The sequence below is a fragment of the Nansenia antarctica genome (assembly GCF_963989245.1).
Source record: "Nansenia antarctica genome assembly, chromosome: 5".
NCBI lineage: Eukaryota > Metazoa > Chordata > Actinopteri > Argentiniformes > Microstomatidae > Nansenia > Nansenia antarctica.
In genome coordinates this window covers 48,375,654-48,447,742 of record NC_137690.1, presented here as the reverse complement: position 1 = coordinate 48,447,742, position 72,089 = coordinate 48,375,654, and the positions used below count along the sequence as shown (strand labels likewise).

General features: G+C 45.1%; 2 protein-coding genes across 2 annotated transcripts; one reads left to right on the top strand and one right to left on the bottom strand.

The window, feature by feature from the left end:
• Positions 1 to 24,741: 24,741 nt before the first annotated feature.
• LOC308158073 (extracellular calcium-sensing receptor-like) lies at positions 24,742 to 31,240 on the top strand (the record flags this gene model as incomplete). The annotated part of the gene is made up of 10 exons (XM_080531665.1): positions 24,742 to 24,857; positions 25,263 to 25,551; positions 26,013 to 26,099; positions 27,541 to 27,648; positions 27,822 to 27,988; positions 28,076 to 28,565; positions 28,858 to 29,088; positions 29,397 to 29,520; positions 30,177 to 30,649; positions 30,797 to 31,240. Exons 2-10 carry the CDS (start codon positions 25,288 to 25,290, stop codon positions 31,238 to 31,240), a joined length of 2,388 nt encoding a protein of 795 aa, XP_080387791.1. The 5' UTR covers positions 24,742 to 24,857; positions 25,263 to 25,287.
• An 11,755-nt stretch (positions 31,241 to 42,995) lies between these two features.
• LOC308158072 (extracellular calcium-sensing receptor-like) lies at positions 42,996 to 55,072 on the bottom strand (the record flags this gene model as incomplete). The annotated part of the gene is made up of 12 exons (XM_080531664.1): positions 42,996 to 43,424; positions 43,729 to 44,007; positions 44,229 to 44,422; positions 45,053 to 45,176; positions 45,434 to 45,664; positions 45,812 to 45,984; positions 46,138 to 46,450; positions 46,668 to 46,763; positions 46,904 to 47,146; positions 47,369 to 47,660; positions 47,928 to 48,154; positions 55,067 to 55,072. 12 exons carry the CDS (start codon positions 55,070 to 55,072, stop codon positions 42,996 to 42,998), a joined length of 2,607 nt encoding a protein of 868 aa, XP_080387790.1.
• Positions 55,073 to 72,089: the final 17,017 nt, after the last annotated feature.

Here is a 72,089-nt window from a genome sequence, read left to right as displayed (position 1 = left end):
GGTTAGCAACTTAATACACATCATTGAGAGATAGGAATCAAAGTATACACAACTGAAGGTTAGCACTGTTAATACATAATCCAATGCATACATAATCCAATAAAATGAGCATTGAATTCAATTACTAACCAATATATAAGTTGTTAACCAAAAATTACATTTAAGACAGAAATGCTGGGTAATATGTAAATTACATAAAATACATAAAGATATGTATTAACATTATATTCTAAACATACTTCATTTCATATTTTTTATTGAGATCCTTCAGGATATCCTGTTCAAAACTGTTACTGATTTGCTTTACTCATGGCCCAAGATGACCAAGTAATGAGGTTCAACTGCAATGCATTGCTTGACATTCAAGTATGCATTTTGTAAGGATAATAAAATACAGATTCAATTACATGATCATTTAAAGTACATTCAATTCTAGTATACTTTTTGCAAGTATACTAAGAACAAATTGATTAATTAAATGAAATTAAAATATACCTTAGGTAAGTACACAAAAGTCAATGCAACTTAAGTGTATTTTAAGTAAATATAGAGAAACATGAATATATGTTATGCATATGAATTACTCCTTTAATCTATTTTCAATACACGTTAGTGTACTTTTTTTCTTGGGTAGACTTGTGCCTTGTACTGTACATAATCCTGAATGGCATACCTTATCTTAGTCCTAATTCTTTGCAGTTTTTGTTAGAAATGTAATACACGCAATTAGAGGATAGCAGGAATTGAGGTACTGAAGGGTGTTACAGTAATAAACAATCCAATCTCAAAATGAGAGACTGAGAGGTTACCTAACACTAAGGAACATTTTGTTGAAATTAAAAATAATGCTATGGGATTACAAATCTTTGAAATAGAAGTACACTATTTTAGTATATTTAAGTACACTGAAGTATACTTTTAAGTATTATTTTTGTCAGTAGACTGAAGTACAACTTAAAGTATACTTTTTGTACATATATTAAAGTACTAGTTAAATTCCATGATAATAATGTATGTTTTTTATAATTATACTAAAGTATCATTTAAAGTACATTCAATTTGTTTTCATTCTGTTTTTAATTATTATAAAAAATTTACACAGAGAGTACATTATTCTTATTCTTATTCTTATTATTGAGTGAGTATCTGGATTATTCAGCTCTAGTGTATCTCTCGTGGCATGTGCCAGATAAATAGTTGACATGATGTAGGCCTCCCCTGAAAGGATACTGTATACTCTTAGAACAAAAAGGTTCTAAAAATGATTCTTCATGTGTCCCAATAGAGGAACCCCCTTTTGGGTTTGATGTAGAACCCTTTTGGGTTCCATGTTGAACCCTTTTGGGTTCCATTTAGACATGTGAAAAAGGTACTACGTGGAACCCAAATCCATCTAACACATAAGGGGTCTTCATCTAACCCAAAAGGGTTCTTCAAGGGGTTCTCCTTTTAGTACAAATGAAGAACCCTTTTAGAACCATTACATAGTGTACAATACACTATGTGTGTACAGTATCCTTTTAGTGAAGGCCTACATCAAACATGTCAATCATGGTCATAGTTGTACAAATATACATAACATTTTGAAAGTGTAAGCGGAATACTTTTTACATTTGAAAAACAGATGTGTTTTTCTGAAAATCTCAGCCCAAAGTGAAATGGGCTGAACAGCATTACAGTAGGCTGGGGGCCTAGTACCGAGCAAGCACGTACACTGACTGACTTGTGTGTGTGTGTGTGTGTGTGTGTGTGTGTGTGTGTGTGTGTGTGTGTGTGTGTGTGTGTGAGTGAGAGAGAGAGAGAGTGTGTGTGTGTGTGTGTGTGTGTGTGTGTGTGCGCGCGCGTGTGTGCGCGTGCGTGTGTGTGTGTGTGTGTCCCCAAGTGCGTGTGGGCGTGTGTGTGTGTGGGCGTCTGTGTGTGTATGAGCATGTGTGAGCATGTAAGCACCTGGAAAAGGTTATTAAAATCCCACTTTTGACAGTAGCAAACTAAATAAACAATTAATTCAGCACGCCTGATGTAGCAGGGCATCGGGCCGTGCTGTTTTCAATTTGGTGTTATTGTTATGTTTCAACCCTGCTTGTTTAATGATCTCCTGATAGGCCTCTTAGGCCCGGTTTAATTAAAGGAGCTTGTTGTTTGTGTTTGTGGGGCCGCCTGTCAGATCTGGTTCCAGCCGAGTGCTCTTCTGAGGGCCCGTCCTCTGGGAGTTGGAGCTAAGAGCAGGAACCCATCTGTGGAGGTGTAGGTGCCTCAGGCCTCTCCCTCGCTTCCCTTCGGAGGTTCGGCACTTCCTACTGATCACGTCATTCATCCTAACTAACTCCCCCTTGACTCTACACAGAACTGGCCTGCGTTGAACTCCCCTACCCCTCTGCTCCCCTATTCCACATTGAATTGCCCTACATTGAACTTCCCTACCCCTCTACTGACCCATGCCCCCCCCAAACTCCCCCTCCCTCTCCAGGACTTGCATCATTACCTTCAGCAGACAAAATAACACCCTGAACCCTTTGACTTACATGATCATCATTAAAGGGATGAAAGTATGAAACCAATAGATGAAGTCAGGCAAACATGTTATACTGTGTTGTCTGTCATTCACTTGTATGCATTTTGTATAGCGTCTTTAGAAAAGCTTGATATAAATGTTATTTATTATAATAATAATAATAATAATAATTATTATTATTATCATTATTATTAGAGATGCTCCGATCAGGGTTTTTGGTGCCGATCACCGATCACCGATCACTGGAATCAGTGATCTGCCGATCCGATATCACCGATCACCGATCACAGCGTCGAAAATGGCAATTGAAGCATTCTATTTATTGTGTAGCATTATTTATGTTTTTAATTATTCTTAACACCATTGACATTGTATATTAAGTATTCAAATGAAATTAGGAGATGAGAAAGTATCATGAATTGACGACCATCTGTTTTATTGAATTCACAACCACCTGTAGCTTACTTCAGGAAAAACAAATAAAATGTGAAAATAAAAATCATAATAAATAAAATGTACACTGTCACATCAAATGTGCAACATTCCACTCGAATGAGAGGAACTAGGGGCTCTTAGAGAACTTGGAGCTTACTGTAGCTTTCCTGAGGAACAATAAACATACCCAAACTAAACTGCAACATAAACAGGCTATAGCCAAATATAAAATACTGTTTCAAGTCATATTTAGGAGGAGATAAGACAGCAAGTCAGCAATAATCAATAAAACAAAAAAACAAAACATTGCACCTAAGGAGATTTCAGACTCAAACCTTACTTCTGATTAAGCAGCATCACTGGTAGATTAGCCTAGAGAAATACAAGCATCTCAGCGTTTTTGGCACTCAGCCTGTTCCTCTTATCATCTAAAATATGTCCTGCTCTGCTGAAAAGTCGCTCGCTATCTACACTTGTGCAAGATGCACAGAGGAAGACCTAAAACTCACGCGCTAATAGTTGTTATTATGGGCCAAGTGACTTCCTGCTCGCGGGGTCACATGACGTCGCTGAACACTACCTACACTACGCTCGTGAAGTCGCGCTGAAACTCTGACCAGCACTCGTGGAACGCCTCTCGTCCAATCAAAGCACTCGGTCCCTTTATGACGTCGAGCCCAGTGTGCGCTTCGGCGCTCTCTGAGCGAATCGACGAACGCAAGAAAAAATGCCGTATGATATTCGTGGTATTGAAAGACCTTGCGTGCGTTCCTCCCCGAGGTATTTCTTTTGAGCAGACATTACAAACGGCATATTTGTTGTCTCTTTCCGACACTGTGTAATATTTCCAGACTGGCGACGCCATTTTGTAAATCGGTCGGGTTTGATCGGCCGTTTTGAGAACTCCGATCAAAACCGATCAAGGCCATATCGGCCGATACCGATCGGCGCCGATCAGATCGGAGCATCACTAATTATTATTAGTAGTAGTAGTAGTATTGACACTTTGTGACTAGGCCTGTGCACTACACATCTCATCTAACCCTTAATAATACTGGAATCAATCTAAAATCTATAGGCTATATAGAGTTGCATAGAATTGTAATAATGAATATTATAAATTAAAAATGTTTTATTGAATAAACATTTAATAAATATGTTTTATTATAGCCTATTCTTCAATTATATCTATCTACTGTATTTATCTAGCTAATGGACATTTCCAGAATCCTTTCCCCTTGTGTGTGTGTGTGTGTGTGTGTGTGTGTGTGTGTGTGTGTGTGTGTGTGTGTGTGTGTGTGTGTGTGTGTGTGTGTGTGTGTGTGTGTGTAATTTACACAGTGAGGTGGGATTAGGAGTAGATTGGGTCAGTCATGATCTGCTCTCCAATACAAAGGTCTATGAGTCAGATGAGTCTGATTTTGCTAGTGTCTGATTCATAAACTCTCTCTCATGTCCCTGGACCATACCGTGGGGCTGGACAGGTGTTATCGATTCAGTAAGGTTTGTAATGGGCCTAGCGGAGCTTCCAAATGAAATCAGATTGGCCACATACATCGCATACAAGTCCTAAATGATATAATTAAATTATTTTTGAATCTACTTCCTTGTTCAACAACAATCAATACATCATAATAAAACAATGACACGGGTAGTGCAGCACATGCTTCCACCTACCTCGTACCTACTGGTCTGTAAGCACAGATGTGGGTAGTATTGTTTAGCATTGTTTTTGTTGTGAAGCACTTACTTTTTATTTTATTTGCACATTGTAACATTGTCTGTGTAAAAAGCGCTATACAATTGAACTTGATTGATTGATTGAATGGGCCTAAGGGAGCTCCCAGCATATTGTTTCCACCTATCTCATACCTGTTGGTCTGCCAGCATTGATGAGGTAGGTGCTACGGGCTATTTTAGGCCAAGCTAAAGACTAGCAAACACTTAAACCAAACTGTCAGTTAGGCAGAGTGTAGCATGACAGTGATCCATGTCATGGACTCTAGCGCCCTCTACTGACCTTCTTACATGCAGAGCAGCACCTTTAGGCCACTGGTAGACAATAAGTACAGGGGAGAGGTGTTTATTATTTTTCTTTTTTTGTGTGCAGCAGTTTAACAAGTATAGTGTTGGGAGCTGAATCATTGTGCCACTATCGTTTTGTTTTACACATTACTTTTCTATGTGAAGGTTTTACAAATGTACATCCGCCTGTATAAGCACCGGGTGTAATAATCCTCTCCCTCAGACTAACTGACTTTGTGTATCTAAGCTGGTATTAAGTATGTTTTAGATAGAGATCAATTATAACCAATTATTTTGGATTTCAATATTTGGATGCCGCAAACTAACCCTAGGTTTAGGTTTAGGGTTAGGGAGAAACTGGCCATACATGTTAAGTCACAAGCACTAAAGATAAAGCACCAGGTTAAAAACCTAGATGTCTTGTTAGATTCTGAGGTAAATGTCAAACCACACATTAATAATGTGACCAAAACATCTTTTTACCACCTGAGGAACATTGGCAGGTACAGCCATTTCTCTCTCAGGCTGACACCAGTGGCGTAGCGGACGGGCCCGCAAGCGACGCACCGCGGGGGGGCCCCCTAACATTGGATACAAACTTTTTTTTTGGGGGGGGGGGGAAACTTCGAAGAATGTCATCTTTTCTTTTACCCAATGCAGCTTCTGAGACTAACACGGGTAGGGATGCGATTAGCACTGGGTCAGGGACAAACGTCGGTGATGCACCTGTTGCTAGCAGCACCACTGTGGAGGCCAGTGTTCCAACTCGGGCTCGTTCGCCAGACAGCGCCAACGTTCGGTGGTTCCCAAACGCGAACGCGAACCGGCACGGTTCTTTGCCGGTGTGAAAGCCCTATATGAGGGGTTCAGCGTCAGTTCGCTTCGGTGCACCTTGCTGCCTGATTGTCTGTCCCTGTGTCATTCACTCTCAACATGGATACAAGTACAATAAGCATTCTTTAGGTGGTGGTAGATTCTCTATTCGGACATTATAGCCGCTATATGTGGGACTGTCGGTCCGATATTGTAAAAATAAATAAATAAGTATAATCTCGGCGGTTAGTCGAGTGAAAGAAAAACAACATACAGATGATAATTCACACAATATAATACCACGAAAGCGTACAGCACTAAACAATAACATTTATTTGGGCAGCATCATACTCAAACTCAGGCAGAAGGGCAGGGTCCGGCCAGGTTCAGTCACAGACTGTCAGTGCATCATACAGGTACATAATTCAGCATGGTTAGGCTATAGTTGTTTCTTTTTCTATTCTACTATTCCAGGGGTCGGCAACCTATGGCACGCGTGCCAGCAGTGGCACGCGACAGCTTAAACTGTGGCACGCGACAGCTAATCAATATGTGCGAGAATGGGAGAATGTTTTTTAATTTTTTTATGTTGGCCGCGTTCGTAAATTCGCGCACACTGGGTTCAATGTCACAATGGGACCAAGTAATTTGATTGGACTAGAGGCAGTCTCAGGGACGCTCAGGCACTCTCAGGGCGAATTTACGAATGCAGCCCTAGTCTCTCATCCACTCCACGAGAGCCGTATTCTGGCACCAATTTTCAAAGTAAAATTCTGAATTCGATTCGATACTTGTATCAATATAACTCAAGTCGTTCAAGGATGAAGCAGAGAAGGCCGAATCAATAAGACGTGCTGTGTCAAGGTATGGGAAGCAGGCCAGCACCTTTAAAGCATTTGCCACTGCTAAAAATCACGCAACTGAAGCAAGCTTTCGCATTGCTCATTGCATTGCGAAACGTGGAAAGCCATTCACTGATGGAGAATATATTAAGGAGGCTTTCCTCTGTAGCTCAGATGTTTTGTTTGAAGGCTTATCAAACAAAGACACAATAAAATCAAGAATAAAAGACATCCCAGTGTCAGCCAGAAGTGTGGAACGAAGAATAGGAGAAATGGCAGAAAACGTGAAAGCGCAGCAGACCGCTGGTTTGAAAGATGCGACGGTGTTTAGCCTCGCACTTGATGAGAGCGTAGATGTGAATGACATGCCACGTCTGGCTGTCATAGCAAGATACTGTGATTCTGCTGTAAGGGAGGAGCTCTGCTGCCTAAAACCAATGCCAGAAACAACAAAAGGTGAGGACATCGCTAAAGTTCTTATCGAGCATTTTGTGGAGCGAGGGATTGATATTAGCAGGATTTTTGCAGTGACAACAGATGGTGCCCCTGCCATGGTCGGGAAACAGAGGGGAGCAGTTGCATTAATTGTGTGCACTTAAAGTGACCAAGTACCACCCCCAGATAATGGAGTTGAGCAAAGGAAAACAAGGCCAGGGATCACGACATTGATTGTTAGGACTGTTTACATGGCTTTGCATACATAGCTCTTTGCAACCAAAAAAATATATATGTTTGTTGTGGTTGGAATAAAAGAATAAAATGTAAGTAACAACCAAATCATTATATAAATATAAATTATAATTCATACAAGTAAGACCCTTGTATAATCACCCTCCAGTTAGGCCTACTTATTAAAATGATAACCATAGGGAGCGCAGTTAGCAACTTTGGTAGAAATTGAGCGCTCCAATTTGTTTAAAGTTGTGCTACGCATCACAACGTTTAGTTGTCTTAGATGTTATGTTGGTAATTTTGTTCAAGTTTCAGTTAGTTAAATTTTTAGGTTTATTTAGCATACATGGCTTTGCATACATAGCTCTTTGCTGAAAATTGTTGTTCATGTTGTGGAATAAAATTGCAGATCTGTTGGTCTGTTTGGTTTGGTTTGATGTCGAGTCATAATTAATGTTGATATTGTGGTTGGCACACTGACTAACAAGAACATTTAAAAATGGCACTTCATATCAAAAAGGTTGCCTACCCCTGTACTATTCTATTCTACTTCTGCTGTCTGCGTCTCCCTGGGTATTCCTAGACCAGGTGGCAAACAGTAAAGAAATGCCACAATATACCAGGAAACGAGATGTCCAACAAACCCTGGCCAATTTTGCGCAACAAGTACACTCTGATGCAGCGGAGACAGGGTTGCCAGATGGGCTGGTTTTTGGTGGATTTAGAAGTTTTTAGATTGGTTAGGTTGGAAATTCTCAATCCCATCTGGCAACCCTTAGCGGAGAGTCTACAGATTGTATGTTTACAGATATCGCACTGCTGTGCACACCACACTTTGTTAAAATAAATAAAGCTTGTACTTTTCTACTTATAATACATTCTACTGATGTAGTCTATTTGGTTTTAGTCATAGGCTATTGCTCTCACTTGTTTGTACCTTTTGCTAAGTCAAGCATTTAGAATGTAGAGTGCATATTGCGAAATTTCACAACGTCAATAACGCATCGGACTCTAAAAAACGCACGTTTTTTTTAACCTCCGTTGCGAAAGGGCCCCCGCCGCCACCTTGCGGGGGGGCCTCGGGATTTTGCGGTACGCCACTGGCTGACACGCAGAGTCTAATCCAGGGTTGCCAACTGTCACGCTTCTGGCTTTCACCTTCAGCCTCACGCTCCCACCCTGCCCAAACAATCCTCACCCCAAAACACTGCGACAGATGAAGTAGACAAGTAAACCCCCCCCCCCCGACACACACACACTGTCGGCCCCTGATGGCCCTGTTGGTTCTGGCTCCGGGCCTGATGTGCACGTTATTAAGTGCACTTACGCGTGACTAATCCCATGGCATCAAAATGTTACTCCAGACAGGTACTGTCTCACTCAAAAATGTGCAACCCTGGTCTAATCCATGCTTTTATTACTAGCAGGTCTGATTATTGGAATGCTCTCCTAACTGGTCGACCCAAGAAAGCCATTGGTCAACTGCAAAACATTCAGAATGCAGCAACAGGGGTAATGACTAAGAGTCTGTAAATTGGTTGCCATTGGTTGTTAGTTGTAAGAGTTGATTTTAAGATTATGTTATTGGTCGTTAAATCACTTCATGGTCGTGCACCCCACTACATGACAGAATTTTTTTGAGTGTATGTACACAGTAGATCCTTTTAACCATGGATGGGGTCATTTGACCATGTGAGTAAAAAATATATATATAATGTATATATATATATTTACGAGACGCGCCGACTAGTGGTCCTTGTGTGTATGGTCATTTGAGGCAGCGCTAGGAGTAGGTGAAATACGGTAGGTACGGCTGTCCTAGTGTTAACTCTCCCTCAGCCTAGGGCCAAGACGCATGGAGAGGCAGCTTTTAGTGTTTCTACACAGATTATTTTGTCTTCTTTTTTGTTTTTTTAGTTTTTACTTATTACGTATTGCTTTTATTGTTTTAGTTATGTTAGTATTTCAGTTTCTTTAGCATTATTTTCACTACATATGAGACACTTTTATTTTTTTACTTTTTCAGTCTGTTGTTTTTGTTTATTTGTTTTTATTCCAGTAAAGCACATCTTACATGTTTTATAGCACAAGACTATCTTTTACAATAATATTGTCCCTGCAGATTCCACTTTCCTGTAGTTGTCCTGATAGCTTAGACACAACACATTTTATTTAGCTTAAAATGTATAGGCCTGCATGTCCTGTATTGATCAGTTGATGTACTCAGTCATGCACTAGTTTGATTTCATTTCATTTCACACACAGAGATTAATTGACACCGGAATTCTGTGATGTATACATAGACAAAAAGGCTAAAACATATTTCAATGTGCCTATTACAACTGTATGCGATAAGTGACAAACACAATTTGATTTGAGAACTAACAGCAAAACAATATAGTACAGTGTACAGGGATTAGGAGTTAGCAAGAGTTGCATCATGTTTTCGTCAGTAGCTTGGCGTTATGCCTTGCAGTGTAGCCCTTCAGACCTCATGATCTCATCGATCATAACAATAGAAACACTTCACACCAAGTAGACAGTAGATAGTACTGCATTACACTGTCATTTTCAAGTTATTATTTTATAACCACTCATTTCATTTCCACACTTTCCAAAAGTGTTTATCTGATGAAATAACATATAGGCCTGTGGTGCATGCAGGCCTCACAGCTCAAGAGTTATTAAAGTTATTAATAGTGTTTTGATAACAGTTAGCCCTCTGAGTGAGCACCTGCCAACCTGGTGCACCTCCTAATGACGTCCCCGTCCCCCCCTCCCTCCATCAGGAAATTAATTATTGTTCCATTTCACACCTGGTGAACTCCTGCTCGACAGCCGCGGGCTGCGATGTCATCACCTAGGTAGAAAACACTTACCTGCCTCTGCTTGCCCGCCCGTCCCCACAGTTCCCCCCATGCCCTCCCAGGCAATCGCTAAATTGGAAGGTCTGCGGCGACAGCGCCTCACAGGTACCCATCCCTTAGCGACTTGTTTATCCGCTGCACCGATCCTCTCTACGCCTTGTTGCACTCTGAGGATTGCAGCTCGTTAAAACGGTGCTTCAGGCTAGTCGCACAAGTGGTTATCCGGGGGTTCAGCTTGATAAACAACCCTTCCCTCTCTCTCTCTCTCTCTCTCTCTCTCTCTCTCTCTCTCTCTCTCTCTCTCTCTCTCTCTCTCTCTCTCTCTCTCTCTCTCTCTCTCTCTCTCTCTCTCTCTCTCTCTCGGGGGTGCTGTCCTTTAATTGTTTTTCTTTGCCAGATCGTTACAGTCAGAGGTGCTATCTGTTTAGAGGCCCGTGACTGTGCCTGTAGCAGCTCAGAAGAAAATCGTATGGATCTTATGGTTTTTCCCCTCAATAAGAAAAACAAATCCGTCTAAACGAAATAGGCCTAGAGAAAAAGAAAATAAATGTTCTAACTGACATTCTTATCGTCATAGAATTGCTGTAGGCTACAGTTTTCCAATTACTGTAAATGCACTCTCCTGTAATGAAAGTGTGATGTATATACAGGCTGAAATCCTAAATTGCTCCTGCTCCTGTCAAGCTTACAATACACATTATTATTCAAAATGAAGTTGCTTGTATCCGAACTCCTACTACACAATCTCAGGGAGGTACCGCAACAATGGAGGAAGGAGAAAATAACACAAGCTATTTTATTTGCGTTAGAAACGAGAAACTGGTGGCCTGGGGTGGTCCAGTGGTCTAGCACCCCGGCCTACAGTGCACACATTATGCCCATGTCGGCATGGGTTTGAATCCGGCCCATGCCCTGCTGACATGCCCTCTCTCCTTTCTTCTCCTTACTTTCCTGGCAGTGTTCATTATATCTGTCCAATAAAATGAAGAATATGAGTGGGACTGCCGCTCTCAGAAAAAATAACGTAAATAACTGAAACAACTAACTTAAAAGAGAAAGAAAAGAGAAACTGAACATGAATGTATTTCTACTCTAAAAAATAAATGACATGGTTAACTCTGAGCCTGTTGATTTAGCAAGACATGTCAGTTCATTCTATGAAAAGTTGTACAACTCACATGTCATTGTTGAGGATTATAACGCTTTTATTAATGATTGCCAGTAGTTTTGCTCCCTCGGTCACAGATTACTTTAAATCAATCTGTAGTGGAGGAGATTTTAAAGTGTGAGGTCTTTTAATCTGTACATGAAAACAGGGAAATCTCATTTTATTGTAGAAGATATTCTATGTAATGTCCAATCATTTATGAATTATTCATTCAAATTGATTATGATTACTTTGATTATATTCAAATCAATCAGTAGTTATAAAGGCAGGGCACCACTAAATATTTAATGAGAGATATTTAATTTAATCACATTTTTACATTTACTTTACCAATTATGCATATATCTAGTCTCAATATTCTAAGGATATATTTTAAGGGAGGTCATTGATGCATTGAATGGTTAAAAAATAAATAAAAGACGAAATATAGGATTATGCGTCAACAACCTTTTTTTCATGGCGAAGGCGAGACGTTGACGAGACAACATTTATATTAGAAAATAAAAATTGTGAGTACATTTGTTTGTTATCATTGATGAAAAAAGATGAGACAAAAAAGACAAAAGAAAGAAAACTGTGACTAAATATAAAATGTATATTTTCGTTGACAGACGAAAGACGAGATGAAGTGATGGCAAAATTGACTGGGTACACCCAAAAAATTTAATCATGTGTATGCACGCAAAATGTAAGTATGATAATGCGTCCTTGTCATTGGATACTGACTGCAATTTTTCTCCTCGTGCTGCCCGCTTGTGTCTGCGCCAAAGTCTTGTGTCTGTGCTGGTGACATGATTTAATATTTGGGAGATGTTAAATAAAAGTGTACCAGCCATTGATAACTGACACATCCACTATTGACAGTTGGAACTCTGGTATACTTTTTGACATGTCGTGTGTCAAACAGCGGAAAGAAGCAACACCGCTAGCTTCCTAAACTAGCTAACAGTAAGGGTTAGTAGTAGGCCTATCTGTAGGCCTATCTGTATCTCTATCATAGCCTACATGTCAACATGACAAGGAAAGTAACACACAAGCTGGCCAAGCAGATGGCTCTCTCAGCTAGCAGAAATTAGCTTGTTGTGAACGTATGGTGACTATGAATTTTCCGACAGATGGACTGCATAAACTACATACAATTATATGTCATTGATAGATGGTAATGTCATTCTAGATAGTCAGTAGTCAGCTTTCCAATAAAGTGTACATGGACATGGCAGAGCTTCTTGTGGCGCTTAATGATAACAACCTATATAGCAAAGCCGAAGATAACTGCGACATCAGCCCATATTTGCAGATTCGCTCAACTTCCCCAACTCCACATCTTTGTATGTTTGTATTTCAATCTTCTATGAATCTTAACGTAATTTATTAAATAAGCTCATCTCTGTTTGTTGGTTTTGCCTCCCTTCACATTACTGTTTACTCTTTTAATGTGTGTCAGACAAGCTCAATGGGGTTGAAATCAGGAGATCTGTGTGTTTACATTAGAATTGCTCAGAGACGCCTCCTGGTGTTTGTTTTGCCAAGGTGAATTAACTTGACCTACTGTAGTTGGATACCATGCCATATTGTCAGACCAGTTTATCCATGTGCCAAGCGTTGGCCTATGCAGTATTCATTTGGAAATCGGGTCCTGGCACTGATCACACTGCATGAGCAAGTACATTCTGTCGGGCATCCCAGAGGCCTCTGAGAAACCCTGTCACAGTCTGTGAGTAAGGACGTCCTGATCCTTATCCTTAACACTTAATCAGCCGTGAGGGGTCATTTGACCCCTGTGAGTAAAATATTTGTTTATATCTTTGCATTCGATCAAATTTCAGGACCCTTCTTTCATGACTTTTCCTAAATATGTGCGTTCTACCACCCAGTATCCTTACATTTTCAAAATCACATCGGGATAAGCTAGTATAAAGCTATTTTGCAGTTTTTCTGTTTAGGAAGCAGGATAACTTACAAGCGGCCAACTAGTGGTTGTTGCGTGTAAATAGCAGCTTAGCATTGTAAAGAGGCTGCTGGTTTAGTAGGTAAATAAGGCACGGCTGTCCTAGTGTTAAATTGGTCATGTTAACTTGTTTCTGATTGGAGTAAAGCAGGGTATTACAATCGACATTTACATTTGTCCATATTACAGTAAGAAGGCCAACAGGTAATAATGTTTGCTAATAGGCTATACTGTATGTGGTTAGCCTATTGAATTCCATGTAGGCTACAGTGCCTGGATGTGTGTTATACCACATAACCACCCTGGTATAATCATAGTCATAATGTTCTTCTAGCATTGTAGCTGCCAATAGCCCCTGGTTTTGCCATAGATTACTATTTATTATGATGATTGATGGATAGATGATTCACTTACTTAGAAAATGTATTTGTTGTCGCTTTGGATAAAGACATCAGCTATGCCAAACATGTAAATGGTGTGGATAACTGCTAACATTCAGTGAGCCTCATTTGTCCACATGTTCCTAAATAATTCATATAGGGACTATTGGATGATTTAAAAAAAATATATATATATATGTCAAATTAAAAGTTTAGGGAGAAGTTGGTTTGTAATCTCCCGATCTGAGAATCGTTGTCTTATAATAATCTTATATAATCTTATAGTTTAAATTGTTTACCTTTTTGTCATCACACAGAATCCTATTCCCTTAGATCCTGCTATTGTGCTATTGTATTTCTTTTTACAACATTGTTTGACCAGGTACACCATGTGCACTCCTGATTCTTACTCACAGTCGAAATCATAAAATATGTAACAAGTGGGTGGTTGAGCGAGGCTTGAGAGGTGTAATAAAGCACTTGTGGTCCTCTGAGTCATGAGTTAATATGGCCCCACACCGATTGCGCTTTGACACATCTTTGTGAAGTTTAAGGCAGGTTTCTGATGGAAATCTCCTCAGAGCAGTCCATGCATTGCAGTGTGGGTGAACCTGATAAACATCCTGACAAGCAAGACATATTATAGGTAAAAGCTCAACGGTGCATCATGGTAACCTTTGTGACAGCCATTACATAGATGCTGCACTCTCAGAAATGTCTCCACGTGTTCAATAGGGTAATACTGGTATAATAATAATAATAATAATAATAATAATAATAATAATAATAATAATAATAATAATAATAATAATAACCTTTATTTGTCCTGCAAACGTTGCAGCTCAAAGTGCTTTAATCATTATATAATCATCATTTATTATTATTATTTAGTCATTTAAAGACAATATTAAAAAAGATGGGTTTTTAGTCTTGACTTGAAAATATTTGCTGAGGTTGCATCCCTAATGGGATAAATAAACTGGCAGTGCATTTATAAGTAAAGTAGCCTAACGGCCCATACGAGCAGGAGCCTGTCTCCTGTTTCCGTAGCGTGAGGCGGCAATAACACACCTTAGAATGTTCTCTCTGAGGGTTGTTTGTGGGTTTGAAACTTTGAAAAGATTCTTGACCCTATAAAAGACTATATTTTCATCTTCAAAAGGGCTTCGAATAAATGAATGTGATCAAATGAGACACCACACCATGCTGAGAGGTCTCTGTCACCATTCTCTGACATTCTCTCTCACATTTACGTTTATTATATTTGGCATTTAGCAGGCGCCTTTATCCAAAGCAACTTACAACAAATACATTTGTCTAAGTAGGTGAATCATCAATCCATCAGTCATCGTAAGAAAACGTAATCTATGGCAGGGCCATGAGCCATTGGGAGTCATAATGCTAGAAGGAGGAAGGTTTAAAACATAAAACACTGCTCTTCGTGGACTTCAGCTCCTATCTAGGGTCTATCACACTCTATATGTGCGTGGATCAAGGACTTCCTGACCGACCGCCCCCAGAGGGTGCGGGTGGGCCCCCACACCTCCACAGCCCTCAGACTCAGCACTGGGTCCCCCCAGGGCTGCGTGCTAAGCCCCATCCTCTACAACCTCTACACCTACGACTTCACCCCCGTCCACCCCAGCAACTCCATCGTAAAGTTTGCAGACGACACCACCGTGGTGGGATGTATCTCGGGGGAGGACGAGGCGGCGTACAGGGATGAGGTAGAGCAACTGAGCAAGCTGTGCAAGGTTAACAACCTGCTGCTGAACAAGTCAAAGACCCAGGAAATCATCGTAGACTTCAGGAGGAAAAAGTCCGAGATCCAGCCCCTGCTCATCAACGGAGAGAGCGTGGAGAGAGTCTCAACCCTCCGATTCCTGGGGATGCACATGCGGGATGACCTGACCTGGAAGGACAACACAAAAGGCACCATCAAGAGGGCACAACAGCGGCTATACACCCTGAGAGTCCTCAGGAAGGAACACAGCAAGCAGGAGATACTGGTGACCTTTTACCGCGGCGCAGTGGAGAGCATCCTCACCTACGGCATCTGCAACTGGTTCTCCAGCTGCACAACAGCGGAGAGAAATGCGCTACAGAGAGTCGTGAGAACAGCACAGAAGATCACCGGCGCCCCCCTCCCCTCTCTGGAAGAGCTGTACAACACACGCTGTCTCAGGAAGGCCTCCAAGATCTCCAGGGACCCGACCCACCCTGGGTACGTACACTTTACCAGGCTGCCCTCGAAAAGGCGGTTCAGGACCCTGGCCGCTAAGACAAACAGACTGAAGAACAGCTTCTACCACAGGGCCGTCCAGGCCCTGAACACAGCAAAGACCTAAGTTCTGGGCCCTGGACAGTCTGGACGGATTGTATGGCAGCTGCTGGACTGAAAAAATCAGGTGTAGTGCTGAGGCACAAACATGTACATTTCAAGCCTGCAAACTGTGACACTTTAAATAACGTGAAACAATACTATTGTGCAATATGACAACCCTAGTCGTCTATCTGTACAGTATAGTACAGTGGATTGTGTACATAGCCTTTATTTATGTAAACCAGCTCCTTCCCTTCTTGTGATTTTTTAAAGTGTTTTTTTTTTCCCTTTCCTAACACCAGGGGAGCCACCCATCCTAAATTTCGTTGTTTGGTACCTGTACTGTAGCAATGACAATAAAGTCCATTCATTCATTCATTCATTCATATATAATATTTACAGTAGAGAAACCGTAGAGGGGAGGTTCTCTGGTAAGCCCTGAGCATCGTTATGGTTTATATCCAGGAGGTCAGTCAAGGACATGGAAGGCAGAGGGTTAGAGGAATTACGCATGATGATTAAATGACATGCTTTTTAACTATAATTACCGGTTCTAATAAGAGTCTTAATTTGAGCCCACCACCACCAGTGGGAGCATGCGTTATCTGAATGCAAGCATTAAGAGAGGAGTCGCTTAAGATGTGACTGGATTTGTAAAAATGAATTTAAACCTTATCTAAAAAAACGTCTGGTTCAATTCTCTGATGTCTAATTGAAAAGTGATGGGAGAATGCATATAAGGGGAATTTAATGATATTTGAATAATGTCATCCACTGAAGAAACCTGTCTGACAATAATTATTCAGATCAGGTGCGATACATTCATTTGATGGTGAATCTCATTGTGATTGAAGGTGTCTCTCTCTCTAAAGTTGAATCCCTTCACTCCCACCTCTCTCTGGGGTGGTCCAGTGGTCTAGCACCATGGCCTGGGGTGGTCCAGTGGTCTAGCGCCATGGCCTGGGGTGGTCCTGTGGTCTAGCACCATGGCCTGGGGTGGTCCTGTGGTCTAGCGCTACGGCCTGGGGTGGTCCAGTGGTCTAGCACCATGGCCTGGGGTGGTCCAGGGGTCTAGCGCCATGGCCTGGGGTGGTCCAGGGGTCTAGCGCCACGGCCTGGGGTGGTCCAGTGATCTAGCACCACGGCCTACAGTGCACACATATGCCCATCGAAATCGGCCCATGCCCTGCTGACATACCCTTTCCTCCTTACTTTCCTGTCTTCCTTCACTATCTCTTCACTATCCCTCACTATCCAATAACAAAAAAGAAAACGGGTGTTGAGAGGGTATTACTATTAGGAGGCTGACAAGAAGGAGCAGGAGTGGGGAACTTTCACCCCAAGTGTGAGGAGGAGGAGGAGGAGGAGGAGAAGGAGACTGGGGAGTTCTGCTAAGGTTACTATAGGGGGAGCACCACCTATCTGAGGCTGAGAAGGGGGGGGGTCCTAGTAAATAATATTGCATGGATTGGGGAAAGGACATCACTGTCTTGACTGAGCCTGTAGACTCAGTAGACTCTGACTGTAAAATGGGGATCTGTCTGACTGCTCTCTGTATAATCTGTCTGACTGCTCTCTCTATAATCTCTCTGACTGCTCTCTATAATCTGTCTGACTGCTCTCTATAATATGTCTGACTGCTCTCTATAATCTGTCTGACTGCTCTCTATAGAATCTGACTGCTCTATAGAATCTGTGTGACTGCTCTCTATATAATCTGACTGCTCTATATAATCTGTGTGACTGCTCTCTATAGAATTATGTCTGACTGCTCTCTATAGAATATGTGTGACTGCTCTCTATATAATCTGACTGCTCTATATAATCTGTGTGACTGCTCTATATAATCTGTGTGACTGCTCTCTATAGGATCTAACAGGTCTGAAAGTGTGGAAGGACCATTGTTTTTTGGTGAATTTTGAGTTATTTGCTTGTGCTCGAACAAACAATATGTTTCTGTACACTCATCAGTTAACCCTCCTGTCGCGTTAGTTTCTCCTTTACTTTGGTGTTCCCGGTGAAATTTGACCAGTTTGTTTTTGTTTTAACTGCTCTTAACACAAAAACCATTAATCATCACCAAATGTTTTAGTGGTTAACATGAATAACTTCAGTGAATATAAAAATAATAGACACTGAAAATGTAATGGTTGTGGATGTGTGGATGTGTATGGGGATGTTTTCCATCTGATGGATGAACATAATCTAGGGTCACCCATTCATTTCCTATGGCGGTCACAGACCGGGAACATCACAGGTGTTACAAAGTTGACTAAACCACTCAAAATTCAATGAAAGTGGTGATCAGCAATTTTACATGTTCAAATGTCTAGTGTGGAGGATATCATAAGGCCTTGAGACAATCAAATTTAAAACACAATATTTATGATTGATGAAAGTTGTGAATCGGTCAGATTTGACCCGAACACGACAGGAGGGTTAAGTAAGTAAGTAAAAGTAAATAAAACTTTATTTATATAGCACCTTTCATACAAGAAATGCAGCTCAAAGTGCTTTACAACAGGAATAAGAACATAAAGTGAATATAAAAACATATATAAAAACATATACATGCATAGAATGAATATAAAAGCAGGGGAAAACACTAAAAAGAGAGACTGTGATTGTTTCCCATCTTCACACCAACTTAAATCCTTTGCCTATGAAAATATTTACTACCACTTGCCTAATGGCAAGACTGGGCTTTATTTTATTTCCACACCAATTTAAGTCTTTCGCCTATGAAATATTTACTACCACTTGCCTAATGGCAAGACTGGGCTTTATTTTATTTCCACACCAATTTAAGTCTTTCGCCTATGAAAATATTTACTACCACTTGCCTAATGGCAAGACTGGGCTTTATTTTATTTCCACACCAACTTAAATCCTTTGCCTATGAAAATATTTACTACCACTTGCCTAATGGCAAGACTGGGCTTTATTTTATTTCCACACCAATTTAAGTCTTTCGCCTATGAAAATATTTACTACCACTTGCCTAATGGCAAGACTGGGCTTTATTTTATTTCCACACCAATTTAAGTCTTTCGCCTATGAAATATTTACTACCACTTGCCTAATGGCAAGACTGGGCTTTATTTTATTTCCACACCAATTTAAGTCTTTCGCCTATGAAAATATTTACTACCACTTGCCTAATGGCAAGACTGGGCTTTATTTTATTTCCACACCAACTTAAATCCTTTGCCTATGAAAATATTTACTACCACTTGCCTAATGGCAAGACTGGGCTTTATTTTATTTCCACACCAATTTAAGTCTTTCGCCTATGAAATATTTACTACCACTTGCCTAATGGCAAGACTGGGCTTTATTTTATTTCCACACCAATTTAAGTCTTTCGCCTATGAAAATATTTACTACCTTGCCTAATGGCAAGACTGGGCTTTATTTTATTTCCACACCAACTTAAATATGAAAATATTTACTACCACTTGCCTAATGGCAAGACTGGGCTTTATTTTATTTCCACACCAGCTTAGATCCTTTGCTTTCAACTAGTCAGTCTGTGTACGTGAATATAAGAGCAGGGGGAAACAGTAAAAAGAAAAGGTAAAGAAAATACAATAAATATTAATTTTAAAAAGGGCATTTAAAAAGAAAAAAGGGCAGTAAAAAGAAAAGGTAAAGAAAATACAATAAAAATTAATTTAGAAAAGGGCATTTAAAGTGCAGTAGCTGGCAAATGAGCAGTAGGCAGGTGCAGATGAGCTAGTTGAAGGCTATATTGAAGAAGTGCGTTTTTAGCTTTCTTTTAAAAATGTTTTGTGAGCTGGCTTCCCTGATCTCTAAAGGTAATGTGTTCCAAAGCTTTGGGGCATAGTTGGCAAAGGCTGCGCTCCCGGTCTTCTTCTGACTATTGCTGGGAACCTCTAATAAACCTGCGATAGATGATCTTAGTGTTCTTGAGGGCACATAATTGGCAAGGGAATTAGCAATGTACTTTGGGCCTCGCCCATTAAGGGCTTTGTATATAAGGAGGAGGACCTTAAAATCAACCCTACATGTTACTGGCAGCCAGTGCAGAGTAGCTAGGACCGGAGTAATGTGCTCTCTCCTCTTGGTTCTAGTTAGAAGTCGAGCTGCAGAGTTTTGAATGAGCTGAAGTCTTGCAGTAGTTTTTTTAGGAAGGCCAGTAAAAAGTGCGTTACAGTAATCGAGCCGGTTTGAGACAAAGGCATGAATCCGTTTTTCAGCATCTTTTTGGTTTATAAGTGGTCTTACTTTAGCAATGTTTCTAAGGTGAAAGAATGATGTTTTCGTCACCTTGTTAATATGGGACTTGAAGCTTAGGTCTGAGTCGAAAATAACACCTAGACTTGTAACCTCAGGTTTAATCCATGATGTCAATTTCCCCAGATTATTAAGCAGCATATCCCTCTTTGCTTTAGGGCCGATCAGTAGGACTTCAGTTTTATCCTCGTTTAGCTTCAGGAAGTTATTGCTCATCCATTTATTTATTGCTAGAAGGCAGTTCGTAATGGAGTCTATAGCTGAAGTATCATTTGGTTCAGCAGAAATGTACAGTTGCGTGTCATCGGCATAGCTGTGGAAACATACGTTGTGCTCTCTAATGATGTCCCCGAGTGGTAACATGTATAGTGAGAATAGTAGTGGACCAAGGCAGCTCCCTTGTGCGACTCCGAAGTCGCTGTCATATTTCTCAGACACATGATCTCCAAGCTTTACATAGAACTTTCTCCCTGTAATGTATGTTCTGAACCAATTTAACACGCTGCCAGAAAGACCAACTAACTCTTCAAGACGATTGATTAGGATATCATGGTCGATCGTATCGACCGCTGCACTTAGATCTAATAGGACGAGAATTGAGACCTTATTAGCATCAGAGTTTAGTCTGAGATCACTAACTATTTTAGTAAGAGCAGTTTCAGTGCTGTGATATGTTCTAAAACCTGATTGAAATTCCTCCATGACATTATTTTCTTTGAGAAAGGAGTTTATTTGTAATGAAACTTCCTTCTCAAGTATCTTACTAATGAATGTGAGGTTCGATATCGGTCTGTAGTTTTTCAGTGCATCGGCGTCGAGGTTGGGTTTCTTTAATAGCGGTCTTACAACAGCTGTTTTGTAGGCATCTGGGAAGATGCCTGTTTGAAGTGACAGTATTTATGATCTTCAGCACATGATTTGAGACACTATCAAACACCCGCTTGAAGAATGCTGTTGGTATAGGGTCAAGGCAGGAGGTGGAGGAATTAGATTTAGAGACTGTGTGACAGAGGTCCAGTAGTGTAATACAGGTGAATTCACTCATAGTTGCTGCTTTTGTTTTCCTGAGGTCGACTATGTTTGCGTCAGGGGTGATGCTGGCTCTAATAGATGTTATTTTATTATTAAAGAACAGTGCAAGCTCTTCACATTTTGTTGCTGACGGCTGCAGAGGGGGGGGGGGGGGGGGGGGGGGGGCAGTGTTGATGAGCTTGTCAATAGTAGAGAATAACACTCTAGAGTTACTAGCGTTTTCTGTAATAATCATGGAGAAGTAATCCTTTCTAGCAAGGCGTATTGTTTTGTTGTAGGCAGTCATTGTGTCTTTGTAAATATCACAGTGGGCTGTGAGCCTAGTCTTCCTTAAGACAAGTTATTTGTTGTATCTATTCTCAAGGCCCTTTCCCAGAACTCTGGGAATGCTTTTTTAGGTATTTTCTTAGAGAAGGGTAACCTTACCATCCTTTTTGAGGATGACTAGTGGTTTGTACCTTGCAGTGAAGCCTCTGTATTTCGGCTGGTGGTGTATTCTGTGGATGGTAGTTTCAGTGGTTGTGGGGAGTTTCTTAACACTACAACAGCCGTGCCTATTTTACCTACTATTAGAGCCGCCTTGGGGGTCAAATAGACCCCCTTTTTAGAATGTAAATCTGCTATTTACATACAGAGATCACTAGAGGGCGCTTCTTTGTTTAGACTGCCTCCTACACAGAAATACTGCAAAACAGCTTTATACTATCTTATCAAGTGTATAAAGTGATTTTGAAAATGTAAGGATACTGAGTGCTAGAATGCACATATCTAGGAAAAGTCATGAAAGGGGGGTCCTGAAATTTAATGGAGTGCAAAGATAGAAAGATTATTTTGTACTCACAGTGGTCACCGTGACCCCTCACGGCTCTTCTAGTGTTAATTGTTGTGAGCATTATTCGGTCATCCACTATAGACGTCTTCCTTGGCCTACCAGCCCATTTGCGATTGCTGAGCTCAGTGCTTTTATTCCCTTGTGTTCCAAACTGTTGATATTGGCAAGCCTAAGGTTTTGGGTGTTTCTTTTTTTTCAGCCTAATAATGGCTTCCTTGACTTTCATTGACATCTCTTTGGTCCTCGTGTTAACAGACACCAATACCAGACTCCAAAGACAAACGCAAAGCCTAGAATAAATACTAGACATTGACAGCTCTCTTATGTGTGCAAGTTATGTGATGGATTACACCTGACTTCCCAGTAACACCTGTCAAGCCGATTGTCCTATTACTTTTGGTGCACTGAAATAGGTGGACTATGTATAAAAGATGATGTCATTTCTAAATGGTGAAACCAATGTGTTCACACATACCCTCAAACAAAATGCTTGATTTCAAATCCAAAAAGAAGCCAAAAGAACAAACAAAAACTGTAACTGTCTGCCTGTTAAGTTTGTCTGTCTGTCTGTCTGTCTGTCTGGAATAAGACACATGGGATCCTCTCTCATCTCTATCTGCTGTGGACATAATAGTGTTTGTGACACAGTAACTGTCTCACTGTTGTTCACTCTCTGCATGTTGTTTTCAATAACAGGCAGGCTGTGTCCCTCTGTAAGTCCCCGCTGCATCCTGGGACATCTCGTTATGGGCATACTTACTGAGCATCAACAGGTTCAGGGAGTTATGCGTTAATTGAAATGAAGGAAACTGTAGCCTGGAGGGACACAACATACTCCTCCCTCATGATCCCTCTTTCTCACTACCTCTCTCTCTCTTGTTGTCCTCCTCTCTCTCACGTGGAAAGGTATTAAACTGCAGCCTGGGGCAGTACAACACACACATCTCTCTCTATCTCTCTCTCCCTCTCTCTCTCCATCTATCTCTCTATCCCGCTCTGCCTCAGATAGCCTGCAGGGTTTGTGTTAATGATCCGTTCTCAAACAGCAGAACAGTTTATCCCACTCTTAGTCAGACCTAATGAGTCATTAATACTGCTTTAAAGCTGCTTTTAAACCCACTGAGAGACTTGAAGAGAGAGACAGGCAAGTAGAGGACCAATACGGTTCAAGACCGATCTAACACATTTTGAAGATTCAGGGTATACCATATGGACATGTTAACTTATAGTGTAATCATGTGGCGTGTAATTATCCCCCATCACATGTCAGACTTGTGACAAGTCAGTGACTGTGGAAAAATAACAATACTGCATGATTTTGTTGGTGGTACAGTAAAAATCCTTTTCAAAGTTATCATTCTGACCCAAAAAGCGAAAAAATTACAAATAAAGTGAGCCCAAAAAAAAAGAAACAGTAAACAATATTGTCATGACAATACAGTATCCTATTCCCTTAACGTTCTCACAAAGTCACAAAATCCCCCAGAACCATTTGAAAGTTTAGCGACTCTTGGCTTGGTAATCTCTCTGTGTCTGAGAATTGCTGTCTTATCATTTTACCTTTTTTTGCCATCACACACAATACACACAGTGTTTGTGTGTGCGTATGTGTGTCTGTGTGTGTGTGTGTGTGTGTGTGTGTGTGTGTGTGTGTGTGTGTGTGTGTCTGTGTGTGTGTGTGTGTGTGTGTGTGTGTGTGTGTGTGTGTGTGTGTGTGGCTGTTTGTGATTTACTGTAGCAGACACCTCTGCTTCTAGGTTAAGCGAGCGGGGAGTCCACTGCCTCTTCGCATCACTGAAGGATCATTCAGGCAGAATGGTGTTTCTCTCTGTAGACCAGCCTCCTGTCACCCCCCATTACGGTCAACTGTGCATCACATGTTCCTGTTATTTCCTCTACCTGCTATGAAGCTGCTTACTTTCCATTGACCAGTGTCCTTAGGGAGACAGGGGGTAGTATGAGGCAGACAGCACATAAAAAGGCCTCTAACCTTCACCCAGCAATGTCAGCTGGAGGCTGTGGATTATTAGGTGTGATGTCTCTAGGTTAGGGTGAGGGTTGAGAAGAGACGTGTGTCTTTGGGGTTTTGGCAGGTGTATGGTAGTCCTAGGGCTCTACTGTTTATGGATATGGATTATGGTCTGCTATATATAGCCGCCTCTGTTCGACGATGATCAACCTCAATTGAATGTAGGTCACTGTCATAATATCCCTGGTTCAATAATCAGTAGAGGTTTGATATATCAGGACTTTTGACTGGATTTGCAGTGGATTTGTAGTGGGCTCTGTAATAGTAGTGGTTAAAATTAGCTGGGTATGTTACTGGTGTATTGATTGATTTTTTGTTATGTGAGTGTCTTATTCACACAGAGGTCATCCCATTGTGAGCGGTCACATCATGTGAGCAGACACGACGCCTCACATTCATACAGTTGTAGAGTACAGTTCCTGTCTTGCGTATGGTAATGTGTAGTGGTGCATCGTGTGCCCGTGCTGAGAGAGAATGCAGCAGGTAGGGTCCAGGTGGTTTGGCTCAAGGCTTGGGTTCCCATCATGTGTGTGTTTGGTGTGCTGGGGGCTCCTCTCTCTGGTCTCCTCCCAGCAGTGTGATCTCATGGTGGGACCCTCGTCCCTCCCGGCGCTGCAGAGGCCCGGGGACGTCACCCTGGGGGGGCTCTTCTCCCTCCACGACACGGTGCTGGAACCAGAACTGTCCTTCACGTCTCGGCCCGTGACCACAGACTGCACTGGGTGAGTGGCTCAGTCTTAGACCTCGGATAGACCCAAGAAGACCTAACCTAGTCTTAGACCTCAGCTGGTCTGACATCTAGCCTGTAGGCTAGACCAAGCTTGACCTAGACCTAACCTTAGTCTTAGACCTCAGCTAGATCCTAGACCTAACCTAGGCCTAGACCTTGGCTAGAACAAGACCTGTAGATCAACTGTAGCCTGTCGATCTCAGCTAGTCCAACTACAACATTAAATGAGGGATGTGTAGGTACTGGAGCTTTGATGTAACTTGATCCCTGACATAACACTTATTGTGAATGCTAAACATACTGTCAATAAATGCTTTGTGTGTTGATTGAGACTGGCATGGATGGAAAAAACACTTCTCCTCAGTGTGTGACTGATTCCTGTCTCCTCGGCCCCCAGGTTTAACTTCCGGACGTTCCGCTGGATGCAGACGATGATCTTTGCCATCGAGGAGATCAACAGAGATGGCCGCCTGCTCCCCAACATCACTCTGGGATACAAGATCTACGACTCCTGCAGTACGCCTTACCACGCCCTGAGGGCTGCCATGGAACTGATGGAGGGAGAGGGGGAGGAGAGAGGGGAGGGGGGCTCCTGTCGCCACACAGTGCCGGTCGTTATCGGTGACGGAGGCTCCACCCTGTCTCTGGTGGTGGCTCGCTTCCTGGGAGTGTTTTATGTTCCACAGGTGGGGATCAATGTAGCCGTTATAATGGTCTGTCTCTCTCTCTCGCTCTATGTCTCTCTCTCTCTCGCTATCTCTCTCTCTGTCTGTCTCTCTCTCTCACACATTCTCTCTCTGTGTATCTCTCTCTCTCTCTCTCTCTGTCTGTCTCTGTCTCTCTCTCTCTCTCTTTCTCTCTGTCTCTCTCTCTCTCTCTCTCTCTCTCTCTCTCTCTGTCTCTCTCTCTCTGTTGCTCTCTCTCTCTTTCTCTCTCTGTTTCTCTCTCGCTCTCTTTTTTTACTTACTTTCTATCTCGTTTTGTTTATTGGTTGGTTTGTGTTGGCATCTTAACTCAATCTGAATAACTACAGCCCCTCCTCTTTCTCTCTCTCTGTCCCCCCCCCCCCTCTCTCTCTCTCTCTCTCTCTCTCTCTCTCTCTCTCTCTCTCTCTCTCTCTCTCTCTCTCTCTCCCCCTCTCTCTCAGGTCAGTTATTTCTCCAGCTGTGCATGTCTCAGCAACAAAGCAGAGTTCCCTGCTTTCCTCAGGACCATGCCCAGTGACGTCTTCCAGGTCAGAGTCTAGAATGAGATATTGATTGATTGATTGAGATTGTTTATTTAAGGTAAGCCCCTTGAGAAGAATCTTCTCATTTTCGAGGGGGTCCTCACATATGACGATACAAACATAATAGTAACACATAACAAATAACAATACAAAGCACCTACACACACACTCACACACACAGCCCGTCATCACTCCACAACCCACCACTACAACCCAACCGCAATATATAGATGCAACAGTCAGATACATACATAATATAAATATCAGAAGACATCAGCAAGTAGTCGAGTTAGGCAACAACAGAGAGCACATTAAAGGAAAATACAAATACAAACAACCTGAAAACTAGCCGGTCCAAACCCCCCACATAATTAATAACATGAGCAGGGCTTTTTTAAATAGGAAAGTAAAGATGATTTAAAGGATTGAAAGGATGTGATGGACCTTAAAGGGGAAGGGAGATTGTTCCAGTCACTAGGGGCCTTGTAGGCAAATGATTTACAACCTAGTTTTTTTCGGTATCTGGGAACACAGAAAAATAGGTTTTGATGTTGTCTGAGTGGATAGGGAGAACTACGGGGGACCAAGTAAACTTTTAAATACATGGGATATTTAAAGTAAATACATTTATAAATAAATTGTAACCAATGAGATTGCCTTCTGTCTTCAAGTGAAAACCAGTTGAGTAAATCATACATTAGACAGTGGTGTGTAAAATAATGACATCTGAGAACAAAACGACAGAGGGAGTTGAACAAGACATTTAGGGGACGAAGACAGGTTTCAGAGGTACCCTGGTACACAATATCAGCATAATCAATAATTGGTAAAATAAGCTGAGAAACTAATCTTTTCCTGATTTCAAAAGTAAAGCAATCAATAGAACGATATAAAGAACCAAGGCAACCATAGGCTTTTTTAACAAGATTATCAATATGTGGCTTGAAACAGAGTTCAGGGTCAACCCAGAGACCAAGATATTTAAATAATTTAGCATTTTCTAGGGGTGAACCATCATCATAAACAATATTTAAATCTAAGAGATGGGGACGCCGATAATGTGCACCAAACACCATACAACAGGATTTGTTCATATTCAGAACAAGGTTATTATTAAAGAACCAGTTCTGAACAGATGCAAAATCTGATTGCAAGGAGCTTTGAATTTGTGTTAGATCTCTGTGAGAAGTATAGATAACCGTATCGTCTGCATAAAGATGAATAGCAGAGTTAGAACAAGACTTAGGGAGATCATTAATAAATATAGAAAAGAGGAGTGGTCCCAGATATAATCATATGTCAACTCTATGGTCTACTGTCGTTAACATCAACTGCCCCCCCCCCCTTCTCTCTCTCTGTCCCCCTCTCTCTCTCTCTCTCTCTCTCTCTCTCTCTCTCTCTCTCTCTCTCTCTCTCTCTCTCTCTCTCTCTCTCTCTCTCTCACTAGGTAGATGCTCTGGTGCAGCTTGTCAAACACTTTGGCTGGACCTGGGTGGGTGTGGTCGCAGGGGATGATGCGTATGGCCGCGGGGGTGCCCAGATCTTCTCTGAGGAGGTATGTCATAGGGCTGAGGTTAGTTGAGCTTGTTTGAGATACCTAAGTCGAACATCTCGTACGTCTCTGCACATTCAAAAGCATAGCCGTAGGAATATTGTATTAACTTGATCAACGTGTTGTGGATAAACAGTTTGGGATAACACGATAAATGACAATACTATTATCTTCAGGTTCAGAAGTTCGGTGCCTGCGTGGCGCTACATGAGATCATCCCTAAGAACCATGCGGAGGCAGCCATGGCTGCCATCGTGGCCCACATCCGGAGCTCTGGGGCTGGGGTGGTTCTGGTGTTCGCCCTGGAGCAGGATGCTGGAGCTTTGTTTGATGAGGCACTCAGGCACGATAAAAATAAAATATTCAAATGTTTTAAAGAACTTTAATCCACATATAAAATACTGTTGATCTATTTCCTATTTATTTTCAGGCAGGAGTTGACAGGTGTCCAGTGGCTGGCCAGCGAGGCTTGGAGCACGGCCTCTGTCCTCTCCACGCCAGCCCGGTACCACCGGATCCTGCAGGGCTCCATGGGCTTCGCTATCCGCCGGGCTCACATCCCCGGGCTGCAGGACTTCCTACTGCGCCTGCACCCCTCTCACCCAGACGCCCCCCAGGACCCCTTCCTGCCCCTCTTCTGGGAGGAGGTGTTTGGGTGCAGCCTAGGGGTTCCTGGGGGTCAGGGTGTCGGGGAGGAGGGTCAAGGGGGTGACGGGAGGCCTGCGTGTTCTGGCTCAGAGGAGCTGGGCAGTGTGAGGAACATCTACTCGGATGTGTCCCAGTTGAGGATCTCCTATAATGTGTATAAGGCTGTGTACGCCATCGCCCACGCTCTACAGGCTATGAGGGACTGTGAGAGAGGGAGAGGGCCGTTGCCACAGCAGGCCTGCCCAGACACAGCCAGCATACAGCCCTGGCAGGTGATGTGCCTCCACAACTCCTCTGAATCTCTCTCTTTCTTGCACTGATTTTTTAATTAGTGTAGCAAAAGAAAAAAAAATCACTCCTTTGGTTCCTTGCACTCCCTGTGTATTTTGATGAGATTTTGATGAGCCTGTGAACTAAGTTGAACTCTCTCTCTCTCTCTCTCTCTCTCTCTCTCTCTCTCTCTCTCTCTCTCTCTCTCTCTCCATTAAGCCAGCAATTTAGCAAGCAATTCCCACCCCCTCACCCCCGTATTGCTTGAATAACAATGACAGCGTGTCTCTGTAGCTCCTGCATTACCTGAAGCAGGTGGAGTTCTCCAACTCCTTTGGTGATGAGACCAAGTTCGATGAGAACGGGGACCCGGTGGCGATGTACGACCTGGTGAACTGGCAGCTGGGGACAGAGGGCCAGGTGGAGTTCGTCACGGTGGGCATGTTTGACGAGACCACTGGTGTGGACAGGAAGGAACTACACCTGCAGGAGAGGGACATCATCTGGAAGGGGAACCAGACAACGGTAGGGCTCTCACTGAGCAGGGCCGGCCCCTGGCATAAACAGTCTATGCGGTTGCTTAGGGCCACAACCGCTGGAGGGGGGCCACACTTTTGCCATCGATTTAGCGCGTTCAAAGACTCTGCGACCCCTGTCGATGAAACACCCGTCAATCAAAAGCGCCGCTACAACCCCCCCCCAACCTCCCGTCATTCAAAACCTCCGGTGTGTGTGTGTGTGTGTGTGTGTGTGTGTGTGTGTGTGTGTGTGTGCATGTGTGCGTTGACCCTGACCTGTGTAGTGTGTGTTTCCTCCCTCCCTCCCTTCCACAGGTTCCCCTGTCAGTATGCAGCAGCAGCTGCCCCCAAGGCACCCGTAAAGCCATCAGACCTAACTTCCCTGTCTGCTGCTTTGACTGCGTGGTGTGCACAGCTGGGGAGTTCAGCAACCAGACAGGTAAGCCCCGCACATGCTGCAACCTCTCCAGATAGAGTACAAGTACAACAGTCATTGTAGGCGAGAACATAGCTGTCTCAGTTACAGACACTGTATTCGGTGCAGTTCATGTGGCCATTGTTGCGATCAACTTAAACTCAACCACTAGTTGGGCTAATACCGTGCAGTAACCTCTCCATGCATTTAACTATTTGCTCTTCTTGGGCTGGTTTCATGGATGCAGATTAAGTCTAATCCTAGACTAAAAATTATCCTCCGTGAAGATTTTCCATTGCAAGGGTGATTTAACACTAGAACAGCCATGCCTTTTTTACCTCCTAAAGGAGCCAAATGACCCCCTCTTTACAATGCTCAAGCTGCTATTTACACACAGCGACCACTAGTTGGCCGCTTGTAAATTAGCCTGCTTCCTACACAGAAAAACGGCAAAATAGCATTATACTACCTTATCCTGATGTGATTTTGAAAATGTAAGGATACTGGGTGGTAGAACGCACATATCTAAGAAATGTCATGAAAGGAAGGTCCTGAAATGTCATTGAGTGCAAAGATATAACATTCTTATTTACCCACGGTCATGGCTGTTCTAGTGTTAATCATGGACTAGGCTTAAGTCTTAAGTTAGTGTATCTTATAGTTGGTCTGTCTTGCCTCAGACGCCATCGAGTGTGTCCGCTGCCTGCCAGAGTTCTGGTCCAACGCCGAGCGCACGGCCTGCATCCCCAAGCAGGTGGAATTCCTCTCCTACCGCGACACCATGGGCATCACCCTGCTCTCCATCGCCCTCCTGGGCTCCTTCTGCACCACCACGGTCCTCTTCATTTTCGCTTGCAACAGAACCTCCCCCATCGTCAGGGCTAACAACACAGAGCTGAGCTTCCTTCTGCTCTTCTCGTTGATACTGTGTTTCCTGTGTTCTCTTACCTTCATTGGCCGGCCCTCTGAGTGGTCCTGTATGCTGCGCCACACAGCGTTTGGGATCACCTTCGTCCTCTGTATCTCTTGTGTTCTGGGGAAAACAATAGTGGTGTTGATGGCCTTCAGAGCTACACTTCCAGGGAGTTCTATGATGAGGTGGTTCGGTCCAGCCCAACAGAGAGCCATCATCTCCCTTTGCACCTTGGTCCAGGTAGGGCTCTGGCTGTAAATATCAGACACAATTGTTTACCAGAATAGACTAAACCGGGAGACCTGCATTTGACTTACATTGTAACCCCAATAACACAGAGGCAGTCTTAGAGGGTTTTTTGACTAGGGCCTATTTCTCCTGTACCAGGTGGTGATCTGTGCCGTGTGGTTGGCCGTGGCCCCTCCCACCCCACACCGACTGTTGACCCGCGAGAGTGCCCGCGTCATCCTCCTGTGCCATGAGGGCTCGGCCTTGGGCTTCTCTCTGGTCCTGGGCTACATCGGCCTGCTGGCCTCCCTCTGCCTCCTCCTGGCCTTCCTGGCCAGGAAACTCCCTGACAACTTCAACGAGGCCAAGCTCATCACCTTCAGCATGCTGATCTTCTGTGCCGTGTGGGTGGCCTTCGTGCCCGCCTACGTGAGCTCCCCGGGGAAGTACTCCACGGCCACCGAGGTGTTCGCCATCCTGGCGTCCAGCTACGGACTGCTGGCCTGCCTGTTTGTCCCGAAGTGTTACATCATCCTGCTCAGGCCAGAGAAGAACACTAGGAAACACCTCATGGCCAAGTCTGTTCCCGACAAGAGGTTTTAGTCGATCAACTTTTACTGCAGCTGTGATAATATTTACTCACTATATACTGTAGTGTAGTGTAAAAAAAAACATTACTCTATTTAAATATAATTGTATTCATTGATCAATACAATCTGTCAAGCCCCTCGACGCCAGTAGTTTACATGAGGAATCATGATCTTTATCTGCATCTCTCATTAAACCACAGGAGGGCGCTGTTGTGCTGTTGAGAATCAGAATCAGAATCAGAATTATTTTTATTGCAAAGAGTATTTGCACATACAGGAAATTGACTTGGTGAGGTTGGTGCATAGGATATATATACACACAATCGTTTACCGGATGATTAATCTAAATGACAATGGCAAAAAGAGCAATAATACAATAATTATGTAGGCTTTAAATTAAAATACATTTAAAACTAATATAAATGACACTGTCAGTGAATTGTGTGTGTGTATGTGTGTGTGTGTGTGTGTGTGTGTGTGTGTGTGTGTGAGAGAGAGAGAGAGAGAGAGAGAGAGAGAGAGAGAGAGAGAGAGAGAGAGAGAGAGAGAGACAGGAGGTGGGGGGACGGGGGGACGGGGGGGAAGACCCAGAGTCAGTGAGAGGCAGGGGGCTTGTTTGAGAGGCCCACTGCTATGGAGAAAAAACTGTTCAGGTGGTGCAAGGTTTTGGTCTTGATAGTCTTTGGAAGAGGTGTTGACCGGGGTGGGAAGGATCAGCTCAATGCTTCTCACCCCTCATTACTAATCAGGTCTTTTGTAGAGCTCTCTCTCTCTACAAAATCACCCTGGCTGCTTTAAGACCCTTTAATGTCTTCTCTAACCTCATTGACAGAGAGGAGGAGTGAAGCCTAGGGATGTAGTGGGGAGTAAACCATAAATAAATGCTATTCTATCTATTAACATAGATTTTTTTTTCATGTTGAGTAGCGTATTCACACCTTCCTACGCAAACAGGCTGATTTGAATGTTTACTTGTTACTGTCAGGAGTTTATCCACCTTGTTTTCCTACGCTGGCGAGGCCCACTCACAAGAAGCCTGGATTCAGTATCGTCTATCATGAGTCATCATAAGAAAAAGTCATATATGCCAAAACCAGGGGCCATTGGCAGCTACAATGCTAGAAAACGGAAGAATTATTATTATTATTATTATAATAATATATATATTTTTACCATATTTTTAAGTAGAGGAACTGTACATGTGGGTAGTGGGGATGAGGAGGTTTTTTTAGGAGGGACAGTTAAGATGTAGCCTGAAGAGACTGGTCTTCAATCTAAGCAAGCACTCCCAGCTGTGGAGGGTTGATGAACACCTGGTCCTCTGGCGGGTCTCTGACATATGAACGCCATGCTTTGGTGCTCCTTACAGTAACAAATAACAACGTCGGCCATGTTGTTTACGGATCACCACAGCTGCTCCACCATCGATTCGCCAAACACTGATTGATCTGTAGTCGTTTCCTGCTGACCTGGGAAGACAGATGGAGGATGGAGAGGCACAGCGCTCTCCATGGGGTCCGAGGGAGGGGGAGAGAGATAGAGACACAGAGAGACACAGAGAGAGGGGGAGGAGAACGGAATGTATATACGAGAGAATGAATGCCTTCAGGGGTTGGCTATGAAAGCGTAATGACTCCAACCAACATGTAATCATTACACTGCCCGAAGCGCGCGTCTAAATATATCACCAGCTCGTTCGGGGTACTCATTCTCTCTCACACTTTCTTGCTTTGCTCTCCCTTTTTTGTCTTGCTCTCCATCCCCTGTCTGGGGCCTGGAGGAATAAGACAAACCCTGTCATGTAATGAATCATAGATTGCAATTAGTATACAACATAATTAAAGGCTACAGTGGAGTGATCCAGCTAGAAGTACCCTAAGCACAGATCCCTTCTGAGGCTGTTGATGTCCATCAATGGGTTTACCCAATCAGCTGATGTCAGTGTCAGGATCCCACCTCTCCAATGTTGCATATCCAGCATTTCCTGACTTGACCATGATTGTGGCTCGCTCTGTCCATAATACGGGTCTTATTTACATTGGACAAAGACAAGGCCATTATGTTATCTCCTCTCTAATGGCTGTTATTAATTATGTAAACGCCTGGGGTGTTCTGCCCGTATCGTGTTGTCTTCTAATGCAAGGTAATAAACTCATCAAATGTCCATTACTTTGTGAGTACATCGTCAACTGAACCGTGTGTCTCAACAATGAGGAGGCTCTGGAGTGGGAGGAGGAGAGGAGAGTGAGAAAGAAAGAAAGAAAGAAAAAGCAAGCGGGATAACAAGGGACAGGGCAGTGGCGTACCGCAAAATCCCGAGGCCCCCCCGCAAGGCGGCGGCGGGGGCCCTTTCGCAACGGAGGTTAAAAAAAACATTTTTTTAAAAACATTTTTTAGAGTCCGACAGTGTTTCCTCTATATGCATTTATTCGTGGCGAGCCGCCACTAATTGATTCAGTCCACTTTATGACCGGAGAACAGAAAAAAATCTGATTGAAGCTAGTTTAGGCCGCTTTCAGACCTACATTTCGTTCCGATTTAGGATGTAGTAAGTTACAATATGTTACAATGTTGCAATTAACCTCGTCGGCAACGCGCTTGCAAAACAGTTTTGTGATTGGTCCGAATTTAGCGGGACATTTGGATTTCTGGAAATCCCTTCCCTCTCTCTTCGCCCGTCGCCCGTCCCTTTAATCCCGTATCCTAATCGAAAATGCAACATCATCAGCGACGACCTTGGGTTCTTGCATTTACTGCTGTTCTCTGGTTCATGTTCTTATACCAGTGCTCACTATAGAGTATTTTAAATGAACATTCGTAATGTTGTCTAGTCTCTGATGTTCATGGTCAACTAAATCAGGCTATTTTGTGAAACAAATAATGTTCCCGAGCAGCCTCACATCTAACGCTAGCTTCGAACTATTGATAGCATAAACGTTGGTAAATGTCACAAACGACACAGTATTGGCAGGGGGAACGAAGGGGAGTCGAATTTTTATTGACAGCGGATTTACATGCTGGAAAAACATGCAGCTAAAATTCAGGGAACATTTGGACAATAAGAGACACAACGGAGCTGTGGTCGCGTGGTCTAATTACAGGGCAATATGCGCGGGGCAAAAATAATCTATTGCCTCCCAAATCACCACGAACAGAACGGCGGAGGTACGGGTAAACAGGGCACTTTTTTTTTTAATGTTGCCACCCTCTATTTTTCGGTGAAATTACGTCTTTGTATTGAGCGCCAGTGCGTGTTGCATACGCTACGCGCGCGAAAAAAGAACACTCCGCCACTAATGTGAAAAATCCTGGAGGAAACACTGTCCGTTGCGAAATTTCGCAATATGCACTCTACATTCTAAATGCTTGACTTAGCAAAAGGTACAAACAAGTGAGAGCAATGAGAGGGGGTGCTAGCAACCAATGTTACGGGGCCCCCTAGTGGCTGGGGCCCCCCCGCGGTGCGTCGCTTGCGGGCCCGTCCGCTACGCCACTGGGACAGGGTGAACGTGTGACAGGGGGAAGAGAGGGAGATACCTTAAGAAAAAAAAGAGAAACCGAGTAGGGGAGAAATGTCATAATGGCGACTGACATGCTAACTGCTGTGTTAATACACTGTTTATGGCCTCTCCTTTCCTACCAGGAATGTAAATGTTGACCAGATAGGCATAGTGGAAGGCGGACGAACAAGTCTGCCCCCGCCTCCCCCTTCTTCTTTCGATCCTCTGGGCCATATATCCATCGTAAACTCATTATGTGAGTATATTCTTAGGTCCTTCAAGCCATTAGGCTTCTCTCTCTCTCTGGAGCCACATTTTTAGGCCAGTCCTTATTATTATTATTATTATTAACTGCCCACCTATCTGGGTCTAGTTTTTCCTCATAATTATAGTAGAGAGACACAGGGTGAAGCAAGTGCCAACTCTTTCAAACAAGTGTGTTAGACTGGAGAGAATTGTCTTGGAGAAATGTGTTTTTGTTGTTGTTGTTGTTGTTGTTGTTTTTTCCAGTCCCACTGCACTGTGAGATGTTTGGGAGTTATGAGTGTTAAACTGAGGAAGCCAGAGAGAGGGAGAGGGGAAGAAAGAGGAGGAGAGGACGAGTAACGGGAGCGAAATGGAAGAGGCCCAGGATTTATTAACATCGTAGAAATGTACACACTTGAATGATGAATTAATGAATGAATTATTAAAGAAAGCCAGTGTCTCTAGTTACCTTCCTGTTTCTAGTGATGGCCTAAACGGCCTGTTTCACAGACAATGCTTAAGCCTAGACCAAGATTAAATCACACTTGCAATGGAAAATCTCCATTGAGGATGCCTTTTAGTCTAAGATTAGTCGTAATCTGCGTCCATGAAACCAACCCAAAGGGAATCAGGTACGACTCACCATGGGATTATGGTAGCTTTTATCCTTATTCGGTTGTTAAGTCTGACATCAAACGTGACGTTTAGCAATTTCCGGGTCCAAACCAGAAATTCCCCGCACCAGAGTACCAGTGTACTAAAGCGGTAGAATGAAAGTTCAATCGTTTTTTAGACTCTGATCTATTCATACAACAAGGGACACAGAACTTTCCCGTTTTCCCATATTTGTCAGTGTCTTTGAGCCTCGGAAAAGTGCTATATACAAATATAATGAATTATTATTATTACTGAGACATTTCGAAGAGAGCGCCTCAGCCAACTTTGGACCCGGAAACACGTCACGACTTAACAACCGAATTGCTAGTAAACACAGGAGAAGCTTAAGCTGTTTATTCTTAATGTAACAATGAGATCAAGACTCTAGAGTTTGCAAAGCCTAGATGGTCTGGCAAATGATCTGATGATATTCACAATTGCACAGTGTTATATAGAGACATAGACACTCCCATCAGGACATGCTGACCTGACCCTTGGATGTTCATACACCAGGCTTTTATAGTGTAATGAGAGCAGAGATAAAAGAATGTTGATTCACTAGGGAAATTGCAGCTTCTGATAAGCACAAGTAGGAATTTCCACAACAGGGTCCTGCTCCAGACCCACCACCACTGTCGAAGATCACCACATCAAGATTTACTACTGTATCAGAATCAGAACAATCTAGTTTATTGTTACATCCCATTATACGTATAAGTATAAGTATAAGAGAGTCAAATTCTATGTCTTTGGTTCCTCGACATTGCAGCAACAAGAGAATATGGCAAACAATAAGACAAGAGACAATAGAGTGGTATAATAATAAATAAATAAAAATATAAAACAATATATAGAAATAATAAATCATAGAAATAGCATGAGTATAGCCCTGAGGTAGCAGGTAAGGCATAACAGCAGGTAAGGCATGAGATACACAGTATCTGTAGGGATGAGATGAAGTCAATGAAGTGAACGGTATTCACAGGTGGATTATGCGTGTGAGCAATAGTGACCAGGCAGAGTAGCCCTCGTTCATAAGGGAGTAAGTACACTGTACACAGGAAGAATGTGTGCCAGAAAAAGGCTAATGTCTCCCAGCGACTGTACAGTAGCACAGAGGGGGCTATCCAAACTAGGCCCCCGAGGGTGTGTACACATTCCTGGGGCATGTGGAGAGAGACTGGAGACAAGAGAAAACAGTGTCTCAACTGTCACTCTACTACTGTAACAACCAGGGCCGGCCCAAGGCATAAACAGACTAAGAGGTCGCTCAGGGCCACAACCACTAGAGTGGGCCACACTATAAAAATAAAAAAAATTTGAGGACTGATGTCGGATGGATAGCTATAGTTTCTACAGTAGCCTGTTGTTTTGTTGTTAACATAGTTTTCTAGTGTTAACTTTATTTACTTGGAATATTTTGCAGTCATATTGATTGTTCATTGCTATTTATTTGTCAAAATATTTTTGTTTGTATTGGTGTTCATTCGTCATTGTCTTTAGTTATAGACCTTGTTATGTGCAAGTTTGTTGCTTTTATAGTTGAAAATGTTGACTTTCATTGTTATTTAACGTTATCTAACTTGTTAATATATAGTATGTTTGTAGCAGGTTCGTGCACAGAGGGAGACAGACAACAGGATCTGGCGGTTTATAGAACGGTTTATTTTGTCAGCACAGCACAGCGCATCAGCCGGTGCCAATTACGCCCCCATCCCCTTCACCAACCGTCCTGTGGCTCCCCCTGCACGTCGGAACGTGCCATGTTCCCCACACACCCCCACCACCAGATTAAGGCCGGGCGCGCCCGGCCGCCAGCCTACTCCCCCCCCCCTGAACGGGAGAGGAAGTCGGCCACGACCATCTGCGCCCCCGGCCTATGCACCACCGTAAAATTTAAGGGCTGCAGCACGAGGTACCAGCGTGTGATCCTCGTGTTAGAGTCCTTCATACGGTGGAGCCACTGGAGGGGAGCATGGTCGGAGTAGAGGGTGAACGCGCGCCCCAGCAGGTAGTACCGGAGGGCGCCGACCGCCCACCGGATGGCCAGGCACTCCTTCTCCACCGTGCTGTACCTGCCCTCTCGCTCCGATAACTTGCGGCTCAGGTACAGCACCGGACGGTTGGCTCCCTCCACCTGCTGGGTCAGCACCGCTCCCAGCCCCCTATCCGATGCGTCCGTCTGCAGGGAAAAAGGGATGTTAAAATCGGGAGCATACAGGACAGTTTTACCACAGAGAGCAGCTTTAATACCTTCAAACGCCACCTGGCACGGCTCCGACCACTGGACCGGGTCTGGGGCACCCTTCCGGGTGAGGTCGGTCAGGGGGCTGGCCAGCTCCGAAAACCCCGGCATGAACTGCCGGTAATAGCCCGCCAGTCCCAGGAACCGCCTCACTTTCTTCCGGGTCCCGGGCCGCGGGGCGGCGGCGACCGCAGCGGTCTTATCTATCTGCGGTCGCACCTCCCCACCGCCCAGGACGTACCCCAGAAAGCGGATCTCCCCCCGCCCGATCACGCACTTCGCTGGGTTGGCCGTGAGCCCCGCCCGCCCCAGCGACTGCAGCACGGCCGCTACCCGCTGCATATGCTGCGGCCACGTATCGCTGTAAATCACGATGTCGTCGAGGTAGGCCGCTGCATATGCAGAGTGCGGCCGCAGGATACGATCCATGAGCCGCTGGAACGTAGCCGGGGCCCCGAACAACCCGAACGGCAGCGCGGTGAACTGGTATAGACCGCGCGGGGTGGAGAACGCCGTTTTCTCGCGGGACCCTGGCGACAGCGGAATCTGCCAGTATCCCTTCGTACAGTCCAGGGTCGTATACAATTTAGCCGCGCCAGGCCGGTCCAAGAGCTCGTCGACCCTGGGCATTGGATAGGCATCGAATTTAGACACCGCGTTCACCCGTCGGTAGTCCACACAGAACCGTACAGCCCCATCTCGCTTGGTCACAAGCACGATAGGGCTGCACCAGTCACTGTGGGACTCTTCTACCACGCCCAGTTCCAGCATTGCCTCCAATTCCCGGCTCACCACGTCGCGTTTGTGAGCCGGCAGCCTATACGGCCGTGTACGCACCGTAACGCCCGGTTGCGTATCTATGTGGTGTTCTATCAGCGTGGTGCGCCCGGATAGGGGAGAAAACACGTCAGCGAACCTCTGTTGTAACTTGGCCACGTCCGCTCGCTGGGCCGCCGAAAGCTAGTCTCCTAAGTGGGCCGGGGTACTAATTTTAGACTTTGGGACCTCCGGCCCGAACTCATCCCTCTCGGGAAGTAGCGTAGCCAGCGCGACAGGGTCCATTTTTTAAGGAGATTTACGTGATATATCTGCGTGCTATCCCCCCGACCCGAACGCACCACCTCATAGTCCACCTCCCCCACCCGCCGTGTGACCGCGAACGGCCCTTGCCACTTGGCGAGTAATTTAGAGCTGGAAGTGGGCAGTAATACAAGGACCCTGTCTCCCGGTGCGAAGATGCGAAGCTTAGACCCCCTGTCATACAGGCGCTTTTGTCGTTCCTGGGCCTGGTGCAAATGCTCCCGTGATATAACCCCTTACGTGTGGAGCTTTGCACGAAGGTCCAGGACGTATTAGATCTCATTTTTACTGTCGCTCGACCCCTCCTCCCAGCTTTCTTTAATGAGGTCCAGGACGCCGCGAGGCTTGCGCCCATATAAGAGCTCGAATGGGGAAAACCCCGTGGAAGCCTGGGGGACTTCCCGCACTGCGAATAACAGGGGGGCTAGCCATTGGTGCCAATTTTGACTATCCTCGTGAACGAACTTACGGATCATTGATTTCAGCGTCCGGTTGAACCGCTCGCACAGACCATCGCTGGCCGGGTGGTACACGCTCGTCCGGACCGCTTTAATATTCAATAATCCGTACAGCTCTTTGAGGGTGCGTGACATAAAATTGGTACCTTGTTAGTGAGGATCTCTTTCGGGATCCCCACCCGGGAGATGACCTGAAACAACGCCTGCGCCACACTCTTCGCGGAGATGGAGCGCAGGGGAATTGCCTCGGGGTATCGGGTTGCGTAATCTATCAAAACTAACACAAACCGATAGCCTTGTGCACATTGCTCTAATGGGCCGGTAATGTCCATTCCAATACGGTCAAACGGGGCCTCTACCAGGGGGAGAGGGTATAACGGCGCCCGCGGGACGGCCGGGGGGTTGGCTAGCTGACATTCGCGGCAGGAGGCGCACCACCGGCGCACCTCCGCCCGTATCCCCGGCCAATAGAATCGGTCCATTATGCGACTAAGTGTTTTATCATACCCTAGGTGGCCCGCCATGGGGTTATAATGTGCCGCCTGGAATATCGATTCCCGGCGGCCCCGGGGAACCAGTAACTGGGTGATATCCTCTTCCCTGCGAGTGTCACGACTCACTCTATATAATCTGTCCCTAACCAACGTAAAATATGGGGGAACGAGCGCCATCAATCAATCGAGTGCACCATCAATCACCATCACCTGGTCATAGGCTGAGCGTAGGGTAGCGTCACGAGACTGTTCGAGGGGAAAATCTCCCACCGGAGGAAACACCGGCAGCGGCACCTCGGGTGCCCCTACCAATGCCCCTGGTCGCACCAGGCGCTGGTGGATCATAGACTGTAGGCAGCCCGGATCCAGCAGCGCCTCGCACGTACCCCGCTGAATCCTTACCCGGATGCGGTACACCTCGCTCGGGTCCGGGGGAGGGGTGACCTCGTCGGCGGTGATGACAGCCCGGCCGACCTCCATAGCCGTGCACTCCCGGCGGAGGTGGCCAGGCTGGCCGCAACGCCAGCACCCCTCCTCTGTCGCCTGTGGGCTCTATGTGGGGTGAAGGGCGCGCCCCCCCTACATTGCCTCCGGCCACCTGCCCCGGGGAGCGGCCATCGGCCTCTCACGCCGTGTCCCCGCCACGGGTCCGGTCCGGGCAGCCCCCCCCCCTGGCGGCGGGGAGCTGGGACCGGGACCGCGGCGGGTCCCGCCACCCCCAGGTCTGGAGAGGGCAGGTGGTTCTCGGCCAGCCCGATGGCGGTGGTGAGGTTGGCGGGCCGGTGGTAGGCTACCCAGGCAGCGGTCCGCGCCGGCAGGCCCCCTACGAACCTCTCCAGGGCGACCTGCTACACCACCTCCGCCGCCGATCTCTCCTCGGGCTGCAGCCACCGCCGCGCCTGGTCCAGCACCCGCTGGCCGTACAGAAACGGCCTCCCGACGGCCTCCAGGGTCAGGGCACAGAACCGGCGCCGGTGCTCTTCCGGGCTCAGCCCGAGCCGGTCCCGGATGGCCCTGACCACTGTCGGGTAGTCGGCCTGGCTGGCCGCCGTGAGACAAGCCAGCGCGAGCTGCGCCTCCCCGATCAGCAGGGGCCGGAGCTGGTGGGCCCACTCGTCCTCTGGCCACCCGCTGCTCCGGGCCACCCCCTCGAACGTCTCGAGGGAAGCCTCCGGGTCGTCCCCCTCCGTCATCCGCTGCATCCGGACTCGGGTCCCACCGCTTGCCACGCCGTAGTCCCCGTTCCCCTCCCGGCCGCGGATGATGGCCCGGAGGTCCGCCCGGTCCTCGGCCTGGGCGCGGGCCATGTCCATCAGAGCGTCGTGGCTGACCCGCGCCATCGCCGCCTGCTGCTCTTGCAGCTGTGCCAGGTGGGCGAGTACATGTCCTAGGGGCGACTCCATGTTCCCGCCTGTCCTTTATTGGGTGTTGGGTCCGCCTCTCCTCTGTGCCTCACGTCGGGCGCCACTGTAGCAGGTTCGTGTACAGAGGGAGACAGACAACAGGATCTGGCGGTTTATAGAATGTTTTATTTTGTCAGCACACTGGATCAGAGTCATTTGGGTTGAGCCTCGCTCACGGGGAGTACGTCTCCGCTCGCTTGCTGCCCGACCCTTTCGGTCGCGGCTCGACTGCAGCGCTCTCCGCTTACTCCCTTCAATGACTCTCCGCTGTTTCTCGCCCGCTTCCTTGTTTCGCCGCACTCCTTGTTCCTACTGCACTCCCGCACCTGACTGAACTCCCGGGGGAAACAAAGCAACACATTAAGAGGGCGCTTTGATGAGGACCTAATTGGCATCAGCCGGTGCCAATTACGCCCCCATCCCCTTCACCAACCGTCCTGTGGCTCCCCCTGCAGGTCGGAACGCGCCATGTTCCCCACAATGTTATTTTATTTATTTAGTGTGTGTGTGTGTGTGTGTGTGTGTGTGTTCTGTATGTACTGTATGCTGGGTTTTTGTGTGATGAGAGCTTTCCCCCCGCACCGTATTCCAGTACCTTATCTCTCCCATCTCCTCTTTGAAAGCTTCCTCCGTCTCTTTTCAGGTGGATTTTTTCTTCACCTTTCATCTATTCTCTCTGTTGAAAGCCAGTGTCCTAGTTTAGGTAGAGCACCATAGAAACTGAAGGACTCACAATAAGGCCATTCATGTGGTCTCAGACTGTCCACTGTTTCCCATTCAGGGCTGAGGTTTCTGGAGCCACAGAGGCTTGGCACAGCGGGACAAAGAAAACAAACTGATGGCACTCAGAGTCTTTTGATAACGGGAACTTGAGTGATGCTTCTATTCACCTACTGTAAATAATAATAATAATAATAATAATAATAATAATAATAAGTCATCTGATACGGACTAATGCATTTGAGATAAAAGTGTGTTTCTTGGTGCGAAACTAGACACAGGGGAGGGAGGAGTGCCCACAGTGCAGACAGTGGAATGTGTTTCATGTTTTCATTTTAGCATACGAGAACTCAACAGAACTCACACACACACACACACACACACATGCACACACACATGCACACACACACACACACACACACACACACACACACACACACACAAATCAGGGAATCATGTGTAGCCAGTATGTCTGGGGGGCTGTATGTCAAAGTGGCAGACATAATATTGAATCTCCAGCTTGTAGACATTCTGTGATCTTTATTAGTTGTCTCATAAATTGATTTAAACATATTTCATTCTGACACATTATGATACGAGATCTGAAAGGCTTTACGGTGATGTGGTGAAATAACAGCAAAGTATTATTTATGTTTTTTTATACACAATTGGCATGATATGAAATGTTTTTTTCATGTGCAGTCAAATCTTTACAGATGACAGAGAAATAACTCATGATGAAGAACTAGATGACTTGAGTACAGACAATGGCTATACAAACCACAATTCTTACTGAATGAATAAACACATAAGATTAATGGTGGGAACACAAGATCCAAAATGATTTCTTTGATACGGGCCATTAGAGGCAAAACAATAAAGTTTTAATATTCTAGTCAATAAAAGTGCCATGTTCAATAAAAATGAAATAGAACAGTGCCTATATTTTGAAACCTCAGAAGGTCTTATTTGGCCATCAGATGTTTCTTGGTGTTTTTCTCCGGTCTGAGGAGGATGATGAAACATTTGGGAGCGAAGATGCAGAGCAGGAGTCCGAAGCTGGAGGCCAGGATGGCGAAGATCTCCACGGCAACCGTGTATTTCCCCGGGGAGCTCACGTAGGCGGGCACGAAAGCCACCCACACAGCACAGAAGATCAGCATGCTGAAGGTGATGAGCTTGGCCTCGTTGAAGTTGTCAGGGAGTTTCCTGGCCAGGAAGGCCAGGAGGAGGCAGAGGGAGGCCAGCAGGCCGATGTAGCCCAGGACCAGAGAGAAGCCAGCCACAGAACCCACAGCACACTCCAGGACCACCCTGGACCCATGACCCTCTCTGTCCCCTCTCACAGCAGGCTGAGGTGGGGCGAGGCACAGCCACAGCACACAGATCAGAACCTGGGAAAAAAATAGACAGTTTCAGTTTACAGTTTTTTCTCGATCGATTGGATGAAACTGCAGTTCCCTGGAGTTCCCATACCCACAACAATAACGTACATAGTTCAGTAACTTCTCATTGCGTTCACAGAAAATGCTAATATTAAGCACGTATGGCACAAGTATCAATCGACTACCAACTGAGCCAATTTAACGTTATGGATGTACCTCCACTCAAGATCTGACATACAGTACACCTACAATTTACCATAGACTGTGAAGGAACAACTGTCTAAAATCTGAAGAGAAAGACAATGATCAGCACCTGTATCAGGGTGCAGAGGGAGATGCCCACCCTCTGCTGAGCCGGGCCAAAGTAGCGCATCATGTTTTCTCCAGGCAGGGTGGCCCGGAAGGCCACCAGAACCACCACAGTGCGGCTGAGCAGGCAGGAGATACAGAGCACGAAACTGATCCCAAACAGAGTGTGTCTCAGCATACAGGACCAGACCACCGGCCGGCCAATGAAAGCCAGCGCACACAGGAAGCACAGCTTGAGTGACAGCAGGAGTAAGAAGCTCAGCTCAGAGTTGTTGGCGCGCACCTAAAATGAGGCAAGGAGGGGTCAGTGATGTCATGACTGGAATAACATTAAAACATTAAGAAAAGTGATTCCCAAGTGTAAATCCAAGTTTGTTTTATGAAGATTAATTTGTTCAATCAACAAACATTTTCAAAACACAGTGAATGAAGACATACACAAGAACACAGTACAACTTGATATCTGTCTAAGCATTGTTTTTCTCATCCTAGGCCTTCTCTTACCAGGGGTGTGTGTCTGTGCCAAAAGAAGGTGGCAAGAACAGCAGTTGTGATTGTTGCCCCCGCAACAGAGATGACGGCCAGGACAACTCCCATGGTGTCACTGAAGGACAGGAAGTCAATCTGCTGAGGAACACAGGCCGTACGGTCGCGGTTGGACCAGAAACGCTCTGGACACCTGCTGCACTCCACCGATCCTGAGGGAGGAGGAGGAGGGTAAGTGGAATTTGGGTTGGACTTGAAATTAACATTTGAGTTAGAATCCCAAACTGGGAAAATAAAGTATTGTCATTAAAAATCTTGTCAAAACACAGCGACCATATCTGAGGTGCAAAATAACAGTTTGAGCAAAAAGTATCTCTCAGGACCATATTTAAGTAGTGGGGTAGTGGTGGTCTAGTGGATAGTGAGTTGGACTTGTGATCGGAGGGTTGCTGAATTGTCTCCTCCCTTTATTTCTGAATCTTCGTTCTACGTTCAAAATGATCTCTCCCGTCTTTCTTAATCCGTCTCCTCTTTCTGCTTCTCCATCTCTCTCTATCGTTCTCTCTCATCCACCTCAGGCTCCACCATCGTGGGTACCGCTGGCTCCAGACCATGATTTCTGCCTGAAACCACACCACTACTAGTGTGCCCTTGAGTAGGGCACTAAGCCCTCAGTTACTCCAGGGGGAATGTCCCTGTAATTCGTAATTGTAAATCGCTTTGGATTAAAGGCGTCTGCTAAATGGCAAATTAAATTAAAGTTGTCTTTTTTTCATGATGTAGCTAAGTAATCTGCAGCAGTCTTCTCTCTTGACTTGAATGACTCTTCAGTGGTACAGCACCTGTCTCGTTGCTGATCTCTCCCTCAGCGCAGGGCAAACAGTCGAAGCAGCACACTGGCCTCCCTTTCTGCACCGCCTTCCAGGTGCCAGGGGGACAGGGAGTACTGCACACTGACACAGGCACCTAATGGGGGGGGGGGAATCATCATGAGCACTGCTAATTACACATTAATTTAGACAGTACATTCAGCACATTTAGTGGTTACACACAGACACACACACAGACACACACACACACACACACACACACACACACACACACACACACACACACACAGGCTTCACACAGGCTGGCTCTGGAAGCCCAGATGGACTATGAGGAATTTGACAAAACAAATATTGAACATTTATTTTATTTTCAGTAGACTCCAGCAGTTTTACCTCATCCCCACCGCCACCGCCCCACACCATTCTCTCCATGTCCATGTGAAACTGGCCGTCAGATCCCCCAGAGGACACAAAATGGCCGACCTGTACAAACTCTGCTGTACCCTTTTTGTTCACGTGCCAGTTGATGATGTCATAAGAGGCAGGGGGGTCTCCGTTGTGGTCGAAGTGCAAAGATTCCCCTACAGGTGTGGTAAAGTTTACCCCCCTCAGGTAGTGGACAATCTGCAAGAGGAAAATGGTTTAAAAACAAGATGAAGAATGTCCTTGGTTGGTAAAACATACAAAAACATATTAAAAGATAACAATTCTGTATGAGAATAATAACATCTCAAATAGGTTTTATTGTACAAGGACTGTCTTTACTCTCACCTGACTGGGTTGAAGCTTCCTGACATCTGGACACAGGCCGTTGTAGAAGGGTCCCTCCCCTGGTTGGCAGGCCAGCATGTCCTGTATGGCATGAGCAATGGCATACACAGCCATATACACGTTATAGGTGGCTCTCAACTGGGACACGTCCGCATACAGACTCTCCCCCTCACCTGTTCATGTTATAAACACAGAAACACAAGGAACAAACCAAGTCACAACAGTACACACAACACAGAACGAAAATTGCTGTACAATGTTGTTTTTGGTCAAAAGCGTTCGCCGAAAGAATAATATGTTTTTCCTTTTGTAACAGTTTTTCAAACCTATGACTTCTGACCCTGAACACTGTTCCCTTGAAGATGTGGTCATGCCAAGGTCAAGCCCAAGGGAGCACCTAAACAGCGTTTCCCAAAATTCCCTCAGGAAAGGGTCGCGTTTTTGTGAGGCACTGTCAGGATGCAGACGTGTCAGGAATGTGCCCAGGCCTGGGATGTCCGCTTTCCGCCCGGTGAATCCGATGGTCCCTGCCAGTGTGGCGAGGTTCTGAGGGGCAGCGAGCTTTGTGTAGGTGATCCAGGACGTGGCGATCCACTGCCTATCTGTCATATTCTGACGGACCACCTCCTCCAGCAGAGCCTGAGGATAGGATGGGGAGAAGCAAATCAAATTAAAGGTTTTTTATATAGCACCATTTCATACGCAAAGTATCCTAATGTCCTTTTCAGAAAAGAAGAAATAAATAAAGGCTGAAGCATGACGATACACCTGGGTGGATGATATTGTCAAGAAAAAACAATAAAAGAGTAGCAAAGTTTTTCAGAGACTGAGGGTGACCTGTGATAAGGGAGCTCACCAGTAGGTCCTGTGAGATAGCAAACGCCACCACGACTCTGGCAGACGATTTGCGGATGGTGTCGACAATCCTTCTGATCCTGCTCTGTGATTGGACCTAGGGATGAGCGAGAAAAGAAAGATCAGAGAGAGAGAGAGTAACAAAAGAGAGAGAGAGAGTCAAAGGGAGAGAGACAGAACATCCACTTTCATTTGGGAGATGAGAGAAAAAGACAAAGACACAGCATCACATGGTACCTTGGGGATGACCTCAGAGTAGGCGATACACACCCCTGATCCACGGAGCTCTTCCAGAAGCATCTGAAGACCAAACCTGCCATAATCATCATCCCCACACACCAGTCCCACCCAGGACCAGCCCAGCAGACGCAGCAGCCTGGCCATGCCCTTCGCCTGGAAGGCATCACTGGGCATGGTCCGAAAGAACGAGGGGTACCTCCAGCTGTCACTCAAACATGCACAGGAGGCATAGTAGCTCACCTGGACAAGGACAGAGAGGAGAACAAAAAATAGTATCAGCACCAGTACAGCGGTACACAGAGTACAGAGAGTGTAAATCCTGGGGGGGGGGGGGGGGGGGATGGATAGTTTGAATGTGTTAAAGAGCGGGAGGGGGAGAGGGAAATGCTGCCATAGAAAAAGAGAGAAAAAAGAGAGTCACTGTAATGGTAAACCAGTAAATAATCCACAGCCTTGCCTCACCATGGGAATCTCAAAGACCCCCAGGGTCTGTGCCACTACGATGGAGGCTGACGACCGGGCGTCTCCGACAATGACAGACACCTCAGGGGCCGAGCCACACTCTGTGCCCGACACAGAGGCCTCTTGGCCAGTCACCATGGCCAGGGCTGCCCCCAGGGTAGTACTCTCTGCCAGGCAGGAGTCAGCAGCCAAGTACCCCAAGGTGAGGTTAGGTAGGAGGGCAGGGTTACGGTTAATCTCCTCCACCGCAAAGATCATGGTCTGGAGCCAGCGGTACCCACGATGGTGGAGCCTGAGGTGGATGAGAGAGAACGTGAGAGAGAACGTGAGAGAGAGATGGAGAAGCAGAAAGAGGAGACGGATTAAGAAAGACGGAGATCATTTTGAACGTAGAACGAAGATTCAGAAATAAAGGGAGGAGACAATTAGAAATTATGGGAGAATGAGGGTGATTTCAGATACTAAATCACACATACTGTTAAACACTCTCCATACAACTGAATATACTGTCCCTATCTATGCATGTCGAAAAATGCTGTCCACATGTAAAATAACTCACTTTGTACAGGTATCATTCCCCTCCATGTTTCTGAACTCAAACTGTGTTGCCGGTGCTCTTAAATGGACAGGGAACAGACCCCCAACCACCACATCTCCTGCCTGATAAATGCTGCCTGAGACAGGCTTAGCCATGAGGCGACAGGGCCTCCCTCCACCCAGCCCCTGGGAACCACCCACCCCATGGAGCGAGCACAGCAGCCACAGCCAGCCAGAGAGGCACAATGCCTGGGGAGAGAGCTGACCAAGAGCAGACAGAGAACCACTCAACTGGAGGACAGAATTGAATACAAAGGCATAAACACAGTTTGCTGGATGTAGCAAAGTAGCCATGACCTGAAGAGATAGATGACAGAAACATGGTTAGAAAGAACAAGCAAAAATCAATCAACACTCATGGCCAGACATTTACAAACAGTGAGAAAGATACCCGTATAATGAAATGGTTCATATTTATCCAAATATAAAATTAGTAATTAGTATTCACAAATATTCAGTAATGTTAATAGACCCAAATATGAGTCAACCCACAGCTCCGATGTAGCTAACACCAGACACCATCCAACTTGTGAGTGAGACCGAGCATCAGTGATCAGTGTCAATATCCAGTGGAGACCGCAGCATCTACAGACAACCTGTACCTGGTTGAACAGATAGAGAGTGGAGGAGTGAGGTGTGGGCAGTGTGGCATGTCCAGCCAGCCAGATAGACAGATAGACAGAGAGAGAAAAGGGGCAGTTGCTGATATAGAGAAAGAATTGCCCTCGGCTAAAAAGACAAATACATGGTATTTAGTGGGGGCATGCAGTGGCAGGTGGGAGGTTTGTAATTAGAGAAGAGGAGAGAGAGAGTAATTGGGGAAAGCCCATGTGAGCTAGATGTAATAGGACTGACGGCCTTAAAAGAAGCCCAGGACAGACTGAGAAAAATAGTACCTGTTATTTAATAACATTGATTGACTTTAGTACACAGTCTACAGTTCATGTTGTTTTTCCTTATATCATTAATAGAACATTCTGTTTCAGGGGGTGGGGGCTGGATGCAGTGAGAGGGTTGGATGGAGAGAGAGGGCCTGATGTGGTGAAATGGGTGGATGGAGAGAGAGGGCTGGATGTGGTGAGGGGTGGATGGAGAGAGAGGGCTGGAGAGAGAGGGCTGGAGAGAGAGGGCTGGACAGAGAGAGAGAGGGGGGGGGGGCGCACATGGCATATGTTTTTATTTTAGCATAACAAGCAACAGAACACACCCACGCAGAGAGAGAGGGAGAGCAGGGGGGGGGGGGGGGTGATGAGGGAATCATGTTGGTTGATGTGTCTTGGGGGCTGTTAAAGTGGCAGACATAACATGAACTCTCCAGCTTGCACACATTCTGTAATCTTTATTAGCTGTCTCATCAATTCATTTAAACATAATGTAATTCTTACACATTGTGATATAAGATCTAAATAGGCTTTACAAAGTAACACAGTGAAAAACTGTTAGGAATTTATGAATGTACTTTAAGTATACTTTATTTGAATGTGTCAGTAACATTGTTTTTATATTGCATCATGTCACTGATGTACTCCGACAAAATGATTGCAGTTACCTCAAGTGAAGGTTAAGACAGACGTACTGTATACAAGACAGGACAACTGTCACGAGACAAGAAGATCACAGGTGGCAAGAAGTAGACGAAACCCACAGACACAAAAAACAATCACATCAAAGACAACACAACACAAGACAAAATAATAATAATGATAATAAATGTGTTTGAGTACGAGACTTTTTGGGCTGGTTTCATGGACACAGATTAAGAATAATGCTAGACTAAAAAGCATCCTCGGTGGAGATGTTTCATTGTAAGTGTGATTTAATCCTGGACTAGGCTTAAACCTTGTCTGTGAATCTGCCCCTTTGGGTCTCTTGTTTGATAAGATTGCGAGTCAAGATCTAAATTCCTCGGGCAGGTTATATAGTACCGCCAGATTTCTTGAATAACACCTATAAGATTATGAGTCAAGGTCAGTCCTTAACAGGGTTCTGGTTCACTTCTGAGTAAACACTGGGGACATTTATTTACCATTCAAGATGTTAACCTTAACCCAAAAGAGGGCAATCAAGGGCAATGTCATCTCATTGGTATCCCCAAGGCATGTTTGTTAGAGATCGTAACTAACACCAGGCCACTTCAGTATTTAAGGCTCTGAAAGTGTTTCAACACATTAATTCAACATGAGATGAGATCTCCCACCTAAGGAAGAAAAGGTATTTGTGTGTGTGTGTGTGTGTGTGTGTGTGTGTGTGTGTGTGTGTGTGTGTGTGCGTGTGTGTGTGTGTGTGTGTGTGTGTGTGCGTGTGTGTGTGTGTGTGTGTGTATGCGCGTGCGCGTGCGTGCGTGTGTGTGTGTTACTTTTTCAGCAATCCTTTTGTCCCCCTCAAGCATATTGCAACAGTCCTTTGGGAGTAAATTATGTTTGAATGTTTTATTTGAGTTTTTAGGTATTTTCTGATGGATAGCTCTGAAAATGAGTAAAGAACTCCTAGCATTATATTATTCATTTAGATGTATTGTATCAATGCATTAAATCTGAAATATTAAGGATGGCCTTTTGTGAGATTTTTACAGAAAAGTATTAATTGGAAATGAAGTGATTATGTGGCACATATGTAATTGCTCACTTACGTATGTCTTATTTATATGTATGCACTTTATATTGCATATTTACAGACACCACCCATTCAATTTCAAGCATTTCTATTTTGAAAGGCACTATTTTAAAAGGCACGAGATTCCCTGTGGATATGTAAACTGTGGGCTTGGGCTGCATTCTTCAATCGCCGCCAAGCCTCATCGCAAAGTTCTCCGTGATAACATGAGTTACTACTGTCACTGTGAGTAACAACCATAATAATTTTACCACTTTGAGAGGAATTCCTCATATGTATCCTATTTGGCAGTATGTGGAGTGTTTGTTAGTGTATTCTAGTTGACATGACATGGATGTTGTTTGTTTAAAACGTTTATATTGATCGCAGACTAAGATAACGGTCAAGGTTACGTTGCTAGCTCGAGAGCTTCATAGAGCTAGCATCTGTACTTAGCTACTGTGCGTAGGGTTGCCAGATGGGGCGGATTGCCGCCGAATTATCTACTTTTGATCACACTGGGCCGGAAAAAAAGCATTGGGCAGTTGGGCTGGATAAATAGAATTTAGGCGATATCAAAATGTCAGTGCCTGTGTTGTGTATTTATCCTATTGGTTATGAATCAAAGAACAGTTATTGAGTTTAAGACAATTTAATCAGAGTTACAGACAGATATATACATTACATGTGTTCTCCGTGGGCCTGGGCTGGAAAAGAGGAAGCTCTCTCCCTTCCTGGCTGTTTTGTCCCAGTCCCCTAGATCCCTGCCCTCTTATGCAAATATCTACCAGTGATCCTATCAGTCGCCTAGATGGTCAAGAGGGCCGTCCCCTGTGATGTCACTATGGCCTGAAGTCAGAGGGCTGGTCAGATTACAAGAGCCATTGCACAACACTCAGGGGGCTATTTGCACAACATTGCACAACACTCCCCTTCAGCATATATATGGGCCCCTATCATACTATCTATGCATGTGTGTGTTTAAGTAGAAAATATACGACACATCCCCCCTCGGACCACCCAGAGGGTGTTCCGAAACTAAACGACCACAAAACAAAAACAAAAACACAAAACCCCACATACTGCAGCTAAGAAACCAAAGAGAAAAAAAAAAAAAAAATTTGTTTTTTTTTAAATAAACAACAACAAACAGAAAAACTACACCAACACACAACACAAGAAGCACAATAACACAGACCAACCCAGGACCAGTATTAGGACCCAAAGATATCATAAACAAAAAAATAGAAAACAACCAATAATAAAAAGAATCTTGAAAATAACAATCACAATTAAACTAAACACAGTTCATCATGCACAAATCAATACAGAAACTTCCAACGACCGATGTTTTCTTTGTCCTTGAAGCGTCAGGGTCAGAGGTTGCTAGCACGTGAACCCAGTTGGAGAACAGCCTTTACCGCTGTCTCAGATTGATAACACTTTCATAGTCAGGAGCTTCCATTTTCGTTGCGCTAGGAACAGAACCTCTTTCCTATCTTTGCATAACCACCACATCACTTCTCAACTGACATCAATCACACAAATACACAAACAATACACAAATAATGACATTCAGTTATCATAACACATAATTCCCCAACAGTAAGCACAGGACAAAGGGAATGCATTAATGCATAGATCTTCACCTCAGATGAGGACTAGTCTTCTGAAAAGTTCATTAACGTGGACTGAGTGACTGATTTTCCAAAAACAGTCAATGAGGCCCTGTCTCCTAAGAAAGTCAAAAATCATGTCTGCTATAATAGGTGCTCCTATCTTAGCAAAATAAGTTTCCCATGCCCCTAAGACCGTTTCCAGCCATGCTATCATCTGCTGTCCATTCCCGTCGTTCCCTTTGATCTGCTGCTTCACTACCCTATTCATAGTCTTTAATCTTTTCCTAACTGGTCGTCGTCCGTCAGTGTCATTGAGGTTCAGGCAGCCGCCTGGTCCCCTCCCACGCTGATCAAGGTCTGGGGAGTCGCCCTCAGCATCATCTGAAGCATGATGCAGGCACTCGCCAGCATCCCCAGTAGCACAGGTGTCCAGGCTTTGGACACCCCCAGGCTGGACCTCCAGACTGTCAACACTCTCTGCTTCGTTGGTTTCTGGTTTATTGGCATCTGGACAGCTTTCCACTGTCCCCTCGGCTTCAGGCATTGCCGGTAATATCACTGGCTGTAACGCTGGCATTGCCACTGGCTCAGGCAACACCACAGCATCTCCTCGTAGCTCCTCCTTCTCAGGTTCTCTGGGGACCTCGGCACCTGTTGGCACAACATCCTGCCTACTCTGTACATCCACCCCCCTGTCCACCACCCGTGGCCCTATTGGGGTAGGGATATGCCCAGACACCACTGGTGTACCCACTCTGATGTTGTTTCTCCAACAGACCCCACATTGACCTAAAGCATGGTCAATCTGTTCCATCAAATATGGACTCCAAAACCCATATTTCTTGGTGATCTTGCGTCTTACCTCCCCCCTAGCCACATGTGCTAATCCATGAGCTTCCCGTATTAACATGCCTATTAAATCTGAGGGTGCTACAACCAACCCCTCATGATTCCTCCATAGACCTGTGTCATCCTGACTTGCCCCCCTTGCTAGCCAAACGTTCTTGTCTAACGTAGTTACTCTACTCTGTAACATCAATAAATCCTCAAGTGTGACCATGCCCTGTAATTGCTTTTCATGTGTGACCAGAAGACCTTTACCTGCCTTGTCTGCTCCTGTAATGGCTTTGGCTGCATCTTCTGCAGCCCTGTTACCTTGTGTGACATGTGATGAGTCAGACCTGTGTGTGGCACACTTCACTATGGCTAATTCCTTTGGCTTCATCATGGCTTGTAACAGCTTCATGATCTGTGTGTGATGCTGTATAGGCGTACCATCAGTTCTCTTAAAACCCCGCCCCCTCCATACAGCTCCATTAAAATGACAAACATTATGTGCATATGCAGAGTCGGTGTACACTGTCACTCTCCGTCCGGTTCCCAAGTTGCATGCTTCTGTGAGGGCAATCAACTCAGCCAACTGAGCCGAGCAAGGCTGAGGAACTGCCTCAGCCTGTTCTACAATAAACTTTGAATTCTGTGCTTTAACTAAGGAATACCCAGCGCACAAAGTTTCTCCTACCCGGTAACAAGACCCATCAACCCAATATTCTATATCAGCTCCCTTTAAAGGCAAAGCTTGTAGGTCTGTTCTATGCTTAATCACTCTGGCTGTCGATGGAATCTGAACATCGGATGGCACCGTCACCTGGCAGCCGTCAGGTGTGCATTTTACTGTACAGTTCAATTGGCATAGAGCATCTCTCCCTAGCAGCCCTGTTGGCGTGTGTTCTGACACAAGTGTTGACAGAGTTGCTCTCTGTCCCTTGTACTCTAAGTCTACAAGCTCAGTTGTAGGAATCAGCTGTTTAATTCCCTCAAATCCGATTGTCTTCACATATTCTCTAGACATAGGAAGGTGCGTGGCGCCTTCAGGCTTCTTTGTCACCACCAGCTGGCACCTCCCACTCGGATCTTCCGGGCACCCCTATAGGCCAGCTGCTGGGCCTCCGTAAGGGTTCATCACTCCTGGAGCAGGTGTAGTAGGAGGCCAATATCCTCCTCCTTGGCTCCCCCCTGCGCCCCCCTGGGGCCTGTTGCAGCAGGTACAGGCTAGATATCCATTCTGGTCGCATTGGTAACATGGTTCTAGCATCTCCTTCCCTGCTGCTGTCCATCCCCCTGGTGGTGGTCCTTGGCCAGGCTGGTTGTACATCTGGTATGGAACCGCTTGCACCCCTGGTGGCCCTTGTGGGTATGGATACCCCCCTTGTGGCCCCTGTGGGTAGGACTGGTAAGTAGCAGGATACCCCCCTTGTGGCCCCTGTGAGTAGGACTGGTAGGTAGCAGTCTGCACTCCAGGTGGCTGTTGCTGTGGGGCTAAAGCCTGCACTCCCTCTATGTTCCTCTCGCTTTCAGTCAATTGCACATGAGTCAATATTCTGAGTGATTCTTCGTCTCGTGTCTTCTGTATCTGAATATTCTTTCGATATAACTCAACTTGATGAGCTACGTGGTCTATATAAACAGCTTTGTTCATGTGTCGTAGCCCCACCACTTCTGCTAGCTTATCCTTAACTGGGGTAGGAAGCCCTTCTTGTATTTTTTCCCTGATTATGGATTTTTCTAAGGGGTTATCTTCAGCGTCTTTCCCTGTCACACTTCTCCATTGAGAGTGCACACGGGCAACAAAACCCCTGGGATTCTCATCTCCCCCCAGTGGCTTCATAATGACATTGTCTGGGTGAATGTGAGTAGGGTAGATCTCCCTGATTGCTTTCCACAGTTTGCCTCTGTTTGCTGCGAAGAGCTCTGGATCATAAACTGATGTATTGATATATCTATGAAGTCCTGCCTTCATCAATATTTCCTGCATTGTATCCAATCCTGCAATAAAAGCTAAGAGTCTTTTCAGGTCTCCCATCGCGGCCTGCGTTCCTGTCAGTCTCACGTCCATCTCAGTAGTCCACGGGTATCCACCATCTTGAAGAACGGGGAGCTTCTCTATCACTTCAGACAGATCTGTATGATGCCACGGATGATATTCCATCTTGTTACCCCGAATCAGCACTGGACAGTTCTTTAATGTATTTGATGACATTCGGTGACAATCTTCCTCTTCCTCCCTTTCTCGTTGCTCCTTCAGCCATCTGTGGTGTCTTTCTTCCTCTCTTTCCGCTTTCTCCGGGCGTCTTCTCCCACCTTTCCTTTCGGCTGTGGCTATCATCTTCCTGACCTGAGCGTGGTAGCCTTCATCTGCACTGTCGTCATCTCTTGAGTCTTCACGGCCATCTTTGCTGTCATCTTCCTCGTCACTCCTGTCGTCCCCTTTTCCCCTTGGCTCCTTCTTGGTCTTCTTCTTCTGGGAATGGTCCTCCAGTGCCTTAGCATATGGAGGGGGACTGGAGACAGGACACATGTCTGTGGATGGAATGTTCAATTTCTGTTCCAGTGTTCTGGCCAATTCTTTTTTCTTTTCCGGTTCCATCTGAGCTATTTTCTGTCCCTCTACCTTAAATAGATCTAAAATAGCTAACTCTAACTTGCGTTTCTCTGATCTAATCTTTCCTCTTTGATGTGCTTTGTGCCCATTGATAAGTATTTCCAATGTTGCAATTATTTGTAAATTAAGGCTGCCCTCTTTCGGCCACGGCTGTTCAATGTATGCCCAACGGCTATTCCATTTCGTAGACATTTTGCTAATTTCCCTAACAAGAGGATTCATTTTTTCCACTACAGCCATAGGGGATAACGTAGCCAACATTCCACGATGTTCACTAATATCTTTTAACAGCTTCGTTGAATTTGACCCCATTCTACTTGCTCAATATGCTGACAATATTCTATATTAGATAAGGTGTACGCTTCTTACAACCCACCTTATTTTGCCTTATTTGCTAAACAAATGCTAGTCCAATATAACTGTATTAACCGTCCACACAAAATCACTACAACCCAGAACAACAGATTTGCCTCTTGTGTATGTCAGTGCAGTATTAACTTAAATCTAATATCTGTGTATGTACTTTATACTTAAATGTGTTTCCTAATTGTTTATGAATATGTGTCACTTAATTACTCATTCAATACTAATTATAGTTCAGGTCAACTTAATTATTAAACTACAAAGGCTGGTCAACACACTTATCAAATCACAAAGGCTGGTCACACCCTAAGCATTCACTGATCCACAAAAACCTTCTACTGCTTAATTATCAATACAAACTATTCTGCTATTCCTAATCAAATACTGTGAAAAAGAACTTAACTTTAAATAAAAAGATGTAAAACACAAATATTAATTACAACCTGTAAAGAAATCGACTTGTTATTTGGAAGGAATAAAATGATTAGTTATTAATTACAATCTGTAAAGAAATCGACTTGTTAAGTGAAAGGAATGAATGATTAGTTAGAATTATTCATTATATAATCATATACATTGATTTAATACCTGTGGCGTCAATTAGCTGTTATCAAAATATTAAACAAAAGGAATGGTTATCATTAGATTGTCACAAAACAATTGATCAAAGTTTTGTGAAAACAGAAAAATAAAATGATCTGAATAATTAATTCAATCAATTTGTAATTAATTAAATTAATGTAATATATTACAATCATTTACAACCATCCATTTATTAATGTAAAGGATTATTTCATCGACCTCAGATAGATTTCAGAGAGAATCAGTGTTTTAAAATGTCTTGTCGTATTTTGTCCAGCAGATGGCGCCGGTAGCCAACAGCTCTGTCTCACAGAACGACTCTATCTTTTAATCTTACCTAAAACTCACAATCTATCTTTTACTTTTACAATCTATAAATAAATCAACAGTTAATTGAAAGGAATGAATGACTAGTTAGAATTATTCATTATATCATCATATACATTGATTTAAAACTTGTGGAATCAATCAATTGTTTTGTGAAACAGAAAATGAATGATCTGAATAATTAATTCAACTGATAAGTAATTAATTAAAGTAATGTAATACTGAACAGTCATTCACAACATCAATCTATGCATCAACCTTTTAGATTCTTTCACCAACATTCTGTAAGCAGGCACAGAGCCGCTTTATTGAGGGTAACGACTGGCCTATTCGCTTCGCGTGCTCTCTGTGTGTGTGAAATGTGCCTGCGCTGCCCATGCGCGAGTCCCCGTGTAAACTCCTCTGTTTTCCGAGTAACCGTACCTTTAAACTATTTAAAATACCCCGAGATCAATTCACTATATCTCTATCTTTATCCATACTAGTCTATGTGAATGAATGTATCTTTATCTGTAAGAGATAAGTAATGCAACAATCACACGCAGCCCCCTAGGGCGTTTCTGCCGCGTGAATGAAGGAATGTATTTGTGTACGAGCGCGGACGCTCGTGCATGTGTGAGCGCGCGTCTATCCACAGGAGAGAAAGGGAGGGGGAGGGGCAAGTCTTTGTCCTTCCTTCTGGGGGAAAAACCGCTCCTGTGAAAAGATTAGTCTCACAACATATACTTTGCTTTCCACAATAATGTTATTTTCCACGACACAACAATTTCACGATTCACTTTGTTCCTTCAGACCTCCCCTCTTCCCAGGGCGCAGTCTCAGGCTGGAACCCTTTCCGCTGAGGTCCTTTCCAAAGGACATCTCATCTCAGCCTCTCTGCTTCCCAGGCGTCTCCTTTTCAGAGCCCTGATCACAGAAAGCACCACTCGCCTACTAGCTGTACGTCGCTTTCAGCTTATGGTGGCCTGACTGTACATTGAGCTGAGCGCTACTGCCATATCATATGGCCTTACGTTCTTGAGCGACCCAACCGGCCGGTGACCCAGTCGATAGCGACCCCCTGCCAATGTATAACACTGGCCCTGTAGCGGTGATTAGCCGCCCAGGTGGGAACCGACGGTCTGATCCCTAGCCCACTTTGCTATGGGTCTAGAAACTTTGACCGTTTACACCAGCCTTGCCTGTTCACGGGTGTAGCTTCCTCTCACATCCCGCTAGGTGTGGGCTGTCGCCCACGTACCACGCACTGCCCACACACCTACATGCGACAGCTGCGCCGACTAGACGGTACCACGGTAGTATGTTCATTCATACTTCATCAGACACGGGGGCCTTCAGTCCTCTCCCCAGCACTATAGATATATTTAACGTGCCCTCGGAACTTTGCAATTCCACCGCCGCCTGTTAAAGACTAGGTTCGGGGTGCCTAATCCCCTGCCTAATCTTTCAATCCAGTTAAACTATTATTTCCCAAATTAAATCTCATTCAAATATTCTACAATGCATTCACGTTTTCCACACAGTCTCTTCACAGAGATATCTAGGCTTCTTTGTGTCCGCGTCTCTGCGCGTGTTTTTTCTCCGGACAATGGCGTCTAAGACACACTTCTGGCTACAGTTCTGAAGATTCGATTTCTTAATCTATAACAATAATGCTCTTTCTTACAAAACAGACTTCACAGTCTACTTACACTTTATCAAATAAACACAATTTTACCGAATTTTACACAGACACACACGATATTCCAATACCATACAAACAAATCACATACCTTACCATCAAACACTATATTTTACAAAAAACGGGCTTCAAAGTCCGGCTCTCACCAACCCCACTTATTAAAGATTATGAAAAGTTTGTTTCTATTCCAACAAGATTAACGTTACACAAGATTCTTTTGACTATAACTTATCTGAGATTTACAGTCTATTTTGAACACACCAATCGACTAGAGAGGGGTCTCTGCAGAAAACCTACCTTCTTCATTGGATTGAAGAGTTTGCAAAATACTGTAAATTAAGCTATATTTATCTCCTGGCTGGCTCGCCATTAGTGTTGTGTATTTATCCTATTGGTTATGAATCAAAGAACAGTTATTGAGTTTAAGACAATTTAATCAGAGTTACAGACAGATATATACATTACATGTGTTCTCCGTGGGCCTGGGCTGGAAAAGAGGAAGCTCTCTCCCTTCCTGGCTGTTTTGTCCCAGTCCCCTAGATCCCTGCCCTCTTATGCAAATATCTACCAGTGATCCTATCAGTCGCCTAGATGGTCAAGAGGGCCGTCCCCTGTGATGTCACTATGGCCTGAAGTCAGAGGGCTGGTCAGATTACAAGAGCCATTGCACAACACTCAGGGGGCTATTTGCACAACATTGCACAACACTCCCCTTCAGCATATATATGGGCCCCTATCATACTATCTATGCATGTGTGTGTTTAAGTAGAAAATATACGACACCTGAAAGTTACATAATGCGTTAAGTTAAAACACACACCCTAGTATACAATGTGCAGTTTTTGTTATTTTATTTTTTTAAAGTGCAGTTTTTAACATTATTCGCAACAGACAAACAGTTTGGGGGCAGGAGATGGGCACCTGCCCAATAGTAATTAGCGGTTTTCTAACAATATAGGTTTTGGGCTGGTTTTTGGTGGATCTTTAGACTGTGGTTAGGCTGGGAAATGTCAATCCCATCTGGCAACCCTGACTGTGCGGTTTGTTAGTCCGGGCGCGTGTACTCCAGGAGTGACTAATGTGAGTAACAACCATAATCGTGTAACCATTTTACCACTTTGAGAGGAATTCCTAATATGTATCCTATTTGGTAGTATTTGGAGTGTTTGTCAGTGTATTCTAGTTGACATGACATGGATGTTTGTTTAAAATGTTTATATTGATCGCAGACTAACGGCCAAGGTTACGTTGCTCGCCCGAAAGCTTCGTGGAGCTAGAATCTGTACTTAGCTACTTTGCTAGGCTATACGGTTATATGTTGACGTTTGTAATACTGTTATGAGTATCATTTAGAGTTTGAATATATTATTGAGTCGTATTTGTATCCCCCAGAACATGAAGTGCTTATTGCAGATCAATAATCACCAGCCCCTTCGACCGTCATAATCACCAGTGTCCGTGTGGCTACGCAGACAGAGAACCAACACTCAACGCTACACAACCACGGTAACCATGACACTGACAGTTGAGATGGTTAAAGTAGAGTTTCTTCCACAGTGTCGGTACATTATATTGGCACAATCTAATAGGGTCTAAATTAACCTTCCCTATATGAAACGGCTTGGTGGACTGATATTACACCTGCTGCTGAGCAACATCATACCTTACAGCAGGGGGTTCTCAAACTAGTGTCTCCCCTATATGTCCCCCCCCCCGCCCTTCGGTGAAGATAACTCAGCATTAAGGGAATAATAAGCGAAATAACTTTTAGCTTCATGCAGCTAGGTACAATTCTAGACAGTGTGGAGGACACAGTCACAGTAAGCAACCTGTTTTCAACATAATTATGTGGGTGTTAAGGTTAGGACTGCTGCTGAGACCACCTTCACACCCGCCGTCACTTGCACTGTCTCACCCTCATCTATAAAACCCTCCTCCACCTATCACCCCCCTATCTGTGTCTCCTGCTTCACCCTCTGCCTGTCACTCGCAACACCCGATCCTCACTCCACATCCAACTAAAAATTCCCAAATCCACCACTTCCCTTGGCCGTGCATCATTCCAGTTTGCTGCCCCCTCTGACTGGAATGCTCTGCAAAAAACCCTAAAACTGGATAAACTCATCTCCCTCTCTGCCTTCAGACTCACTATTTCAGACACCCTCACTGATTCTTGCACATGCTTCTCTTCTCTGTAGGGCAGCACTTGTATCACTCCCTTTACACACCCCCTCTGTCCACCTGCACTTGTTTTTATGCCCCCATACGCTCATGTCTGCTCATTCTCTGCTTTTAAGCTTTTCTGTGTTAATGTTAATACTGTTTTCTAATGTTTGTTGGCCTGTTTCGTAAGTGCTTATTGCTGTTGTTGTATTTGGTGGCTGGGTCTCAGTGGTTATTGTTGTACCGTATTTATGTTTGCTTGACTGTGTCTCAGTGTGTATTGTTGTATTGGTTTGTTTACTGGCTGTCTTAGTGTCTATGTTGTATCGCTGTGTTGATTGGTCGTGTCCCAGCGCTTATTGTTGTATTATTGTCTTTCCTGACTGTGTATCAGTGCTTACTGCTGTATTGTTGTGTTTGCTTGGCTGTGTCCCAGTGCGTTTTGTTGTATTGTATTGTCTTGTGTTGCCTGTCTGCTTTTTGTGCTTACTGTTGTATTCCATTCTTGATGTCCGTTAGTGCTTTTGTTGTATTGTTTGTGTTACATGCAAGTGTTTAATGCTTATTGTTGTTTTGTGGCATCTCAATTGTCGATTTAATTGTGGTTTTAAGTGCTTTGTTTTTAACATGTTTTATCTTTCAGCCCTCCTCCCCTTTCCCCTTATGAGGAATTATACAGGCCGGCATTGTAAATAAGAATTTTGTTCTTAATTGTCTCGCCTGGTAAAATAAAGGTTATAATAATTAGTGCTAGCGCTATCCATCTATATTTCCACCCCCCCACCCCCCCATCAACAAAAATGTTATCCGCACATTGATAATTTGTCTTAGTGCAAAAAAAAAATGGTCACCTTTTTGGGCCATCACCAGTTTGCACCCCTGCTCTCTGGTGTGCCGACACCATCCTGCTCTCTCTCCATCTCTCCCTCTCTATCCTCCTCTCTCCCTCTTTTGCTGTCAGCCAAAAGGCAAACATAACAACCAGTATTTATAATTTAATAAGAGGTATAAATTGATAGATCAATGTATAACATCATTCAAATTGAATATTGGGTGGCTGTGGGCAATGCAGTCAGATAATGTCATTTTGACCTTACTCTCTCACCTGAAAAAAAATGGCATGTCCATCTATAAAAAACAGACATTTCCAATGAGTGAGGCAGACCTGCCTGTTAAGCCACGGTAGGTAGGGGGCTCAAGGACACGACACCAGAGGCAGAATAAAGTGTTAGCCCCGTAGGGTATTTATTTACAGTGAAGGGGGGTGGGAAAACAGGGATGATGAGTCCGGGGGTTTCAGGCTGGCGGGCTGGGGGTAGTGGCTGGCGTGGGCTGTAGAGGAACAGAGAAACAGGGTAAGTCTCAATGGTAGGCCAGTACAAAGATATGTGCACATCAAAAAGGCAGAAGGGAATTTGTATACGGGAAGAATACAAATCGCAAAAATAGTATTAGGAGCAAAGTACACGACTGGAATCAGATAATACTTGCCAGGCCATTCTTAGGGAAGAACTGACGATGAGTGAGTAGAAGTCCAGGGTAGATGTAGCCTGAGGGTTGATTGGGGAGTGGAGACAGGTGTGCTGGTTTGTCTGGGGCTGGATAACCATCCAATTACTGGGAACGGGCCTCACCTGCGGAGAGCATGCTGTGCTCGAGCTGTGGGGGCGGGGGAGGGTGTGTGTGAAGGCCCAGCCGTAACAGGACCCCCCTCCGAGGGGGAGCCTCCTGGCGACCGGCCCGGGGCGTCCGGGTGGGCCCGATAGAAGTCCCTGAGGAGGACAGGGGACATGATCTGGGACCAGGGAATCCAGCTCCGTTCCTCTGGCCCATATCCCTCCCAGTCAACTAGGTACTGGAAACCCCGGCCACAGCGACGAACCTTCAGGAGTCCCCTCACTGTCCACTGGGGGTGACCATCCACCAACTGAGGAGGGGGCGGTGCAGGGGCTGGTGGCATCAGGTCGCTGGCGACATAGGGCTTTACCCGGGAGACGTGGAACACCGGGTGGATCCGACGGAGGGAGTGAGGGAGGACCAGCCGGATGGCAGCGGGGTTAATGACCCGGTCGATGGCGTAGGAGCCGATGTACCTCGAAGCCAACTTCCGGGAGGAGACATTGAGGGGGAGATCAGCCGTGGAGAGCCAGACCCTCTGGCCAACCTGGTACTCAGGAGCTGGAGTGCGACGACGGTTGGCACTCCGGGTGGTTCGGGCGGTGGCCCGAAGCAAGGCTGAGCGAACAGAGGTCCAGACCCGACGACAGCGAAGGAGGTGTGCCTGGACCGAAGGTACTGACGCTTCGCCCTCCTGAGTAGAAAGCAGGGGTGGCTGGTACCCCAAGGAGCACTCGAAGGGGGACCGGCCGGTGGCTTCATTGACCATGGCGTTCAGTGAGTACTCCACCCAGGGTAGGTCCTTGCTCCAGGAGGATGGATGGAGGGAGGACATGCAGCGGAGCGCCGACTCCAGGCTCTGGTTGGCTCTCTCCGCCTGCCCATTGGTCTGGGGATGGTAGCCGGAGGAGAGGCTGGTCGTGGCCCCAATCCCCGAACAGAAGGCCTGCCACACCCTGAACGTGAACTGGGGACCACGGTCGGAAGCCACATCCTGGGGAAGCCCGTAAAGGCGGAAGACGTGGGTGGTGAGTAGCTCCGCCGTCTCCGCCGAGGTCGGTAGCTTTGCCAGAGCCACCAACCGCACAGACTTGGAGAAGCGGTCCACGATGGTGAGGATGACCGTGTTGCCCAGAGACGGGGGAAGGCCGGTCACGAAGTCCATGGCGAGGTGGGACCACGGTCGACCGGGCACGGGTAGAGGCCGCAGCAGTCCCGATGGCGGCCGGCGGGATGCCTTGCTGCGAGCGCAGGTAGGGCAGGCCGAGACGAACTCCCTGAAGTTCGCGGCCATGGTGGGCCACCAGAACCGCCGGCGCAGGAAGGACAAGGTGCGTAGGGCCCCAGGGTGGCAGGCGAAGCGTGGCTGTCCAGTAAGTGATGCCGGTAGCTGGACAGGATCTGGGAGAGCAGGGGGGGGGGCAGAAGTTGCGAGCGCAGCCACCTGTACCGTAAGCGCTTGGGTCGTGGTGATGAGGTGCTGCATCTGGGTGGCGCGGTGCTCCTGGTTAGCCTCCTGAGCTGCAAGGCGAGTGTTAAGGGCCTGGCACGCTGTAGCGGCCTCGTGGAGGAGGTGAGCGTGTTCAGCGAGGACCCTCCCCTGGGCTTGGATAGCCGTCGGCCCGGATCCAGGGGTGGGAGATGGTGCCCGGTCCTTCGTGTCGTCTGAGCCCAATTGCATGGTCAGTTCTTCTGTTAAGCCACGGTAGGTAGGGGGCTCAAGGACACGACACCGGAGGCAGAATAAAGTGTTAGGGTATTTATTTACAGTGAAGGGGGTTGGGAAAACAGGGATGATGAGTCTGGGGGTTTCAGCCTGGCGGGCTGGGGGTAGTGGCTGGCGTGGGCTGTAGAGGAACAGAGAAACAGGGTAAGTCTCAATGGTAGGCCAGTACAAAGATATGTGCACATCAAAAAGGCACAAGGGAATTTGTATACGGGAAGAACACAAATCGCTAAAATAGTATCAGGAGCAAAGTACACGACTGATATCAGATAATATTTGCCAGGCCATTCTTAGGGAAGAACTGACGATGAGTGAGTAGAAGTCCAGGGTAGATGTAGCCAGAGGGTTGATTGGGGAGTGGAGACAGGTGTGCTGGTTTGGCTGGGGCTGGATAACCATCCAATTACTGGGAACGAGCCTCACCTGTGGCGGAGAGCACGCTGTGCTCGAGCTGTGGGGGCGGGGGAGGGTGTGTGTGAAGGCCCAGCCGTAACACTGCCAACGCATGTTGCGTAGAAGGTACGCATTTTAACGTCAATGTACGCAGGTACGCATTGTCAGCTGAAAGGTACGCAAAAAGCTGCCTGATTGGTTCCTCCTTCCTTCACTCACTCGTTCCACCAATCATATGCGCAAGCGTCACTTGCATCACGTTTACCTGCTTCGGATACTGCTCTGTTTACAGAATACAGATAAGCATGCCTACAGCCGAAGAGGGGTTGCCAGATGGGATTGACAATGTACAGCCTAACCAGTCTATAATCGATAAATCCAGTAGCCCATTCGGCGGTAACCCGTCCCATCTGGCAACCCTGCAGCCGACCGTTCCTCTTGAGAACTCTAAACTGTCAAGCACTTTGGAATAGTTTGGAATACAAGAGAGAACCTTCGCCAAAGTGGACATGGATTGAGCTTTTGTCAACTACAGCAGCAGCTTTGGAGATGGCCTATAGCCTATGAAACATGCTGCTTCTGACAAACATTCTTCAATTTACATCAAATAGGTAGGATTCTGTAACGTTATTTATCCCATCGCTATGGTTAGTAGAGTAGTTAATAAGAGGATTCAGAGATTGTGTCATTGACTACGTTTACAGGCACAGCATATTCCGGTCAATATTCGGCTTATAAGGTGTTTATATGCGCTGTAGCAACTGGAATATTCCGTTTACATGTTAATTAATAATAATAATAATGGATTTTATTTATAAAACACTTTACATTTCAAGAATCTCAAAGTGCTACAGTCAATAAAAGAAACAAAAACAGCACAACACAATAAAGATCACTAAAAACATCAAAAGCAGAAAGGTTAAAAAGACACTGTGGCATAAAACTCAAGAAAAAAATAAATACAAATCTGGCTACTGGAACGCTTTGTTAAAAAGATGAGTCTTAAGTCCGCTCTTAAAAGAGTCGACCGACTGTGGTGCTCTCAGGTGGGCAGGGAGGGCGTTCCACAGTTCGGGGGCGATGGAGCAGAAGGCCCGGTCTCCCATGGAACTCTAATTGACAAAAGAATCTCTCGCTACATGGAACAACGTATGCAGGTACACTGGGGATGCGCGTACTGGTAGACCCAGAAAATGCTTCAAATTGAGACAGTACCGTAAAATAATAGAAATTCATTAATTTTCATTCATTTGGTAGTATTGTCAACTAATTTAACACATTTTTGGAGTATGTCAAGATGTGAATGGTAGGCACTTGTGCACAATCGCGTTATCCATGTCGGAGTTGACTTGTCTCCTCTCGTTTCTTGGGCTGCTTTCGTAATTTTTGCTCTGAGACGAACGCAGCCTCGATTATCTCTGTTTTGAAATTATCTCGTAGCATTGCGGCGCTCGTTTCCCATTGACATCATGGTGTCAGGTAATGTACAAATATGTGCTGAATTCATATGCCCTTTTGTGTTTTCATGTATATAATGTAGGGAAAGTATTTCAACCAGGTATCTGATTCTGACCACCTGTAGTCACTTACTTAATGTAGGAACTACTTAACCCAATTCTTGTTGTGAAGTAGCTTAGTATCATATATTGAGACGTATACGTCTCAAATAGGTAGGATTCTGTAACGTTACGTATACCCTCATCTGCTATGGTTAAGAAAGTAGTTCATGTTATGTTTCTATGGGAGAAACGCGCGCCACTCTCGCGAACGCAATTCTCTCACTCGCTTCATACGTGATGCAGACCTGAACATCGATGTGCCAGTACCGTGCGAGGGATAACCGAGGGATAACTGCATTACTGAGGTAGGAACCGTGTGGGGAGGGTAATAATTAAGCATGAAAATGAAAATGTGGACATGATTTGTTACCTAAAACATGTTATTTAACTTACAAGATTATGCATTTCAAGGGGCAGGCTATGCTAATGAGAAAATTTGTATAGCTAGCTAGTTAGTCACAGTCACATTAGCTAGTGCGCACACGATGTGCCATGTAATGTTAGACCCATGTTCTAACTTTGAATAATGTAACGTTGGCCTATGCTCTGTTGGAGACAAAAGTGACGATTCAAATGAAAGGTGTTTGACTACAGACTTCTAATACACAAGCTTGTTGCAGGTAGACAATGTCTGATGAGAAGGATGAAAGAGAGGGCACCCCCCCCCCCTAAAAAAATCAAAGGAGCCCATGCCTCCCAGACGTTCCTGTCCAAATATCAACAGCAATGGCCGTGCCTGCTCTCCTCTAAACTGCACTCTCATGCATTTTGCACATTGTGCAAAATTGACTTGGACATTAGCCACCAAGGAGCTGCAGGTAATAATAACAGTATTATACTATAGTTACAAATGCATAAGTTACATTAATGATATAGTCCAGTGCAGTGCAAGTATTAATTTAGAATCCGGTACAAATTCAAAACTAGAATTATTAAGGAAGAGTAGTGTGTGTGTGTGTGTGTCTTGCAGACTGCCGACGCCACGTGGAGGGGAAAACGCACATGAAAATGCTGGCTGCTACAGAGTCAGTCCCTAGACTGAATGCCTTCTTCCTACCAACAAAGGATGTAAGACCAATCCGGGCAGAAACACTTTTTACTTCTTTCATCGTTGAGCACAACCTACCATTAGCTGCTGCAGACCATGCCGGACCACTTTAAAAAAATATGTTTCCGGATAGTGAGATAGCCAAGCAGTATAGCAGTGCCAGGACCAAGACAGCCTGCATAATTAAAACCCTGGCCAGTAATGATGAAGAGAGCATTACTGAAGCAATGAAGCGTTCTCTATACAGCCTTGCTACAGATGGGAGCACAGATATGGAGGACATAAAAATGTACCCCATCGTAGTTAGGATTTGTGATGCCAGTCTTGGGAGGGTGATTGTGATGTTGCTCAAGATTTGTGAAACAAGAGAGTCTACTGGGAGAGCAATATTTGATTTGGTGGATGGAGAACTGAAAAAGAGAGGCATACCCTGGTCAAATTGTGTCAGCTTCGCAGCAGACAATGCTGCAGTGATGCAAGGTTTGGGCAAAGGAGTAGCTGCTTTCCTGAATGCACAACATCCACACATCTACCTAGTTGGTTGTGCCTGCCACCTGATACACCTAGCAGCAGAGAAGGCATCCAGGCAGCTTAGTGTGAACATTGAAGATGTCCTTGTCACCATTTACTATTATCTGGATAAAAGCAGCAAGAGAAAGTCAAATCTCTGTGACATACAGATAATGTGTGATGCAGATGTGAGGAAGATCCTCAAGATGGCTGTGTTACGCCCTACCCCCTGGTGGTAGGAGGCCGCCGGCATAACATATGACAGTGAGCGTGCAAATGAAGTAGACCAGTGACAACCAGGCATCCGTTAAACAATAATAATTTATTGTTTACAACACACGGTACAGAGACGAGACACAACACAAGGAGAGAAAGGAAGTGATGGAAGGAGAGAGAGGGAGTGATAAAGGAGAGAGAGGGCATGATGGAAGGAGAGAAAGGGTGTGATGGAAGGAGAGAGGGCGTGATAGAAGGAGAGAGGCTGTGATGGAAGGAGAGAGGACGTGATGGAAGGAGAGAGGGAGTGATGGAAGGAGAGAGGGCGTGATGGAAGGAGAGAGAGAGTGATGGAAGGAGAAAGGGTGTGAAGGAAGGAGAGAAAGGGCGTGATGGAAGGAGAAAGGGCATCATGGAAGGAGACAGAGGGAGTGATGGAAGGAGAGAGGGACTGATGGAAGGACAGAGGGCATGATGGAAGGAGAGAGAGGGAGTGATGGAAGGAGAGAGAGGGAATGATGGAAGGAGAAAGGGTGTGAAGGAAGGAGAGAAAGGGCGTGATGGAAGGAGAAAGGGCATCATGGAAGGAGACAGAGGGAGTGATGGAAGGAGAAAGGGCATGATGGAAGGAGAGAGAGGGCGTGATGGAAGGAGACAGAGGGAGTAATGGAAGGAGAGAAGGAGTGATGGAAGGAGAAGAGGGTCTGATAGAAGGAGACAGGGAGTGATTGAAGGAGAGAGGGAGTGATGGAAGGTGACAGGAAGTGATGGAAGGAAAGAGAGGGCATGATGGAATGAGAGAGGGCGTGATGGAAGGAGAGAAGGAGTGATGGGAGGAGAGAGGGAGTGATGGAAGGAGAGAGAGGGAGTGATGGAAGAAGAGAGAGGGTGTGATGGAAGGAGAGAGAGGGCGTGATGGAAGGAGAGAGTGTGTGATGGAAGGAGAGAGAGGGAATGATGGAAGGAGACCAACCTGGTCTCACACGGCAGACGTCAGAATTCGACGTTTGTCCATCGCATCCAAACGTCGAATTCCGACGTGAGATTGCATATCCAAACGTCGAATTCCGAAGTGAGATTGGGGTAGCTCGTTCTGAAAGCGCGCGCCTGTTATGTGTGATGGAAGGAGAGAGGGCATGATGGAAGGAGAGAGGGAGTGATGGAAGGAGAGAGGGTGTGATGGAAGGAGAGAGGGAGTGATGGAAGGAGAGAGGGAGTGATGGAAGGAGAAAGGGCGTGAAGGAAGGAGAAAGAGGGTGTGATGGAAGGAGAAAGAGGGAATGATGGAAAGACACAGAGGGCGTGATGGAAGGAGAAAGGGCATGATGGAAGGAGAGAAGGAGTGATGGAAGGAGAAGAGGGTCTGATAGAAGGGGACAGGGAGTGGTGGAAGGAGGGAGGGAGTGATGGAAGGTGACAGGAAGTGATGGAAGGAAAGAGAGGGCATGATGGAATGAGAGAGGGCGTGATGGAAGGAGAGAAGGAGTGATGGTTTAGTTTAGTTTAGTTTAGTTTATTAGTTTATTATATCGAGGACAATCCTAATACATGAACCATATAAAATATAGTAAAAAAGGCAGCGTTAGCCTAGTCGGCTAATTTTCAGCTGAAGTCCCCGGCCAGTTGCAACATGGCATCCTGAAAAGTAACGTCATTAGTTAAAATAAAACATTTAAAAATTCTAAGAACACGTGGCTGAGACAAGGTACCCCAACATCACACTTGACAAAAAACACACGTAAGCAAGCTGAGGTGATTGAAGGGGCTACAACAAACACCACATACACACTTATGGGGGCAGCGACATTTCAAGCACATAGAAGCCACAGGACAATTACAGGCCACACAACATTAAGCACTTACAAACAGTTAAACAGTTAAACATTAAACAAAACAAAACATACAAAAAAAAGGCATTATGGGGAGGCAGCACAGAGAGGGATTAATGAGGACAAGTATAGTTCTGTGTCAGCCAGGCTTTCATGTGTGTTGTGAAGGTGGAGTAAGTATGTATGTCTTTGAGTTGGTTGGGTAGTGAGTTCCAGTTTTCTATTTCTATCACTGAGAAGGATTGCTTACTGAAGGTGCTTTTCCTGAATGGAACTATAAGGTCACCACGAGAGGTGCTTCTGGTGGGCCGTAAGCTGTGGTCACGCTGGTTTATGAAAGAGTTAAGCGGGGGAGGAGCTTTGTTATGCAGAATTTTATGGATGAGACAGATGTTTTTGTATTTGATGGTGTCTTCCCAGCTAAGGTATTTACATTTGTCTAGGATGGTACAGTAGTGTGTGCTGTTTGGCTTCTGGTCCATGACCTTAAGGGTCCGCTTGTATAGGGTGGCTAATGGCTTTAGGGAAGTGCTGTATGGGAGGAGAGAGGGAGTTATGGAAGGAGAGAGAGGGAGTGATGGAAGAAGACAGAGGAAGTGATGGAAGGAGAGGAGTGATGGAAGGAGAGAGAGGACGTGATGGAAGGAGAGAGAGGAAGTGATGGAAGAAGAGAGGGCGTGATGCAAGTGTAGCCCAGCTACTAAAGTGAGCTATGAGCATTTCATAACACAAGTCCATTTAATAAGTTAAATAAATAAGTCCATTTAATAAGTTAAATAAATAAGTCCATTTAATAAATAAGCATCATTTCATGGTTATGTACACGGTTATTAACATGGTGAGAAGTTTATAATGTGTACTTGTTTACAAGCTCTAATGTGAGTTCACACATTGGCATTGTCATTCATTCATTTCTTTATTTCATTGCTCCATCGGGAAGAGCTAGCCAACTGTAATGTATGCTGAGATAGAGGGGGCGGGACTTTGTACTAATAGCGATAGGTTGCACTAAGTAACGTGTCAGAATGATTGAGGACATCTCAGAGTGAAGTGATATTTGTATAAGCTCTGTGTATAACATTTCGGAATCAACAAAGTTATTCCTTTGGATGTTGGTGCACATTGAAGCTACCAGAGGTAAATACATATGTCTGGTGTTTGTTTATAAGCTACATCTACTCGTTGTAGTATGTTATATTTGACTGTAGAGCTAATCGCGGCAAGCGGTTAGCTTAGCATAATTACGTTAGCATGTTGCTAGCATTTGCTGAGTGATAAATTGTTTCTAGCTATATCAAAACGAAATAGCTATTGGATTTTGTAGCTCAGTGTATTCTGTTAATTCAGAATTGGAAGTCGAGAGACCAAGCAAAAGGAAAGCTCTCCGGTGGACTAACAAGGAGACCGTTTCCAATCGCCTGGGGTAACTCGAGACCGTCCAGTGAATCTTCGCGCCAGTCCTTCAATCATTCTCCTGCGCTCGTGGGAGAGCGCTGGACCCCATCCCCCCTCATCTCTGCCTCTTTTTTTACACAATCTTTCAAACCCCTCGTTTACCTACGAGTTCCCCACAAGGTTACGTGAGTACTGAACCACGCACGTGCTTTTATTTTAGGCTCGTGTAAACGAGTGAAGTGGCCATATCTGTTTCAAGGCCCCCCCGCTCACAAGCAACGTCAGCTGCAACGGTAACACTGGTTAATGGACTGAGTTACAGAGTGCGTGTGTGTGTGAGTGTGGGCCCACCTTTTTATTTTACTTGATGATATATTGTACAATTGTGAATCCTTTGAGTGGACTTTGAGTTTATTGGAAACATTACATTTATTTCCTTGAAAGGAATTGGAATAGGCTTTGAGCCTATATTTTGTTATGTGATATTGTGATATTGTCTGTTGACATTGTATTGTGAATATTGTCTATTGCCTTTGTATAACATTATAATTGACTACCAACACTTTAAATGTAGCATTTAGTAAATAAATATATACCCTTTGGTATTTGCATTTAAAGCCACTGTGTTGTGTCATAAACAGGTAATAGGCAATTCATATGATATATTAAAACATAAATACATTAAAAGGGTTAATAAGGAAGTCCTATTTAAAATACTTCCACATAGTTAATGGAGGCACCGATCGTCATAATTTGAATAGTTTATTATTACAGGTAATACCGCCACTTATTTAAAATAGAACTCAGGCCCCGCCCATATGGCAGGGGTTACATTGGAGGCTCCGCTGAGATTCGAACTCAGGATCTTCTGTTTACATTGGAGGCTCCGCTGAGATCACGTGGTTTCCAAACAAACTAAATAGTCAACTCAGTAAAATACAAAAGTTTCAACTCAAGTTTAGAACAACAACCATAAGTAAAGTAAAACACTATGTTTGTAACCAAGTTAAAGAACTGGTGTAGAGGAGAGGCAGTAGATGAGAAGAACGCGCTTATGACTGT